The sequence below is a fragment of the Sinohyriopsis cumingii genome, chromosome 6 (assembly GCF_028554795.1).
Source record: "Sinohyriopsis cumingii isolate HCF-2022 chromosome 6, ASM2855479v2, whole genome shotgun sequence".
Lineage (NCBI taxonomy): Eukaryota > Metazoa > Mollusca > Bivalvia > Unionida > Unionidae > Sinohyriopsis > Sinohyriopsis cumingii.
In genome coordinates, this window is record NC_142966.1 from 10366570 (window position 1) to 10427517 (window position 60948).

The 60948-nt window shown below is 35.8% G+C and overlaps 2 protein-coding genes across 2 annotated transcripts; both read right to left on the bottom strand.

The window, feature by feature from the left end:
* Positions 1-8457: 8457 nt before the first annotated feature.
* On the bottom strand, positions 8458-21518 carry LOC149796358 (uncharacterized). The gene is made up of 4 exons (XM_089961028.1): positions 20146-21518; positions 19711-19819; positions 18290-18340; positions 8458-12658 (listed from the first exon to the last, which is right to left on the bottom strand). Exons 1-4 carry the CDS (start codon positions 21241-21243, stop codon positions 12246-12248), a joined length of 1671 nt encoding a protein of 556 aa, XP_089817154.1. The 5' UTR covers positions 21244-21518; the 3' UTR covers positions 8458-12245.
* A 5044-nt stretch (positions 21519-26562) lies between these two features.
* LOC149796359 (uncharacterized) lies at positions 26563-58305 on the bottom strand. Its single transcript, XM_089960214.1, has 6 exons — positions 58218-58305; positions 52216-52261; positions 50009-51246; positions 48423-48513; positions 36110-36541; positions 26563-26615 (listed from the first exon to the last, which is right to left on the bottom strand). The coding sequence occupies exons 1-6, from the start codon at positions 58233-58235 to the stop codon at positions 26563-26565; spliced, it is 1878 nt and encodes a 625-aa protein (XP_089816340.1). The 5' UTR covers positions 58236-58305.
* Positions 58306-60948: the final 2643 nt, after the last annotated feature.

A 60948-nucleotide genomic window follows, 5' to 3' on the forward strand; every position in this document is an offset into this window, starting at 1 on the left:
ATATAACAATGAGTGGTCTTATCTAACTCATAAACCCAGATATAACAATGAGTGGTCTTATTTAACCCATAAACCCAGATATAACAATGAGTGGTCTTATCTAACTCATAAACCCAGATATAACAATGAGTGGTCTTATCTAACCCATAACTCCAGATATAACAATGAGTGGTCTTATCTAACTCATAAACCCAGATATAACAATGAGTGGTTTTATCTAACTCATAAACCCAGATATAACAATGAGTGGTCTTATCTAACTCATAAACCCAGATATAACAATGAGTGGTCTTATTTAACCCATAAACCCAGATATAACAATGAGTGGTCTTATCTAACTCATAAACCCAGATATAACAATGAGTGGTCTTATCTAACTCATAAACCCAGATATAACAATGAGTGGTCTTATCTAACCCATAAACCCAGATATAACAATGAGTGGTCTTATCTAACTCATAAACCCAGATATAACAATGAGTGGTCTTATCTAACTCATAAATGCATCATAACGCATCTACAGATCCAGATGTTTGAACAGCTTAAACAGACATAAATTTCATGGACAATGTTACAGAACTAGATTTCTATTATTATAATAAATAGATAAATCATAAAAAATGCAGTAGCAGACTTGGTCAAGTTCCTTTTATAATTTTAAGTTTGAATCCTTGACTCCAAATATTAAGCGAGCAAAAATATATTTTTAATATTAATGAAGTTTATGTTTTCAAAATATTTTGGTTCTGCTTTCTGGTTGTAAATCCAAATGATGCTGAAAGTGAATCTTTTTCACCATCATCAAAATCAGCACCATCTTCAACGTCGTTACAGCGTTTTCATCATCACGTTTTCATCATCACGTTTTCATCATCACGTTTTCATCATCACGTTTTCTTCTACTGCTTCTTATTCTTCACCATCTCCTTCCTTCCTCTCGAAAGGACAAAGATTAAGTGCAATTCGGAGAAACAGGTACTAAGCCATGTGCATATTTCTAAATAAACCATTTATTTTGCTGTCGAGTTTTTCCGAGGAGAATTAAGATGTAGGCCTTGTTCATTAGTTAAATCAAAATTCCTTATTGTCATGATAGTGTGGAATATCCCCGTCATCAGAAGAACGCATTCGGAATAATTCAATAAGTGTCCCTTCTAATACATTAATACGTTTCCCCGCATATGACCTGTGACGTCATGTTGCTTTTTTAAAATTCCTAATACCACCTACCAGCCATGCATTATCTTGAAACTGCGTTATATTTATTAGAGAATAAATAGAAAGACAGGCGATTACATAAAGAAAACTTTCTAATACGTTTTTTTAATTTCCTTCCAGCACGTCAAGACTACAGTTTGGTATAAGGAAGAACTTTTTTTCATAATTTCCTTTCGCAAAGTTTCCAATAATTTTCCGGCAAGTCAAGATAAGCGTTTGGTATAAGGAAGTTTTAGAGCAAGAGGTTCGTGTTGAACAATCATTGTTACTTCTCTTTTGACATGCATTTTTAAATATATTTTAACTCAATAACGCATGGCTGCTACTTCTACCTACTTATTAAATAATGTAAGAAAGAAACGTTCGAAGACTGTTTACACATGTAAATGGCTCAGTTTGGTTTACCATCTGTAAATGGTTACAAAATCATTGAATTATCATGTTCTAATTATTTCCTTGTCTCTGTTTAAGAGGAATTATTAGTAGGATTGTTTTATTTTTGACATACGGCCCATTTTCACGCTGAATATGATTTTATTGGGAAAGGCTGGAGTCGACAAGAACTGGATGAACCACACAACTGGTAAATTTGCTGATAATGGTGACAAAAATTCTTAAAGGTATATATTTATCTTTCGTAAAACTTGGTGAATATTCATCGCAGAAAAGCAAACATAAAACTTAACAACCACATCTATAGACTGGTTCGATTTCTCTTTTAACCATCACGATAGCAGAAATCAAAACTTGTATGAAAGTTATCACTCATCAGAATTACAAAAGCGGTGTTATCTGGCGAAAAACACTCTGCAAAGAAGCACATGTTTACATCAGCTAATCACTTTCGGAATGCGTCATGTTAAAAAAAAATTATATATATATATATATATATATATATATATATATATATATATATATATATATATATATATATATATATATATATATATATATATATTATGTAACTGTTGCAACACGATTTTGTCTTCTTTGTAACTTTTATATATGGCTGTAAATTTTAGTGATTATCTCCAGCTGGAATTGGTGGATGTGCATAGAGTCTATTTTAAGATACTAAACAATGTAAAATTGCATAGGATATATAAAAGACTCTTACGTACATATTGACAGTTACTATTAATAGAATTATCGGTAAATATGTTTACGAGTTTCGGTTTTTCCAATGGATAGGTAGGTCAGGTGGTGTCTTATAAAAATTAAGTTAACTCCCAATATACAGCTAATATTAGTTCCTGTATTTTAAATTAAGTTAACTCCTTCAGGATTGGTTAAATCAAGTATACTCGAAATCTGAGATTTGTCGTTAGGTAGTAGTAGTCTGCTAGCATATAAATACGTGTACCTGGACAATTTTAGTCATTCTTATTTCTTGTGCTCTTGTGTTCTTGTTGTAACACCAAGTCTGCACACGTATTTTATGTTGCATTTAGATTTTATTTGGGACTACTGTGAATTATTCAGAGGCGTTCTGGACAACGTAATGTATTTTGTAATTGACCCTAGTCCAAAGTCAAGTTAATGGTCTACCTGACAAGTGACAATTATTTTGTAATTATATAATAAATATACAGATATTGTTAATGGAGGTAAACATAAAAATTACTCATTGTTGTCTTAACATCAAAAGCTGTATGTGTGTGTGTATATGTATGTCTGTCTCTCTGTCTGTCTGTCTGTCTGTCTGTCTGTATGTATGTATGTATGTATGTATGTATGTATGTATGTATGTATGTATGTATGTATATATGTATGTATGTATGTATGTATGTATGTATGTATGTAATTCTATTATCTACCCGTTTGGTAATTTCTAGAAGCGAATTATTTTACAAATTTGATGGAGAATGGCTCACATCATGGTTGTTGTATTTTTTGTTCCTTTTTCGTTACTATGTTAAAGTGCCTCCTTTACAGCAATAGGAAGTTGATAGATAATTTCTTCACTTTGCGAAAATTCCAGAAAACCTCAAAATGTCCAAGAGAGCGTTCGATTTTGGTATTACGAAATGTACTTGCTGGTAGAGATCATGACAACTACGTTTGACTGTCAGTACAATAGTGTTGATTATGATCTAGTTAAGGGATATATCATGAAGAGTTATGAGGTAGTACCTGAGGCATATCGACAAAGGTTTAGGATTATGACAAAAAAATGAACACAACTAGTTCGAATTCCATGGGACAAAGAATAGCAATGGTACAGGTGGTTCTTAACCAAAACGAGGGTTGATAAAGATTACAATCACCTAAGACAAGTTCATATTTATTGCATAGTTCAAGAATTCTGTCGCAGAATGGACGAATGGATGGTTGGAATGCCACATGTGGAGAATATAGAGACAACACACACCAAAAAATAAAAGCTTTAACTATATGACGAATAGAAGCAAATATTGCACAATAGTTATCAAATAACTGGTGTTAAACCATACTTAAGTATTTTCTGTTCTAAAAGCTATTAAGAGCTATTTACGTTCACTAGTATTTCCGCACTGAATTATTTTCACTGATTATATACGCCCTCGAATGCCTTCTTCACTGCTTAAGTACGCCCTCCAATTGCTTCTTCACTGTGTAGGTGCGCCTCTCTATGGCTTCTCCAAAGTGTAGTAAACTATAGGAGATTCTTGAGACTGGGGCTCCCGTGTCCAGACGTACTTAGGACGTCCCGGGTTTGTCCGACCTTGTGGCGGGATTCCCTGGCTAGCACAATATTTTGTTAGCAGTCTCGGAGCCCCGAGTAGCCGAATGGTCTAAAGCGCTCACCGTTACGGATCATTGCCATCTCACCTCTGCCTGCGTGGGTTAGAGTCTCAGGTTTGTCCCGTGTGTATATGTGAGAAAGCTTGCCAGTAGCTTCTAGTGGGTCGGTGGATCTTTCCGGTGTTTTACTGGGTTCTTCCTCCACCATTTATTCTGGCCGCCACCTATAACATATCGTATGCTGAAAATTGGCGTTAAACCCTACAACATCAGTTAGCAGTCTCAACCTGGCCTTATCTCCTCAGGTTGGAAGCGGCGACAAAACGGAAGTCGTTTTGAGTCGTATATTATAGGATCAATGTTTACATTACAAAGAGTGACTTGTATGCCGTGCCTTCGTACTATGTTTTATTCCAGTGCTCTTATTATGTCACGTATACAGTTACTTTTATCTCTCTACACCAAATGAAAACAAACCCAATATTGTATTAATGACAATGAAAATATGAAATATTTACGTTGCAGCTGACCTATACAAGTAATTACAACATAAAAGTATAGTACAGTCCACGTACTAGCGTAGTATAATTGAATATGAATTACAATCAATATATTTGATAAACATAATAGAATGTAGGTTACAAACAATGACTTATAAAAATACATATGCAAGTAATGAAAACAATCAATGTAATGAATAAAACAGAATCCTCAAAACACTACTCCTATTCTATATAAGCAAAACAAAAATACCTCTCAATAGTATAATTCTCAGCTGCAACACTTTTCCCGATATTATTTTTAAAAAAATATAACTTTCATATTTTAATCTGGCACCTCTAAATGTCCAGGTTTTAGATCCTGTCCATAAAATGTTTACGCGTGACTGTCAGAGTCTTACATTGCATATGGTCGCTTGCGTGTATCATGAAATGCACGAACGCCTCGCCTAGTGAGTGCTATTACGCCACTATCGCAATCATATTACTGACATGAGTCTGTGTTCTACCGTAAACTTCGGATAATACGTTTAGCACAGTTGACTTCAGATAATATATTTTCATGTCTTTATTATACTGAGAATCTAAACTTATGTAATGCATAAATAAAAGAAAGGAATACTTTTAAGTCATTTTGTGACAAATTCCATCCATAGAAATGTCAAGAGCCATCGTAATGATAAAAACTTGGAAACTTTGGAAGATGCTGCTCGTACAGCCGACGATTATTCCTTCACTCATATGCTTTTATTTGTCAATGTCTGACTCGCAGCGCTTCTTTTGTGAAAAACAAAACTCATCTCAGTCTCATATGACTTCCTCGAAATCTCAAACTGGCACAGCTTTTAGAAATCAAACTTCAGATAAGACTGATCATAAATTCTTATTTCTTTCCACGTACATGTATTTTCAGAAGAAAGGGCACTTCATTTCAGATTGCAATAGATTAAAAAGAATAAGCAACAGAATAAAGAGAAAGCTATTCCAAGCGCTTTCTTATTTCAAGGATGTCAGGTCGGGGTTTTGTGTTGAATGCAAATAATTGGTTGAGTAAAATAAACGCCAGTCTGGTTTTATGATGTAGAATTAAGAACCGCTTATTGGTGATTATGCCAAGCCTATCACACTTAAAATGATAACGGAAACACAAGATTTTTAGGGTCTTTTTTATCAGGGACTTTGCTTTATCTGCGAAGTATTGTCCTAGCTAAAGTGTTATCATTCAAGGGGTAAAGTGCAGCTTTGTTAATGTCATCACCATTGTTTCAATTTAGCATCAAACTTAGTTTCAGGGCCTGTGACTACTGGAATAGTGAATTCTTTACTATCGAAGGCATTCATGTAGCACTAGCTAGTTACCTAGATGGAGTAAATTTTGGTTAATTCACAAGAAATGGACAAGCTTTCTTTAGATCAAAGAGTTGATCCTTTTGAGATTGAAATCCCTGATTTATACCCTGATTGCGCAGTTATCAGGGTTATGGAAGAAAGCGCTCTTGAGTATGATGTTGATCAGCAAATTATTCATATGGCTAACACATTTACTGATGCGTCTTTCGATGAGGTAACTGCTATTAATCAATCAAGAGGTATTGATGATAGTGATCTTCATTTTACTACTCAGTATAGATATTCTAGTCAAGATAACTAAGGAAAATCACTCATTGTCAAGCAATAACATGCTTCTGAGATAGTCTGTGTATTTCAGAGGCCTATTAGAAAAACTGAAACCATACAAGTCCCAGTCTGTCATTTTAAGGAAAATGGCGTCCTTATGAGAAAATAGATACGTTCTGGGGAAACCGCAAGTCATGACTGGTCAGCGAGATATCCAATTGTTATTCCTATGTCATTTCGACAAGAAGTGCTTAGTCTAGCCCATAAAACTCCATTTGTTTTGGAGTCAGTAAGACTTATCATAAGATTGTACATTATTTGTATTGATCCAGAAACTAAAGGTGATGCTTCTAAATACTTTAGATATTGTCACACTTGGTAAAGAGTTGAAAATCCCAGTCTGAAGATAGCTAAGCTCATCTGCAACCTATTCCTGCATATGACGAACCATTTAGCAGAATAATGGTAGACTGTATTAATCACTTACCTAAGACCTAATCAGGAAACCAATATCTGCTGACCATGGTGAGTGCGTACACATGATTGTCATGGTACTTCCACTGAAAAATATTCAAAACAAAACCATGGGAAAAGTTTCGATAATTTTTTTTTTTTTTACACCTGCTGACCTTGCTAAATCTGAAGGCTGTGATTAAGGGTCAAATTTATGTCTGGATTTTTCATCCAACAATTTAAATATCCTGCCTTTCGTCCTGAAAGTCAAGGGGCTTTAACCAAACGATGAAGAATAAGATTCGGTCATATTGCTTTGACCCATCAAAAGATTGTGATTAAGCGTGTTCGTTTGCTGTTGTTTCGCTGTTAGGGAATCAGTCCAAGAATCATTATGTTTTGGATTTTATTAGCTAGCTGTTGGACTTACTGTCCTTAAACCATTGCTGTTAATAAAAGAGAAACTTCTTCCAACCGAAAATGCATAAGTTAATCTTCTCGACTCTGTTTCTAATTTCAAATATAATTGTCATAGGCTTGTGAAGAAGCAAGAACGTAAGCCTCTGCTACGTCAAAAATGAAATTAAGGTATGATAGAACTACAAAGGAAAGAAGTTCTCAGTCTGGAGATAGAGTTTTGGATCTCATCTCCATACCTCAGAATCCACTTTAGGCTAAGTTTTATGGTCCTAACAATTGCAAAGAAAGTAACTAGATTATATCATTAATTGGAAGCAAAAACAGAAACTGCTTTGTCATATAAATACGTTCAAGGAGTGTGTTTGTAGATATAGCCCTGTCAGCTATTCAATAAATTTAGTTGTACATGTCCTGTAAACGACGGAATACAATCGGACTGTAGTGAATCCATTCTTCAGAAATCAGAAATATTAAGCAATCTAGACCACAGCCATTCACAACTACAAGAAAAGAGTGAACTAAGAAAGCTATTGTATGAATATGATCATTTGTTTCCAGATGTTCCAACACGAACAAATAACATGACGTTGAAATTGTAGATTCCACACATGTGTAATAGCGCCCGTACAGAATGACTCCTCTCAAGCCGGAATTATAAAAGATAAACTAAATATTTGCTGGAGAACATTGTATAGAACCAAGAAATTTTAACTAGAGTTCACTGTGTTTCCCAATACTAAACTAGATAATACTGTCTTCATGTGGATCGTATCAGCAAAACAGATATATTTCCAATGCCAGGAATCGATGACTGGATTGGCAAAATTGGAAATGCAAAATATGTCATCAAGTTTGACGTTTTCTAAGGAATCTGGCAAATTCCATCGCTGACAGAGCAAAATAAACCTCGGCATTTGTAACTCCATATGGACCATTACTTTAAACGATGTGGCATGAAATGTTCCTTTTCAACATTAATGATCATGATACCATCCGGTCATATTAACTGAGATTCTGACATCGATGACGTTATCGCTTGCAACGATACCAGGAAATGGCAATTGGAAAGCAGTCGGAAATTATTGTATCGACTCGGTGATGCAAACTAGACAATTAATTAGGCAAATGTGGTTTCTGCAGGCTTGTGTTACTTTTTAAGACATATTATTTGCCATGATCTAATATATTAAAGGCCATACTGAAGAGTGCACACGTTTTTTCAGCTCCAAATATCAGTCAATTATTGAATATATCTATTAACATAAAAGATGTAAAAGTTGGTAAAGTATAGATTCCAGAGGACAAACGTGATGTAGATCATCTACTGTGCAATTTTTCTATAAAAAAAAACTAAGCAAGCCGCAAAGAAGTTGTCCTACTATTGAGAAGGAATGTTTGGCTTTCATATTGGCTTTGTAACGCGCTGAAGCACTTATTAGTTCAGCTCCTTCTGCGAGTACTGTATTCAGTGATAAGGCCCCTTACTGTCATTAACAAAATGAGAAACAAAATTCAGATTGTTGAGGCGAAGTTTAATGTTACAGGAATACAACATTGAAATTAGGCACATTAAGGTAAAATATAATTTGATTGCAAATGCACTTTCACTTGTATAGAAGTATTATATTGTTTTATACGTATTTGGTTTCCTTCACAGAAATCTTCGCAGGTAATTTTAATTAGTATAATAACATATGTATATTTGATTAATATATAAAAGAAAGCTTTATTGTACAAATTTTTATTTTCCTCTATCAGGGTATGTATGTATGTAACGTATGTATGTATGCATGTATGTGTGTATGTATGTATGTATGTATGTATGTATGTATGTATGTATGCATGTATGTAGGTAGGTAGGTAGGTAGGTAGGTAGGTAAGCAGGTAGGTAGGTGGTTTAACCCACTTCAGTTGAAAGTAACAGTTTTGCCCAAGACACTTGCAAACTTCCGTTAACGGAACGTCGAGATTACACGTGATTTTCTGGTTGTCAACTCAGTACAGTACAATAGAATACCAAGCAATGAAATACAGTATGCTTTAATAAAACGCAAAGCTGTATCCAAAATAAAAGTAGTACCCATAGAAGTATATACAAAACGTAGCATGAATATATCAAATTGAAGACTTAAAATGTTGTACCATAAGCAGGTATATGAAAACTTTATGGCATAAAATTTTTCACTGAAGGACTCACGGTACTAATTCAGTTCCCATAGTAAACCTATGCAAACACCATGATATTAAATATTCAATAACTTAAAACGTTTGAGTGCTCATGATCAAACCTATATTTATCAGTAAAGATGAAACCTGGATGTCAGCTTCTGTGTAGAGGAAAGGATATGAGCCGCGGCATTTTCTGGACCTGCATGTGTTTGAAACGTGCTTTCAATTCCGCGCCAAAGAGTCAGGTGCTAATTTTAGTAATGAGTGTTCCAAACTCAAGACTGTTAAAGGACTGAAATTCCATCAATAAAACAATGTCTCTATTATTTTTCACAACTGTGATAAGCTCACAAAAGATTCACTTTCCTACACCATAACTTACATTATTATCCAATCCTGGTCAGCCTAACCCATATATACTCAATTTTATGTTCACCCATTTCCAGGCTGGTTCCCATTTTTCCATACCATTAGTACCGTGTGTCCTGAAAGCCACTACAGTGCATACAAAAACCTAACGCAATAAACTATTTAAAGCACTAACCACTACAAGTATATGAAAACATCAAAACCTAAAACGCGTCTTAGAATTGCAAACGAGACAAAAGAACTCTTGCACAAGACCATTCATTGTGTGAAATCTTACAACATAGAAATATAAAGACCCTTGCACCATAGCAGATTCATAATTAGAGTTGAGTGACCTTGCCCCATCCCGACCAATTGTCAAACTATGCTTGAAATAAATAAATAAATAAATAAATAAATAAATAAATAAATAAATAGAAATATCAGGTAACCGACCTCGATAATTACAGAAGCAAATTCAAGAGTGACAGCATACAAGCGCCATGTTAAATTCAATTACTTTTGGAGAACACAACTTTTCGGACCACTTAAACAAAAAACCTTTCCCTACATGACATATTTTTTTCTTCTCAAGATATATAGATAGATCACACAATCAAAATTGAATTGTTTTATCTAAAAACAACTCCGACTACACGACATCTCAGCTTCTTTGAATATCTTCTTGTACAACATTTGCAGAATACTTGTTCAGTACTATTTGGTACAAAATGAAAAAACAATGTGTCATTAGACAAAACAAATGGTCAAACTAGAGGAATGGGTCACGAGACAAACATGGGTCAAACCAGAGAACTGTCATGAGAAAACCCATGATCAAACCAGAGAACTGTCTTACGAGACAAATCATGGTCAAACGAGAGAGCGAGCTATCTGCGTGGGAATAAGTTTGTTCGGTCTATTGAAATCACTCGTAACTAGTAGATTAAGTTTGTTATGTCTATTGAAATTACTTGTAACTAGTAGATTACGTTTGTTCGGTCTATTGAAATCACTTGTAACTAGTAGATTAAGTTCGGTCTATTGAAATCACTCGTAACTAGTAGATTAAGTTTGGTCTGTCTATTGAAATCACTCGTAACTAGTAGATTAAGTTTGTTCTGTCTATTGAAATCACTTGTAACAAGTAGGTTAAATTGTTCGGTCTACTGAAATCATTTGTAACTAGTAGATTAAATGTGTTCGGTCTATTCAAATCACTTGTAACTAGTAGGTTATAATTGTTCAGTTGACTCAAATAAGTTATTACTAGTAGATTAACATTTTCCGGCCTTTTATAATCATTTATAACTAGTAGATTCCAATTTTTCAGTCTATGAAATCACATATAATTAGTAGATTAAAATTGTTGGGTCTATTGAAATCAATTGTAACTAGTAGGTTAAATTTGTTCCGTCAATTCAAATGACTTGTAACTAGTAGGTCAAATTCGTTCCGTCAATTCAAATGACTTGTAACTAGTAGGTCAAATTCGTTCCGTCAATTCAAATGACTTGTAACTAGTAGGTTAAATTTGTTCCGTCAATTCAAATGACTTGTAACTAGTAGGTTAGAATTATTCATTATATTCAAATGACTTGTAACTAGTAGGCTAAATTTGTTCCGTCAATTCAAATGACTTGTAACTAGTAGGTTAAAATTATTCATTATATTTAAATGACTTGTAACTAGTAGGTTAAAATTATTCATTATATTTAAATGACTTGTAACTAGTAGGTTAAAATTATTCATTATATTTAAATGACTTGTAACTAGTAGGTCAAAATTATTCATTATATTTAAATGACTTGTAACTAGTAGGTCAAAATTATTCATTATATTTAAATGACTTGTAACTAGTAGGTTAAATTCGTTCCGTCAATTCAAATGACTTGTAACTAGTAGGTTAAAATTATTCATTATATTCAAATGACTTGTAACTAGTAGGTTAAATTTGCTCCGTCAATTCAAATGACTTGTAACTAGTAGGTTAAAATTATTCATTATATTTAAATGACTTGTAACTAGTAGGTTAAAACTATTCATTATATTTAAATGACTTGTAACTAGTAGGTCAAAATTATTCATTATATTTAAATGACTTGTAACTAGTAGGTCAAAATTATTCATTATATTTAAATGACTTACAACTGGTAGGTTAATATTGTTCAATCTATTCAAATCACGTAGAACAAGTGGATTAAAATAGTGCGGTCTATTGAAATCATTTATAACTAGTAGATTATCATTGTTCGATCGATTGAAATCATTTATAACTAGTGGATTATCATTGTTCGGTCTGTTGAAATCATGTATAACTAGTGGATTATCATTGTTCGGTCTGTTGAAATCATTTATAACTAGTGGATTATCATTGTTCGGTCTATTGAAATCATTTATAACTAGTGGATTATCATTGTTCGGTCTATTGAAATCATTTATAACTAGTGGATTATCATTGTTCGGTCTATTGAAATCATTTATAACTAGTGGATTATCATTGTTCGGTCTATTGAAATCATTTATAACTAGTGGATTATCATTGTTCGGTCTATTGAAATCAATTATAAATGATACATAACCGGCAATTGTCTTAAGTCAGTTCTAAGATGCAAAAGAATATAACAGTGTAATAAATTCTAATAGCAGAAACATTCAATCAATTGCAAAATATTTCCATTAGCAATTATTCTAAGATGTTTACAAGGCAGCAATATAAACAAACAAACAGACATTACAATAAAACTTGCGCTAAAAGTGCATAATATAACAGAAAATAAATGGACAATATATGTATTACTCTCTGACAAATAAATTTCTGATACTGGCCCCGAAGATTCTGAGATCCCGGATGACGGCCTGAATGTCCAAGGCTATGATGGAACCAAACACCACCACAAGGAAGGCGATGCCAATAGTCCCAACAGCTGCAACTGAAGGACGACTGTCTTTGGCGGAAACCAGCTTTCTAGTCGAAGCCGAAAGATCTTTTGTGGTCACCGACATCTCCTCGCCCAATTCCTTAATCCGTTTCTCGTTCAAATTTTTTTTCTCCGTTTCTGTAAAATTAAGTTGGGCGACCCACGAACACGGACACTCGGACTCTGTCCAACATTCTGCTATGTTGCTGTAGGAGGGGGTCGGAATTGGAGTACAAGCTGGGGTATACATGTCCAGTGGGACACTGGGAGTCGGTGATAAGTCGGGAGCTGTGAGGAAAAACTGGAAAATTTAGTTTTATACCTATTTTCCACAAGCTGTTTTATATCAACGGAAATGCAATGGTTTATTATGCGACTTAAAATTATTAATATCCTTTTCGCAGTGATTATTGTAAAAGATAAGATTATATACGTTTAAACGAACCACACTAGTAAAATCTAGTTATACTCCTTCAATAAAGATGTTATAGTCCTTCAATAAAAACAGGTATGAATCAAATTAAATGAAAGATGTTATAGTCCTTCAGTAAAACTGGTATGAATCAAATTAAATGAAAGTTGTTATAGTCCTTCAGTAAAAACTGGCATGAATCAAATTAAATGAAAGTTGTTATAGTCCTTCAATAAAAACTGGTATGAATCAAATTAAATGAAAGATGTTATAGTCCTTCAATAAAAACTGGCATGAATCAAATTAAATGAAAGATGTTATAGTCCTTCAATAAAAACTGGTATGAATCAAATTAAATGAAAGATGTTATAGTCCTTCAATAAAAACTGGCATGAATCAAATTAAATGAAAGTTGTTATAGTCCTTCAGTAAAAACTGGCATGAATCAAATTAAATGAAAGTTGTTATAGAATCCAATAAAAACTGGTATGAATCAAATTAAATGAAAGATGTTATAGTCCTTCAGTAAAAACTGGCATGAATCAAATTAAATGAAAGATGTTATAGTCCTTCAGTAAAAACTGGTATGAATCAAATTAAATGAAAGATGTTATAGTCCTTCAATAAAAACTGGTATGAATCAAATTAAATGAAAGATGTTATAGTCCTTCAATAAAAACTGGTATGAATCAAATTAAATGAAAGATGTTATAGTCCTTCAATAAAAACTGGCATGAATCAAATTAAATGAAAGTTGTTATAGTCCTTCAATAAAAACTGGTATGAATCAAATTAAATGAAAGATGTTATAGTCCTTCAATAAAAACTGGCATGAATCAAATTAAATGAAAGTTGTTATAGTCCTTCAGTAAAAACTGGCATGAATCAAATTAAATGAAAGATGTTATAGTCCTTCAGTAAAAACTGGCATGAATCAAATTAAATGAAAGATGTTATAGTCCTTCAATAAAAACTGGTATGAATCAAATTAAATGAAAGATGTTATAGTCCTTCAATAAAAACTGGTATGAATCAAATTAAATGAAAGATGTTATAGTCCTTCAGTAAAAACTGGTATGAATCAAATTAAACGAAAGATGTTATAGTCCTTCAGTAAAAACTGGTATGAATCAAATTAAATGAAAGATGTTATAGTCCTTCAATAAAAACTGGCATGAATCAAATTAAATGAAAGATGTTATAGTCCTTCAGTAAAAACTGGTATGAATCAAATTAAATGAAAGATGTTATAGTCCTTCAATAAAAACTGGCATGAATCAAATTAAATGAAAGATGTTATAGTCCTTCAATAAAAACTGGTATGAATCAAATTAAATGAAAGATGTTATAGTCCTTCAATAAAAACTGGCATGAATCAAATTAAATGAAAGATGTTATAGTCCTTCAATAAAAACTGGTATGAATCAAATTAAATGAAAGATGTTATAGTCCTTCAGTAAAAACTGGTATGAATCAAATTAAATGAAAGATGTTATAGTCCTTCAATAAAAACTGGCATGAATCAAATTAAATGAAAGATGTTATAGTCCTTCAATAAAAACTGGCATGAATCAAATTAAATGAAAGATGTTATAGTCCTTCAATAAAAACTGGTATGAATCAAATTAAATGAAAGATGTTATAGTCCTTCAATAAAAACTGGCATGAATCAAATTAAATGAAAGTTGTTATAGTCCTTCAGTAAAAACTGGCATGAATCAAATTAAATGAAAGTTGTTATAGAATCCAATAAAAACTGGTATGAATCAAATTAAATGAAAGATGTTATAGTCCTTCAGTAAAAACTGGCATGAATCAAATTAAATGAAAGATGTTATAGTCCTTCAGTAAAAACTGGTATGAATCAAATTAAATGAAAGATGTTATAGTCCTTCAATAAAAACAGGTATGAATCAAATTAAATGAAAGATGTTATAGTCCTTCAATAAAAACTGGTATGAATCAAATTAAATGAAAGATGTTATAGTCCTTCAATAAAAACTGGCATGAATCAAATTAAATGAAAGTTGTTATAGTCCTTCAATAAAAACTGGTATGAATCAAATTAAATGAAAGATGTTATAGTCCTTCAATAAAAACTGGCATGAATCAAATTAAATGAAAGTTGTTATAGTCCTTCAGTAAAAACTGGCATGAATCAAATTAAATGAAAGATGTTATAGTCCTTCAGTAAAAACTGGCATGAATCAAATTAAATGAAAGATGTTATAGTCCTTCAATAAAAACTGGTATGAATCAAATTAAATGAAAGATGTTATAGTCCTTCAATAAAAACTGGTATGAATCAAATTAAATGAAAGATGTTATAGTCCTTCAGTAAAAACTGGTATGAATCAAATTAAACGAAAGATGTTATAGTCCTTCAGTAAAAACTGGTATGAATCAAATTAAATGAAAGATGTTATAGTCCTTCAATAAAAACTGGCATGAATCAAATTAAATGAAAGATGTTATAGTCCTTCAAAAAAAACTGGTATGAATCAAATTAAATGAAAGATGTTATAGTCCTTCAGTAAAAACTGGTATGAATCAAATTAAATGAAAGATGTTATAGTCCTTCAATAAAAACTGGCATGAATCAAATTAAATGAAAGATGTTATAGTCCTTCAATAAAAACTGGTATGAATCAAATTAAATGAAAGATGTTATAGTCCTTCAATAAAAACTGGCATGAATCAAATTAAATGAAAGATGTTATAGTCCTTCAATAAAAACTGGTATGAATCAAATTAAATGAAAGATGTTATAGTCCTTCAATAAAAACTAGCATGAATCAAATTAAATGAAAGATGTTATAGTCCTTCAATAAAAACTGGTATGAATCAAATTAAATGAAAGATGTTATAGTCCTTCAATAAAAACTGGCATGAATCAAATTAAATGAAAGATGTTATAGTCCTTCAGTAAAAACTGGCATGAATCAAATTAAATGAAAGATGTTATAGTCCTTCAATAAAAACTGGTATGAATCAAATTAAATGAAAGTTGTTATAGTCCTTCAGTAAAAACTGGCATGAATCAAATTAAATGAAAGATGTTATAGTCCTTCAGTAAAAACTGGCATGAATCAAATTAAATGAAAGATGTTATAGTCCTTCAATAAAAACTGGCATGAATCAAATTAAATGAAAGATGTTATAGTCCTTCAATAAAAACTGGCATGAATCAAATTAAATGAAAGTTGTTATAGTCCTTCAGTAAAAACTGGTATGAATCAAATTAAATGAAAGATGTTATAGTCCTTCAGTAAAAACTGGCATGAATCAAATTAAATGAAAGATGTTATAGTCCTTCAGTAAAAACTGGCATGAATCAAATTAAATGAAAGTTGTTATAGTCCTTCAATAAAAACTGGCATGAATCAAATTAAATGAAAGTTGTTATAGTCCTTCAATAAAAACTGGCATGAATCAAATTAAATGAAAGATGTTATAGTCCTTCAATAAAAACTGGCATGAATCAAATTAAATGAAAGATGTTATAGTCCTTCAGTAAAAACTGGCATGAATCAAATTAAATGAAAGATGTTATAGTCCTTCAATAAAAACTGGCATGAATCAAATTAAATGAAAGATGTTATAGTCCTTCAGTAAAAACTGGCATGAATCAAATTAAATGAAAGTTGTTATAGTCCTTCAATAAAAACTGGTATGAATCAAATTAAATGAAAGATGTTATAGTCCTTCAATAAAAACTGGCATGAATCAAATTAAATGAAAGATGTTATAGTCCTTCAATAAAAACTGGTATGAATCAAATTAAATGAAAGATGTTATAGTCCTTCAATAAAAACTGGCATGAATCAAATTAAATGAAAGTTGTTATAGTCCTTCAGTAAAAACTGGCATGAATCAAATTAAATGAAAGTTGTTATAGAATCCAATAAAAACTGGTATGAATCAAATTAAATGAAAGTTGTTATAGTCCTTCAGTAAAAACTGGCATGAATCAAATTAAATGAAAGATGTTATAGTCCTTCAATAAAAACTGGTATGAATCAAATTAAATGAAAGATGTTATAGTCCTTCAATAAAAACTGGCATGAATCAAATTAAATGAAAGATGTTATAGTCCTTCAATAAAAACTGGTATGAATCAAATTAAATGAAAGTTGTTATAGTCCTTCAATAAAAACTGGTATGAATCAAATTAAATGAAAGATGTTATAGTCCTTCAATAAAAACTGGTATGAATCAAATTAAATGAAAGTTGTTATAGTCCTTCAATAAAAACTGGCATGAATCAAATTAAATGAAAGATGTTATAGTCCTTCAATAAAAACTGGTATGAATCAAATTAAATGAAAGATGTTATAGTCCTTCAGTAAAAACTGGTATGAATCAAATTAAATGAAAGATGTTATAGTCCTTCAGTAAAAACTGGTATGAATCAAATTAAATGAAAGATGTTATAGTCCTTCAGTAAAAACTGGCATGAATCAAATTAAATGAAAGATGTTATAGTCCTTCAATAAAAACTGGTATGAATCAAATTAAATGAAAGATGTTATAGTCCTTCAATAAAAACTGGTATGAATCAAATTAAATGAAAGTTGTTATAGTCCTTCAATAAAAACTGGCATGAATCAAATTAAATGAAAGTTGTTATAGAATCCAATAAAAACTAGTATGAATCAAATTGAATGAAAATTGTTATAGTCCTCCGATAAAAACGTGCGTGTGTGTGTGTGAAAGTTGTTATAGCCCTCCAATAAAAACGTGTGTGTGTGTGTGTGAAAGTTGTTATAGCCCTCCAATAAAAACGTGTGTGTGTGTGTGTGTGTGTGTGTGTGTGTGTGTGTGAAAGTTGTTATAGTCCTCCAATAAAATCTAGTATGAATCAAATTAAATAAAGAAAACAAACATCATATGCTACTAATAATCATTGTTTTATTTGGATAATAACTTTCAGCGACAATACTCTTGCGATGCAGACGACAATACTCTTGCGATACAGACGACATGCACCAAATACGGCGCCGAGATAAATTAGCCACTAGATATAAAATTAATCTCGTTTGCCTTTTATGTTATGAATAACGTCACGTAAACATTACTAAAAACCTGGCCTGAAGATCAAAAACTTTGAGACTGAGTTAAAACTTGAAATCTTGTGTAGATAAATTTAAATGACTTTACTTTTTGAAAGCATTTCTTTTCTATTAGGCCGAACGTGGAAACTCAGTTTCATACATAACCTCAAAGTGATACGATTTCCAGGCCTGGTTTCAGTTCAGACCTGACCTAGTATGTGTCATCTATAGGCTTGGTTTCAGTTCAGACCTATCCTAGTCTGTGTCATCTGTTAGTATTAATTTGGGGTAAAATCAAGTTCTGAGAGTGCAAAAAGTTGGAGTATCTTGATAATAAATAAAAATTAAAATATAATTACAACCATTCTGGCTTAAATTAGTCCTTCATTGTTTCTACAAATTAAACAATTTAATATATCCGGGATTTGTTATATGTAGGTTATAATGTATTACCTGGCAAGGTGCATCCACAATCCTCTTCAAAGTTTCCGTCAACGTCATAATCTGTAATCAGAATTATTTTTTTTTACAAAGCCTCTAAAAACACACACAGAAGTTGCGAGACCACTTTAAATGGTGTAGTGAAACGGCTAACGTTTGGAAATGGATTGACTGTAATGGTGAGTGGAAGAACATTTACATATTTTGTGCAACCAACTGTCCAGACCATTGTAGCTATATACTGACTCTACCTATTACTTACTTATTCATGCAATACATTATTATTTTATAGTGTAAGCACGTAGACGGATGCTCAAAAGGATGAATATAGTCAAAGGCCTCTTTTTCTACCTCTGCTTCTTCTGCAATCTAGTATCACGATTGTTACAACTTTGGACATGTTAAAGGAACTTTTGAATACCTGATCAATCTCAAAAAACAGCATGAAAATAAAAGCGAATTAATATTTTAGTGCAATTATCTTTTGTCTTTATTCCAACGCTTGACCCAAATTATCTTTCTACAGCCAGTGGCTTGTGGTATTCAATAATGCCAAGCCAATGCATGGATTTAAATAATACAAAGCAAACATAATTTTCATTTGGCGACGTAACTAACGTGACCTACGCACAAATTACGCCTTCATTCAACGTTTTCCATAGTCATGCACAATTACAAAAAGAAGAAACAATTTGAATCGTGGTTTAAGCTCTGTTGATCTACGTGGGCAGAATCTGCATGACAGCCCAAACTACAAAGAGAATCAATTGCTGTACTAACTTTGAGTATCCACACCTGAAGAAACGTATAAGAGGATTATACAAAAACTAGTTTACATCAGTAACTTATTCCTTTCGATTTAAGTGGCATTTTCTCTTGCAAATACGTAAATGAGATATTATGAAATATGCTTAAGGTTCTTAAAGTTTGCAGATAACTAAATCTACGACATACTATTTATTTGGATCGTTCGTAGCGTTTGTATACTCAATGCTGACGTTAACTTCTTACAGCAGGGAAAGTGTATTCATGAACTACCGTCTGTTTACGAAACTGGCTTAATTAAATAAACAGTATTCGGGCTGGTCTCCTATAATATAAATAGAGTGTAGAGGTTTTTTGTGTACTTTTACTGCTCATTCTAATCAAAATGAGACCATGAATCACAGAGTATTGTACCAATATAGTCGCTGATCAACAACAAACCAATGCACTTATCACTTGCTGGTGATGGATGGTGTGATTAGTTGTGGACTTTGAGAATCTCTCTCTCTCTCTCTCTCTCTCAGACGTTATATATGCACAGCAGATCCGTGGCAAGCGTCACCTAGATTGTGGATTTCATGTCTGACCAAGGTGTCTGATGCTACGCTCAGTCCGAATCGTTAGTAGTATGACCTATGACCTCCACAACCTTCTTTTTATCGACGTACCTTCGGTGTATCCGGCCAGACCCACAGCACAAATCTCCTCGTCCTGTAGACCGTCACAGTCGTTGTCCAACCCATCCGTAAATGTCACCTGCTCGATCACTGTACATGTCTGGAAAGGGAGAACATATATTAAAATTTTGTTAAGTTTTATATCATCTTATATGAACGTATGCATGTTGGTAGGCATGTACATTAATGACCATATAGATTATGACGTGGAAGCACAATTAAGGATGAAATGATTTAAAATCATATTCAAATCGGGCAGCTGAACATTATAGTAAATTAGAAGCTAGTGGATCGACTGCAGTATGCTGAAGAATTGTCTGAATGATAGGCAAATGGTTTGTAAGGACAACAATATAAACAACGAAGAGTTTGTGCTTCCTAAGACATTGTATAGATAAGTGTTAGAGAGACTTTAATTTTGCTTACCTGATCATTTGCAAGGTCATTAAAAGCCGTCCCTGTGCCGACGACCAAGACTGAGGCATTGTTTTGAAGAATGGCGAAATGAAGACCAAATACTTTCTCACCATCATATAATCTTGTATTTAAGGAAACGTTAGTTGACACTGGGAAACCAACATTTGTCATCATTTCCAAACTCTCAGACAAATCAGTATCAAATAAAGGTCTAATACTATCAAATGAGAAGAATGCGTTCTTTGTCAAGTATTGCTTAGCCGGTGTTATTAGAGTGAAGCTTAAAATTCCCTGCTGGAAGACTGGTTGCAGGATAAATGCTACACTTATTGAGTAATTAGACCGAATTCTGTATACCTTGTCAGGAACAATGGTTACATTATCATACGAGCCGACATATGGCAGAGTCACGTGTGAAGAATAGTTATCGGCCTTGATATTCACGACGTTCCCGCCAGTACTGGTCACGAAGCCAAGTTTCATTTGATATCTGCCCCCTAACTGCAGGGGAATGGAAGGAATGTAAACTTCTTTCCCCCAAGTATAAACTGGAGCCATTTGTTGATACTGTCCACAAAACACAGCTATATTACACGTAGCAAAAAACCTAACCCCTGCAATGTTTCTCCCAGGGCCGCAGCTGAAATCATAACGTTTGTATGGCTCAATATGAAATCTACTCAACCTTTCTTCAAACTTCGTATTATTGAGATTACAAATTCCTGGCGACAACTCATTAGTTAGAGCGATTTGTAACGTTGCTGGGCTTTTGGTTGCAATCTGGCACGAACATGTGTTTACATGACCATCACAGTAAGCTACGGCAATGTAGCTGTTCCCCAGGATATCTACTGGATAAATAGTGTAGGTTGTGTAACTCATATCTGATACGGTCGCACGGCTCGCAACAGTCACGAATACGTCTTTGGTAGCGAAAATTTGATATAAACCACTCCCTGGTCGAAAGATGATGCTTTTAACACTTTTCTTTTCAACGTCATACCAGTCCGCATATAGTTGAGGACATGTAGATCTTTCATCACAGGTTACAATACTGTTGTGTTCTACATCTAGCGCAAAGATATCCGTGCCATCCTCCAGCGCCATGACGTACAGCAACGCTTGCTCTCCAGTGGCGAAGAAGAGAAATTCAGTTCCAAATACGTCCGGCAGATCTTTAAAAAAAAACAAAAAAACAAAAAAAAAACATATCTCAAATTCTCAAATTTTGAAACTTTGATTGGACTACGACGGTTGAAAATTGGCAGAAGTGGCCTCGCTTAGCAGAATTGGTGTTGTGTGTTTGAGAGGACAGGCACAATGATTGTTAATAAATAAGACCTATGATGGCTAAAGCAAATGAGATCAGAAACCAACATTGGATCAATTATATATGCTCTAATCCGAACTCAGACACAAACCATGTGCATGCGTACTCTCACGAGTAGATTTAAATCAGGACAATATGTACAATAGGACTAGTATTTGATTAGGATATTAAACAGTGAAGTCTTTGTTTTATTTTCAATGGCGGAGGAGATTAATTTTAATGATGTAATATTTACCTTTTTATTGTTGCGTTACCTATCATGGACGGACATTAGCCTCGTCCTCTTTTGAACATAATATCTTCCGATTATATGGACAGTTCCAGAACGTCTAGAACTAAAAAGAACAAAGACCCAATATGTTTCTCGTGACATAGGCTCACGCGCAATCGCTGTTGCCTTTTAAGGGACCCAGACTATTTCTGTGACATCACAGCGGGTTGGGAGAAGGGATTATCAATAGCAAAAGGGTAAGTATTGCATCATTAACATTCATTTTACCCAATCCCCATCAGGCAAAACCATGAATTTATGATCAGTAAAACAATAAGATTTATGCTGAGTTGCTGAGTTTGCCTGTACGGTGGGAGGCTGATGGCAAATGGCTGATTCCGAGATGTTGTGAAGACAATTCACTTGCAAATGATAGATGCCGATATATCGTGAGGACAATTCACTTGCAAATGATGGATGCCGATATATCGTGAGAAACATCCACTTGCAAATGGTTGATGCCGATATATCGTGAGGACAATCCACTTGCAAATGGTTGATACCGAGATATCGTGAGAAAAATCCACTTGCAAATGGTTGATGCCGCGATATTGTGAGGTCAGTCCACTTGCAAATGTTGGATGCTGATATATCGTGAGGACAATGCTCTTGCAAATGGTGGATGCCGATATATCGTGAAGACAATGCTCTTGCAAATGGTGGATGCCGATACATCGTGAGGTCAATCCACTTGCAAATGGTGAACGCCGATATATCGTGAGGACAATCCACTTGCAAATGGTGGATGCCGATATATCGTGAGGACAATCCACTTGCAAATGGTCAATGGTGATATATCAACAGATCCGTAAAGATATTGTGTGCCTCTGACAGTGTGACAGGTATAAGATAAAGTTGTCTGCGTTTGCAACAAGAACGATGTAGAGAATGTTGGCACAACTCTATATATTACTTTTCTGTAATGTGGCTGAAATTTCTTTACGTGTTGTAGTTGTGGACATTATGCATAAAATAAGCACAGATCTAATCAAAATTGCTGCCCACGTGTCCTCGAAAATCAGTCTGAACCATTACAAATACTACTACGGTATGTTTAGCGTATATTAACATAGGAAAACCAATTTACCCCTACCAGCTTCTGAAAGTGCAACGAATTAATTACAAAATATATAAAATGTATAAGAAAGTTATCGGAACATTTCTTTGACGTATTACCTTTTATGTTCAGGAAGTGTAAATGACCAAGCGGAGCTAGCAGGTTTTATTTGGGCAGGTGCACATCTGAAGCAAGTATAACTCAAACTTCACCCGTTAATCATATGCCAAAATAAAGGGATTTGAATGTTTTTTAAACAATACCTAAGATATGCAAGGTCTTTTTTAAACGGACATGATAATTAGAAACGAAAACCTGGAAAAAGTAATTGCCTTTAAATATTAAACCGTATGCACAGTAAGAAACTCTAGATATCCACATTTAGAAACGGCCAGTTAGAACCATAAGGCCTTAACTAGGCATGAGAGTCTATCTTAATCATCCCTCATGCAGCAATGACTAAGACTGGGGATCTCTATAGTGAGTGTAGCTACCGACGGAAACTGACTTTTGCTAAACATTACAGATTGCTAAAGGAGAGAAACAGACTCATGTTTGCCGTTCAACCGTTTACAGAAAGGCATTCATCAAGCTCCTTCGTTCCACAGACGTTACGGAGAGCAACAAAACAGTTTGAAGGGTCGGGTTCTCGAAAGTTGCTACACCAGTCAGTTCATATGGTTTTCTTGTGACACTGGCAATAACACGCACGAGAGATTCCATCAAGGCATTAGGGATTGGAAAACCAGTCTTTGTAGCTCAAAAACCTCATAAGATCGAAAATATGAGGATTCGACGGGCCTATTGTGAACGTTTTGGCTAGGGCTGTCCTGTAGCCCTAATAGTATAAACTGAGCAGTATCTCTCTTCAACCGGAAAGATAAGAAAGTCTGCCAATAAGCCCATAGAGAATTTAACGGTGCAAAATTTTGGAGACAAATTCGCAGTACATTATGTCGTGGTCAACGTATCATGAAATGATATTTTCCAGATTAGTTATTAATAAAGGCGGATTAGAGAGAACTTTTCTGACTTCGATGGGAGAATTAAAAAAATTTGGTTAGAGAATGTAATCCTGATTATCGAAGCTAAACGAGTGGGTTAGTTTCCAAGACAAAATTTAAGGTTTAAGTAATCTCATTGATGTAAGTTTGTAATTATTTATTGAATTTATTCGTTTAAAATCCATGCTTCAATTTTCCTTTCCTTCAGAATTTAATTATTCGCCTTCATTTCTCTTGAATGTTATATGAATCAGGTATTCTAGAATGCCATGCAGTACTTGATTGATATGAATATGTTCGGATTTAGTGGTTTGTACGTAAAATAAATCATGTATTGTATGAATTTAAAGCATTACTCTGGTGCGAAATGTGAGGAGTAAATTATTTGTCGTAAATGATTTGTACCCTTATTGATTTTCTATGTCTGGAAATGTATGTCAGTGAATCGCTAATTAGCACACAAAAACCAACATAGTTAGGACAGGGAGTGAAGTCCATTAATTCGTTTCTGTAATTAAGTTGTTAAATATTTTCGACCTAGAATCGATGATGTTAGTATAAGGAACGTGAGTCGACTGATATAGCTAGCGGGATATAATGGTTTATCTAAGATGATTCGTTATGCCATGGATCTTAGAAAAGCGAGAAACCGCTAAAAAGACATTCACTTATTAATCTGTGATGGTAGGTTGTTCGAGTATCTGTATCTTGTTGCGAACTGGCCATATCTTAGTTCTGTTGAACTGTAATACAACAATATCTAACGTAAAAGGAGTGGGAATAGTGTGTGTGTGTGTGTGTGTGTGTGTGATTTGGATTTTAACGTAGCTTTAACAATTTTTCAGTCATATCGCTTCCATGGCTGCAGTGTGGCAGTTTATAGTGAGGTCTAGCACTGGGAAATCACGCTGCAGACATGTAGCATGATGTCCTACCCAGTCACATTATCCTGACAACAGGCCGACCAGTCCTAACACTAACCTCTTAATGCTGAGCGCCTAGCGAGGCAGCTGTTTGTAGCATTTTTGTAAGTCTTTATTATGACTCGTCCGGGGATCGAACCCACGACCTCCCGCATACGAGGCAGACGCTCTAACCACTAGGCAACGATCCCAGGAGAAGAAAAATCCTGATAAATATTTAAGTTGGGCATTATTTTTATTTGATGGAAAATAGCCCCGTACCCGTACTCACAGTAGTAAAGAGTGCAGCCTATTACCAAGATGACTGAGAGGCGAGAGAGAGAGAGAGAGAGAGAGAGAGAGAGAGAGAGAGAGAGAGAGAAGGAAAAGAAATACAGAAAGCTGACTTATTATCGACATTCATTTGGAAAATACCGGAAGCAACCGGATGATGCTGACCTACTAGAAATTTGAGTTTGATCAGTCACATGATTCTGTGATGAAATTTGTTTTACCGGCTAACTGAATATGTATAAATTTTTAACTCGGTTTCTAAGAGAAAGTCAAACATTCAAATGCTGGGTTCAGTTTCATGTTTTGTTTTATATAATTGAATAAATTGTTATCTTGTATATACGGAGCTAGTGTTGTTCCTATTCTACATCTCCGTTCATGTCTCTGCTAATCTATCCATTAATTTCGTATTTTTTATTGTGTACTCGATCGGGGCAATAACACCGTCGTCGATCATCTCCTAGATAACGATAACCAAAGTACCTTAAGGCGTGGGGATCATACACTTCATCACCACCTCTAACATATTCCCCACTTTGCATCATGCACCCTGTACGTGGATTGTCTCCTGATCTGAACGATCGTCCGTCAGGACCTCAGAGAAGGATCCCATAGCCTCCTAGAATGGAGGAGACGAGGAATAGGATGGGTCATTCTTCCTCCTCCCTTGCGAGCGCCAATGTTTTGGCAAGGTTTCAGACCACACTTGACCATAAATAGAAAAAATGGGAAAAAGTACCTACGTTCAGAAGTGTTGAGGAAAATGCAATGGAAGTGCATGCCCCATGAAGCGTTCTAACTTTCACTGTTGCCCACACTCCTCGGGGATTATATTCCTCAAAAAGAACAATTTATAAAACAGGGAGCAGTAAGCTTATAATATATTGATAACAGTGTGAGACCACCGCTAGTATAACTTAATACTAGCAATACAGTATCTCACACTATTGTACAGTACTAACGAGGGATGTGATACCAAAATAAATATATTATTGATAATGATAGATAATAAAGAGTGTCGTGAGACCGCCTAGAATCAGTGTTGATGACGAGGATGGAAGGCGACCCTTACGGGTGATTAATATTCACCATGTAATATTAGCAAATGTACGATCAATGAATAAATAATTGCAGGTTACACTTTTCTAATATGGACGAGGGTAGTTACCGTCCCAAAAAGGTACCGTAATAGTGTCAGGTTTTATATTTATGTTATTAAACTGTTCGGTTTTTTCTTTCTTCAAAAAGTGGAAGCCAAACGTTGCAAAAACAAAAGAAATTCCGTCTTATTTAAACCACATAATACGCAAACCGTGTGGCAGAAATATGCCCCCCACCCCCACCACCACCACCACCAATGATATGAAGCTTAAAAACTCTGGAAATGTATCGCCATTTAGTTATTTGTCTCGGTGTTCCGAGAAAAAAATTAATTCATAAGACCCAAATTAAATATATAATTTAACATATATAGATAGAGATAGAGATAAATAGATCGACAGTTCACTCCTGATTCTAAAGTTTGGGTGAATAACTGTGGCATTAATGGCTTGAATGTTATGTTTGACTCATTTACTCGTAGATCCTGATTGCATGCGGTTGCAGTCGTTCCTCGGAAAAACTGAAAAAGATCAAAATGATCACAATAAGAATCTATATCATGTTTAATCTATCTGGTCATAAAGTCAATCATACAACATGCCATATATTTGGTCATAAGGTCAATCATACAACTTGACATATCTTTGGTCATAAAGTCAATCATACAACTTGACATATCTTTGGTCATAAGGTCAATTATACAACATGACATATATTTGGTCATAAGGTCAATCATACAACTTGACATATTTGGTCATAAAGTCAATCATACAACTTGACATATCTTTGGTCATAAGGTCAATTATACAACATCACATATATTTGGTCATAAGGTCAATTATACAACTTGACATATCTCTGGTCATAAGGTCAATTATACAATTTGACATATCTTTGGTCATAAGGTCAATCATACAACTTGACATATCTTTGGTCATAAGGTCAATTATACAACTTGATATATATTTGGTCATAAGGTCAATCATACAACATGACATATCTTTGGTCATAAGGTCAATTATACAACTTGACATATCTTTGGTCATAAGGTCAATTATACAACATGACATATATTTGGTCATAAGGTCAATTATACAACATGATATATATTTGGTCATAAGGTCAATTATACAACTTGACATATCTTTGGTTATAAGGCCAATTATGCAACTTGATATATATTTGGTCATAAGGTCAATTATATAACTTGACATATCTTTGGTCATAAGGTCAATTATACAACTTGACATATCTTTGGTCATAAAGTCAATTATACAACTTGATATATATTTGGTCATAACGTCAATTATGCAACTTGATATATATTTGGTCATAACGTAAATTATACAACTTGACATATCTTTGGTCATAACGTCAATTATACAACTTGACATATCTTTGGTCATAAGGTCAATTATACAACTTGACATATCTTTGGTCATAAGGTCAATTATACAACTTGACATATCTTTGGTCATAAGGTCAATTATGCAACTTGATATATATTTGGTCATAACGTCAATTATGCAACTTGATATATATTTGGTCTAAACTTAGTCATACAACATAACATATATTTGGTCATAAGGTCAATCATTCATCCGTTTTGTTTATTTCTGTCTAACCACACCAGATATACAATGTATCATCCTTTTTGTGTATTGCTGTCTAAGCATACCAAATATACAATTTGTCATAACTTTTATTTGATAGAGACAGACAACACATAGACATACGCAAAACACACCAACACACACACTCACACACACACCCGAACCACACACACACACATACACATACACACACACGCTCCAAAATGTTATGTGTTTGCTTAGAGTCTAAAAATCTTAGAGCAGATGAAATTCCACAAACATACTATCACATACCAATCATACTATCCATCATCCAATTATATACTCTAACCAAAACGACTTGTGTTAGCTTAGAATGTACAAGAAGGAGAAGATATTTCCCAAACTAAATTATCCTTTGCACCACAAGAAAAATATATTATCTATTACACCATTATACCATAAAAAAAATAGCAAAACCATTCAACACCCCTTATACGCATTATCGCAAAACGCCCCGTGTTAGGTTATAGTGTAAGAGGAGATGAAATCTCACAAACTTACACACTTTATATACCATCCAACACCTCATATCCATCACACCACTATACCATCCAACACCTCATATCCATCACACCACTATACCATCCAACACCTCATATCCATCACACAACTATACCATCCATCGTCCCAATACCACTCTACACTCTATGTAAATATTATCCCAAAACGCCATGTGTTAGGTTCGAGCAGAAGAGGATGAGATGAAATCTCACAAACATAATCTTACACACCCTATATGTCATCCTACACTTCATACAAATACTGTATATTACACCATTTATACCATCCATCACCGCCACACAGTATTCCAAAGCGCCCTGTGTTACCTTAGAATGTAAGAGGAGGAGATAAAATCTCACAAACAATCACGCACAACTACACCATCCAATACCTCATACATGCACCATCAATAATTCATGGGCTAGCTTAAGAAAACGGAGATGAAATTTCACGAATCTACAATCCCTTACACCATAAAAAGAATATCCATTACAACACCTATACCATCCAACATCTCAATACCATCCAACACCCATTACACACACACTATCCCAAAACATCCTGTGTTAGATTAGAGTATAAGAGAAGATAAATCGAGTCGTCTTGGCATATCTGCTCATAAAGTCGATTATGTCATTTTCCGAAGTCGGTTATTCAAAAAGAATAGAAATATTTCAGTCAGTGAATGTTGACGTCTACTTTCCCCTCGATGCTTTAAATATCAGAAGAAGTCAACAGAGGGAAAAAATACACTAGCTTTTATTTAATTTAGTCCCAGTTAGTATAACATGTACTTTCAAAACGTCTATCAAGAACTTCACTCAGGTAATACTTAGCCAACAATTCACATCTGATTTTTTCCTTGAAAATGTCTAAAAAATCTTCACCATGCAAACATACACCTTACTCCTTCCTAAGAGAGCTTTGATGCATTGAATCTCCAACGAAGTCAAAGAAGGGAAGGAATGGCCACTGGTTCAACACGATCTCTTCTCTTAGAAGATATTTAATCGAGCTCCTGATACTTTTCAAAACCTTTTTTCTTGGCTCATATTCCACTCTTTCAAATATTCATTTGTTAAAATATCCTACAGATGAATATTCTTCACTCATGAGATCCATAATTGTTTATGCCAGGTGCTTAGCATTACGCCTGATTAAGCGTTCTTCTTGTTTTGGCCCTCTCAGCAACATGCACATCACTTTATATTTTTCGTTTACTTTTGTTCTGGTTCAACGACTTCCTCTTCTCCCATTTCCAAAGCGGCTATACAGTCCAATGGGGGATAAGATTGTTCCATAGATTCTAACAGTCCACAATCACTTCTCTAAAACTGTTGACTTCTAGAGTATTGTCGAATTCTCCATACAAGATGGTGTTCACCTTGATGGGTATGGCTTCTGCAAACTGAAGGTCCACACTTAGTTGGCCGGATTTTATAGCGTGGAAATGTTCCTCGTCGCTGCCTTGGTCTGTAGTAAAATCAAAGCCCATAAAGCGTAACCTGCTGACTAATCGTCGTACGATTACAGTGGTTGGTGTTGGTACCTAACTATCCGGTAGCTGCGTAGAAGGATAGGTGCGATCTCAAGTAATTATTGTGCTCAAAGTTAGGTTCGAAAGGTCTGGTAAACAAGGTCTGGCCATCTCGAGTGCCTTCGACCTTGGACACTTTGTGCTGCTTAGACTCGAAAGGACTGGCTGTGATGGCTCCGTTGATGGTTTCATTGCTGGCGATGCCGATGGTTAACCGTTTGGGTAACTGTCCTTGGAAAAGAATTCAGCGACAATGGTGAAGGTTTTCACTTCCATTCATCGTATCGGATACGCGGCTGTCGTTCGGCTCAAAGTGTGACTAATGTCGTTTCCCACTTTGAGTAAGGCTTACACATAATGTACATAAAGTCTGGCTTCTTGAATGATGGTTTTGTACTCGTTTGCATGAGCCATCAAGTGGAACTGCTTCGATTCAGTCCCAGGCGCACATTCACTCCGTTCAGTAAATGTTTTCCTGCAACCACATGTCCAAATACAAACGATCCATCAGTTCTAAACTTCACCCTTGTAAACTTTTCTTCTAGGGGTCGTTAAATCCCACATTGTGAAGATTGTCAACTTCTGTCAAGCCTGGTCGTTGAACTTCTCTGACGTGTCAGGCTTCCATCCCGCACAAGCATCAAGATGAGTGTTCTTAGCGTCTTTTGCGTCAGTCAAGAGGTTTTCTAGATACGCTTGGTAAGGTATCCAAGCTTCTGCTGACCAGTTTGTTATTCAAGTACAAATCCACTTCATTGAACAAGGAAAACATGAAATTGTTAACGGGAGCTGCTCTGGCATCGGCTCCGGGAGCAGTGTCGTCCGTGTTGAGAACTTTGACTTTCGGATCAAAGTAAGCTCTATTCAGATCGATGTAATATTCTGTATGCCCTTTGATTTCAAATTTGATGGAGGCTGAAGTCGTCAAAGAGGAGACAGGATTCTTGCATCGTCATCCTGTTGTGATTTGGAACAAAGCTCTCGATGCATCATATTGCTCTCATAAATGATCAAAAACGTCTGATTCTCTGGTTGTTCTTCTTTTCTTAGTCTTTCAAGCAACATGTTTATGGACTCTTCTGGGGAGTATAGTCGTCTCTTTCTTCCTTGTCCTTGAAGGAAGAAGGTTATGATTTGCTCAGGAGTTTCTCGGCGACCCAAATTATAATTTCCAGTTTGAAGCTACATAATTTTGCATACTTTCAGGAAGGCTTCTTTGGGATTTTCTTTGCCGATGATGACATTTTGGCGAAATTCGTGTCCTTGCGTCAAAGCGACAACTTTCAACGGGTGCAATCCTAGTGCCACCATTGGTTTCAAGACTAAGGCCACCGAACAGAATGCAAATTTCAGCATATTTCCTAAACCATTTCCTCGCTGTCGAGCGACTCCTCGGTACGCAAGTTACATGACTTTCAAGTCGCAAGGGAATCTTTTTTGGAAATGTGGTTTCACCGTGACTTTTAATTTTGAGAACGGAATATTTTGGCCCAGATCTCCTTTTTTTACCAATGCTGACATTGTCGAAATACAACTTGCTTGCAGGAAAATAGTGAGGATGTACAAATTCGCGGTGAACGTTATAGGTGTTTCAACCTTCCTCGTAATTAGCCACAGCACAATCAACTTTGAAAGGAAAGACTCTCAGTAATTGTGCGGCTTTGTTACCCAGCACGTTGTACTCCACCACACTGGAGTACACAAAGATCAATTCAATCCTTCTTTCAGGTCTACACGGTGACGAAAATGCTTGTGATGTCGGTGATTGCTGTTGATGTTTCTGGAATATGAGAACATTTTGAGGTCTCCATCCATATGTCAAACAAACTGAGGACAAAGTGATGAACAACATTTTGGCATCCGGAAATGTAGTGATCTAGCGACAAGCTATTTTATGGTATTCGTTTCGTTTTACCAAATTGAGCGTCGAAAATACTGGCAGTCGTTTCTTCCAGATGTTGAGCGCTAAAACGATAGTTTGCAGGAATTTGCATGCAATAGATGCTTAATGCTTGATTGGCTGGTGATGTCTTTTTGGATTCGTAAAAACCAGAATCTTTGGCATCCAAGTGTTGCTACTCTTGCTTGCTCAGGATTTCGACGAGAAACTTTGTTTGATTCCACTGGTATTTTGGACTTTGTGGACTTGTGTGGGATGAATGATTTCTACCAAAGCCACTTTCAAAAGCGCGTCGTGATCCAAATGAATGACCTGAGGTAATCTGGCCGTGAAATTGCACATGATTTTGTGAGAAAACACGTCCATGTCACTGGGTAAAGTTAAGTAAAAGTGTTTATTCATAATTGAAGGGTTCTGCTTTCCGAGGAGTCTCTCGAGGTTAAAGGCTGTTCCGAAAGAGGGTTGTTACTGTTTTTGGGGTGACTGGCGTTGGCCGCAATGCTGCCATTGTTACTGTTGGTATAATTTTTCAGGGAAAGAAACCGATGGAACTGCTGAGTAAATGGGTCCACAAGGAATCTGCTCTGATATCACTAACACGCACACCACATGACGTCACAAATTCAATGGAAACAGTTTGTGTAAAAGGTTTTGGCAATCCTCTAAATCCTGAATAGTGTCATTGATTTCCTTCCATGGAATCTGTTGTATCACTACTGATAAATGTCGTGGCATGGTGGTAAACTTGTATACCCCCGTCAGGCAACCGATGAATGTCCTTAGTCATTCAAGTTTCCTTTTATTTACTAAATGGAGTTGTGAATCAAAAGGTTATAATTTATTCCGAGGCACTTTCAGGTGATAATGTATCCATACACAAACAGAATTTTCTGTTACATCTAACATACGATCACAAATCACTTCTCGTAAAGGTGTGACGTACTTTGTTTGTTCTCACCACCACCATGGTGACATTAAACAATCTCTGTAATTCTGTTCTAACTCTTTGCTGTCTGGAATTTCACAATTTATTTGAATTGTTTGCACGGAGTAATATAGTCAAACTCTTTCTGTCCATTGGGAAGTTATAGGATGTCCGCGAATTTGAACACTTTCAAAATGAATCAAGTCTCTTATGGCATCCATATACCATGAGTAACTTAAAAATTTGTTTTTCGCATGCAGTTGTTTCCTGCTTTTCACTTGTATTTGAACGAACTCTTTGTAAATGCGTTCTCTCAAATCCAGAGGCAATCTACGAAAGTTCTCTTAAAAAGTATTCATAAAAATATTAATGAGGTCCCACTAAAGGAAGGCAGTGTCAATGCGGAGACCATCGAACATGTTCCAGGTAAGCCGAGTCTTTCTGTTCCCACACACTGCTACTGAAGCACTTGATTTTATCTCCTTCTTCCAAGCAGATAAATCTAGCTCTGGCTAGTTCTTCGTCCTGTCAGATATTTATGCCAATTTCCTTCGAACGTTTAGTATCGACTTTCAAAGTTTCAGTATTCAAGCAAATGCGATCTTTCTTTGGTGGTCGTAGTAGTAGAAAAGTTTCCATATGGTGCTGATTCGCTGGAGTATCAGCGTACGGTATCGCTGTAGTCGCAAGGTACAGCATCGCACTCAAGTTGATCATCACCGAACTTGAATCTCTCATTGGTTTGTGACTGTATGAAAGGATCCGTCTTTCTAGCTTGGCGTTTTGTAATCATAATGAAGTGTCGGACTTGGAAGTTTCCCCTTTTATATACTTGCCAATTCCGGCGTGTCCGTACGGTAAAGTGAAATGTCGGGAAGCGACACTCGCTTCTGGTGCACGACTTGATACAGATTCTCCAAGGGTCGGCTGACGATTTGGTGCGTGGGTAAACGTACAATTTTATGAGGTTCGTAGGTGGTCACTCTAAAGGCTCAATCCTTTCAAGATTGCAAAGCTTCTTTCAGTACGCCATAAATTCACCACTTGACTAGTTCGATGATTCCTTTCACTTTGCACTCTGTGTAAATTCTCCTCGTTTGTCTCGTTGCATGGTGTAGTTGTAGAGTATTTGATAGAAGAAATCGTGTGATGGATGGTATATTTTGTGGTGAAAGGGATAATAGGTTTGTGAGATTAAATGTAGTTTTTTATATATAAAAAACTTCCCCGATTGGTATGATAGTTGGTGCGTGCAGACAATACCATCTGTTTTGTTTTTCTTTGGCACGTGAGTAAATGTGTTGGTCTATGTTTGTTTGTTTGTGTCCATAAACACTTTTGCCCCATACACCTATTCAATCCCATAAACCTTTCTACCCAGGATATGCAGTGGTATAGACGATGTGACGGATAGCATTTTTGTATTGTAATGGACAATAGGTTTGTGAAATTTCATCTCCTTTTCTTAAGTTAACCCATGGCATTATTGATAGTGAGTGTATAAGGAAATGGATGGTATATTTGTGTGTGATTGTGAGATTTTGTCTCCTCCTCTTACATTCTAAACTAACACATTGCGTTTTGGGATAAAGTGTGCAAGGGGTGTTGAATGATATTGCGATGTTGGATACCATAATGGTGTAATGGCTAGTAATTTTTGTGGTGTAAAAGGTAGTATATTTTGTGAGATTTTGTCTCCTTCTCTTACATTCTAATCTCTGATACTAGAATATAGTCATTTTGCAACAGGTACCTAGTACACACGGCATGTATGCAATATGTGGTCAGCCACTTCTAACAAATGTTACTATGTATACCAAACTGAGGTCAGCCACTTGTAACAAATGTTACTATGTATACCAAACTGAGGTCAGCCACTTGTAACACTATTCCCAGTGCCGTGACGTCTTGGGTTTCAATGGTCCCATCCATGCTAAACATATGGTAACATTGAACATAGGATTTCCCATTGTCCCTAACTGCCATTCTCATGTTAAATTCACCTTGTGCCCTTTAGTGCCCCACCAGGTTAAATTTCCCTTGTCCCTTAATGTTCCCACCATGTGCAATTGTCATTATCCCTAGAGAGCCCCACCATGTTCATTTCCACTTGTCCCTAGACAGTCCCACCATGTTAAAGTCCTCTTGTCCCCACACATTCCCACAATGTTAAATTACCATTGTCCCATAATCGTCCACCTATACTACTTGTGCTTCTAGCCATAATGAACTGTGCCACTAGTCATGATGAACTGTGCTACTAGTCACACTAAATTGCTACTAGTCTTAAGGGACTGTTACTAGTCGTACTGAACTGTTACTAATCATATCAAAGTTTGAACCAGTTAAACCAACCTGAAATTGCAATATCAATTCAAATTTAGCAACTATTCAAAGAAAAGCTTGTACTAATCCCACTAATATTTAACGCTTAGTCAATTAAAAGCTTGTGCCAGTCATGTCGAAGCTTGCATCAGACGCATTGAAGTATATGTCTGTCATGTTTAAGGGTGTCACTAGTCATTTCGAAGTTTGAACCAGCCATGACTTGTCAGCTTTCTACAATATTAATAATGGTATGTACCATGCTATTTTTAACAATATTTATAATTTTCTACTGTCTGATTTGTTGAATGGACAAATATTTATCTTATCCCCATGCACGTGTGGTACAATTTAATCAGAACCAGTACAATGACTGATGCGATTATCCAGTATAACCATACGCCTTAAAGACGACAAATACTAAGAAGCATATACCATCCTTTCAAATCTTAAATTACTCGGGTATGGACCGGTTACCTATATTTATTCATTTATCGATTCTATTTAGCAGCAATATGCAAGTATAGAGGTCATGACCATTGATAAAATTGTATGTTGTAGTGTTGCATCTGAGGAATGCCGCCCTGGTCATAATAATCAACATCCTATTAAAGGCAAATTTAAATGTGACATTGGGCAACGCCCAAACTGATTTACCAACAGGAACTTTAAAAGGTAGATCTATTAGATTCAACACGCTTGTTAAATGTTGGAGGTTATTTATTGTATCAAAATACTGTGTAATCAAATTAACAATAATTAAATTTAGGTGTATGTTAAGTTTGGGGATTTCATAAGTATTGAGACATTGTATTTTTTGTTTGCCTCTTAAATCAGGAACAAATATCATTGTTACACTGTTCTTGTCGATGAAATATTTTCAAGTTCAGTGCTAGACAAGAAATAAAAAAAACCTCTGGAAAATTATTGGACATATTATATTATATTATATTATATTATATTATATTATATTATATTATATTATATTATATTATGATACCTTATTGTATTTACGCTTGGGAACATAGCTCGAGAAATTTTCATAATTATAACCCAAATGCAGTCTTTAAATTAAACTATGACACATGTTTGAATTAAAAAATGCTACTGCAAGTTGTAAAGTTTAATCGAGAAGCTAAGCCAGCACATCTCTCTCTCTTTCTCTCTCTCTCTCTCTCTCTGGTATACTCACTCAAAGTAAGCTGACTCTCGTCGAACATTGTTGACAAACTCAACTTTTTGACTTGAACATCAAACTGGATCTTTACTTTACTGTCGACAAATCCGACTGATGATGAGCCATACGTTATATTACCGTCATTCCAAGAAAACCAAAATAACCTTGCGTTTGTTTTGCAATGTGGGCGACTTTCGTTCTGTGGCACGTCATACGTCACTTCTAATTCACAGTTTAACTTGCATTTGGAAAACACCACAGAAGATGTGGAGAGCATGGCGGTGGCGAAAGAATTGGTTCCATTTTCACCGTGGAAGGTCACAACAAAAATACCACATGAAACCAGTCTAAATCCTAAATATTCATAGCCGGCTACGTTAACTTCCGTTAAAGACATGGAAGCATTGACTTTGTTGTCATTGATGGGCACAATGATCATTGGTATCTCTAAAAAGCCAAGAATATAAGACATATAAGAGCCTTTTGATATCTAAATTACATATTATATATACATATCAAGATTTTATGTAATTATAAACATGTTAATAACGGATTTAAGATTAATATGATAACTAAACGTTTTCTAATAGACTGGTTTTAGATTTTTTGTTTTATTGTAAACATTTTATTTGTCATTTTATTAAGCAACATGGGATGGGGTATATCTAAAAAAAGCATGTTCACAAATTTTGTATATTAAAACTTTACTGATGATAACAACATAGTCAGAGTTTCCTCTGACCCTTGTCACCCCATTTTTGATATTTGGATATTTTTGTTGTGGTGTAGGGTCAAAGTCCATTCCCTATCGAAAAGTTGGAATTTGCCGGCACCATTTGTTGTCGGCATGGGGTAGCCGCTTACTAGCCGGCCCAGCAAACTTGAACGACCTTTTATCGAGATATGCCTTCATGAAATCGATAGGAATATGATTTATTTTCTCAAACATTTGAGCATTGCATTCGGCATGTCTTTAATCCGCTGACAGGCGAGACGAAAAAAGTACGTCGTTGCTGAAATTTGCTGAAATTTGCCTGGACCTGGCTGTTTGTATCCCGAGTCATATGACTATACAAATCTCGCTACCAACATGTCAATGATATCAGAGGTCATATAGTCACGTGATATCGAAATTAACAAATTTCCAAATCTATTGTACATGAAATTTGGACATATTATATAGAAGTCACTAAATGTTTGTAAATAAATATAATGCACACTTAATTCTCATCATATTTATTCGGATAACAACGACCAGAAATCTCTCGGTATCGCAGCAGGGTGGAGAAAACCATTTTCAAGAAGTACTGAGCACGTGTCAGCGATGTTTTTGTTGGTGTCACGTGACCACCACTTTGACATGTGCTCTCTGCGTACTGAATCTGGTTTTCTTCAAATTGCTGCAACATTTTCAGATTTTCGGTCGCGGTTTTCACAATAAATATTTTGAGAAGTTTATGTTTTTTCATTTTGCAATATGAATTACATGACTTTCAGTTATATGTTCGATTTGTTTTCCAACAACAACACTAGAAATTGTTTATTGTTTATATCACATTACTGTATGACCTCTGACGTCATTGCCATGTAGGTTACGAGAGTTGTGTAGTCACGTGACTAGGAATGCAAATGGCCAGATCCAGGTCAAATTACAGCAACGATGTACTTTCGTCTCGGCTGTCAGCGGATTACAGACAGAATGAATGCTATGATTGCAATTTCTGAGAAAACAAATCATATTCATATCGATTTCATCCAGGTATATCTCGAGAAAAGGTCTTTCAAGTTTGCTGGGCCGGTTAGTAAGCGGCTACCCCATGCCGACACCAAAAAAGTGTCGGCGAATTCCAGCTTTTCGATAGGGAATGGACTCTGAGCCTACATCACAACATAAATTGTCCAAATATCAAAAATGGGGTGGAGACGGTCAGATGAAACTCGGACTAATAACAAAGAGTAAAATGGCACACTGATCACAAAACGAGCTTCATATGACAGATCGATGACAAAAACAAGTAAACATGAGACACTGGTTACAAAAACAGCTAAATAAGGCACAGTATTGAGAATAACAGCCTAATAAGGCAGAATATTGACAAAATAGCTTAATATGGTAGACTATTGACAAAACAGCTTAATATGGTAGAATATTGACAAAACAGCTTAATATGGTAGACTATTGAGAAAAACAGCTTAATATGGTAGACTATTGATAAACAGCTTCATATTGTAGACTATTGAGAAAAACAGCTCAGTATGGTAAACCGATGCCAAATATAACTTACTATGATAGACAAATGACAACAATAGCTTAATATGGCAAACGAATGATAAACTTAGCTTATAATAATAGACTGATGACGCCGATGCAAGGACAAATAAACCGCAAGATACGTAACGACAGTGAGAAACTCCTTTAATGCTCCTGCATGGTAATCAATTCATCACGGTTATTTCTAAATGTAGTGCGAAAATGAAGGCATATTTTTTATTGTCGGTCGAAAATGCTAAGCCGATTATTCTCCTAGAAATAGCTTTTTATTATTTGGCTATTGTTACGATTCTATGGTCAGGAACTAAGTAACAGAGAAAAGGAAAACCAACAAGTTTTCAAAAACTTAACAAATAATTTAATTATCAAAGTCATAAATGAAAATGTGAGGGGAACTTACAGTATTATGAAGTGAATCTAAAATAATCCTGAAAAGTTCTATGAAGGTCCAAAAGAATGAAAAGTTCCGGATAAATTTCAAAACCTGAAACGTACTAATCCGCCAAGAATTGTAACTTTGTTAAAATTGCGTTGTCCCTAACTCCTTTGGATAATTAACAATAGTTTCAAAATAATATTATAGTCCAATTGAGCAATTTCTATTTCTACTGAACAGACAAAACCAATGTTTTCCCTCTCAAAAAATATTTAAGTACATAAAATACGTCCGCAGACTTGATGTTACAACAAGAACACAATAAATAAGAATGACTCTAAATATAGGAATTAATCTGATTTGCTGATTTCTCACTTTATATGCCCTTCGACTGCAACTATATTTCACGTCACGTGACAGATAAAATTACTCAATAAGTGTTTCGAAACACATATTTATGTGACCTTGTCCATCCAGTGGGAAATTATTTAATTCTTCTAGATCTGTCTAAATAAACCCGAAATCGTCAACAATTATTTTTTTTGTAGTAATTTTCAACAAGTAAAAAGCATCTATTTATGGATCCACTGTAATTTGTACGCACTTAATATTCCTAAAACAGACCCTAGTCACGTAGGTAAAATCTGACTAATATCATCACTACAATTTACAAACATGAATAAAAATTGCACAAATTAGATGAAGTCATGTAATATGAATTACAAAAAAATATAGATATACATAACAGCATAAGAGTATTGATGTTATACATATTAATCATAAATAATAAATGGCGATTTCCAAGATAGAAGAAACTTAATCTTTCTAACTAAGTGTAAGTAAAGTTTTCTGCAAGTTATCATAATCATTCAGGAAACTTAATAATTCAAGAACGAAATATAAGCAATTAATATTCCCTGAAAACACAATAGTTTATGCACATATCGGCCTGTTTATTCTTTCAGATAATGTCGTGGTATCGTTTATGCACATATCGGCTTGTTTATTCTTTCAGATTCTTTCAGATAATGTCGTGGTATCGTTTCAGTAAAATTACTGTATCTTCAACCTTACTGTTAGCATCGAAGTGGACTTGCAATAGATTTACATATAAGAGGTCCTTGGTATTATAAGAGGTCCTTGGTATTATAAGAGGTCCTTGGTATTATAAGAGGTCCTTGGTATTATAAGAGGTCCTTGGTATTATATAAACTATGTACATTGTCGGTCCCAGATCCTTAATGCCCCGAGACCTTATCCACCTTTTATGTCGAAGACATTCTCCGTTAATTTTCGTAACCGTTAATTTATATTGTAACATTTTTATCACATTTACTATTTATGTTGTAACATTTTTATCACATTTACTATTTATGTTGTGACATTTTTATCACATTTACTATTTATGTTGCTGAAATGAGAGAAATATATAAAGGATATTTGCTGGAAACGAGTGAATGACTAAATATCCGGAAACGATTGAATCACGGATATCCGGAAACAAGTGAATAGCGGATATCCTGAAACGAGTGAATAAATGATATCCGGAAACGAGTGAATAACGGATATCTGGAAACAAGTGAATCACGGATATATTTCATCGAGTTAGTGAATAACTCAAATAAATACATGAGTGCCCCCACTCCCCCCCCCCCATGATGAAATATATCCGTTAGTAACTCAAAGAAATAAAGTTTTCTTTTTGTTTAAACTCAAACATATTGGCTAATATATATATATATATATATATATATATATATATATATATATATATATATATATATATATATATATATCAGACTGAAGGAGCAGTTTTCTTCCTGTGTCCGCCATGATAATGGCAGCGGTTTACCGTTTATGTACTGCTGAGTTTTGATTATATTCGCAGTAGCAACATAATTCTAAATCAGCACAGAATAAATGAAGAAAAAAAACATAGACATCGTGGGATTTGAACATGATTCGTTTACATGCGATCCACATTTAGCGTATGCCGATCATTATATTGAACAAGCTTATTACGCTTAAGAATTCGCAGTCAGTTCGTGATTGTAAAAAACATAACTAAAATTTGAGAAACATAATTTCTGATATTTACGTGGGTTAGTTAAATTAGTTGGTTTACATTCAGACCTTGTATGAAATTTATTTTGCAAACTGAAATATCCGTAAAGAAGAATATATATTCGACTGACGAGAATTTGTCACATTTAATGTATGCATTCTATGTGTAAATGTGATACAAACCAGGAAGTGTAATTGTTTGATTAGTATAAAATTGTTAAATTAGTGCAAAAGGAGGGAGGGGGTAGACCGGTTGGTGGTGAGAAGAAGCAATTGCCCCCGAGCGCCAGGAGAAGGATTAGCCGTTGGGGAAATTTGTCTTTTCTTTGCTGTTTAAATGTTCATAGCATTTCAGTTTCGTCATAGTTTAGCGGGTACATTTCTAGACAAACCTTAGCTTCAGAAGGGGGTAAGAACGGCGGATGGCAACTGACATAAAAACTGTTCTCGGCAGATGTTCACAGCTAGTAGAGATCACATCGGTCTGCTGATGAAGTCCTTTACGTAAGGACGAACGCTTCAGTTTAGCTTTCTCTATTTTTTGTGTATGTAGTTGAAACGTTAAATACATTAAAAATATATCACGATCTTGTGTCGAATTTGGACATGGTGGTCTCTGAACACAAAATATGATTCTGCCGATCTGATCTCAGTTGACAATGTGGCACTTTTTCCTGCTTGTGTTCTTGGATATGCATGTATACATATATAATCTATACTGTCGGCGAAGTTCAAGTACGGTACAATATCTGACAAGGAATTTGCTGCGACAAGTCAGATTTATTATCGTTATAACAAGAACGCAACCATACCTTCGCAGGCAACAATGTTTCAAACGCCTCATTAAGAATCAGCCGTATAAATAATAATGACTGCAGAAATAACCACCCGACTGGAACATATTATCGTTAACACAACGCCACCGACTACTACAATGATGTCAGCAACGTCAACACGTTTTCCAACCACGATTACGACGCCTGTTGAACCTGAAGGATCCAGTCGGTCACTTGAAATCGCACTGGCACAATTACGACTTTATTATCGTTGGCCAAATAGTAGAGAAAAACCATTCGGTGGGTTAGACGCTAATAATTTACTGGTATTCTAGCTTAAAGCCAAGATGGACGTTTCCAGCCAGTCCAAGTCTGGGAAGTAATTGGTATTCCAAGAGGAACAAATGAAATCGAAGAAATCATTGATGAACTTCAGCGTAGAATCAAACCAAAAGCAGGAAAATAATCAAAAATAGCTATCAAATTAAAGTGATTTCAGAAATATTGTTGCCCTAGAATTCTTTTTTGATGCCGGTTACTGCTCTTTAATTTGACCGTGTGTCAGAGTAAGAGTGACGTGATGGTATGACATTATAACATGTTTGGAAAATATTTCCATGTTTTCTACTGTCACATCAATGACACTCATTCGCCCAACAACGCCTTCAAGTAACATTGTTTTGTCGGTATATCAGCGATTTCTCTGTAAGAACCAGCTGGAATAGCTCACACGCGTAAGTCAGCGACAGATTGTCTAAAGAAATCCAGATGTTCCTACCAAAAATGATAGATTGGATACGGCGCTGAGAAATCCCGCTGAGATATCTGTAAACCAGAGTCGACATTCTGATCACGCCCATGAATCTCATCAAACTATGATGTGCCAGGGCAACGCTGCTTTGGTACAAATTTAGTATTATGTCTTCAGATAGTTCTTGATGTCCAAATATTCTCAGCTAAAAGTAACACTGCAAATCTAATAAACACCACTGGATTCGCTCTCTGATCGGTATACCTGGTGGCAGGGTGAAATGCCACGAATATATGTCGTGGTGCTGAGATTCCTTGCTGTGATGCGAACTGTCATGAAAATGTTTTTGTTGTGCCACGAGTTGTGTCTGTGATAGTTGTCAGCCACGAAAGCGTTGATTTACCACCCCCATCCATGAACAATAAAAACCGCGTTTCTTCTTTCACTCACGGAGGCATCGTTGGCATCCAAAATGCTAGTTTTGTTAGTGTTACTTTATCAGCACCCCCAGAACCCCTAACGGGGCGCCAGATTGCATCGTTGTCGGTGGTCTTTCATACCAGTGTTATTGAGTGTTTGGTCCAGAATCCGAAGATATGTGACAGATGTATCACACATGAAAATCCACCATCGGTGTTAGCCTGAGATCGTCGTGCTGCTGCGAATCACATGTTGAATTCAGGATTGGTATTCTGCAGTGTCGCAAAATCATTTCAGCTGGTTGTGGATTAACAGAGCTGGCCTGTGTTAATTGTACCATGAGATACAGCCTGTGTTAATTGTACTATGAGATATAGCCTGTGTTAATTATACCATGATATACAGCCTGTGTTAATTGTACCATGAGATACTTCCTGTGTTAATTGTACTATGAGATACAGCCTGTGTTAATCGTACCATTAGATACAGCCTGTGTTAATGGTACTATGAGATACAGCCTGTGTTAATTGTACCATGAGATACAGCCTGTGTTAATTTTGTAACGTCTGTAAATTCGTCGGGATTGTCAGTAATGTCCTTCTAGAATATGATGGACGGACCGGCGACCGTGTATAGCCATCGCTGTGTCGAGTCACTCTGATAATTGTCACAGCAACATCAACGTTTTTTCTACCATCAATGTTATATATGGCACCGTTAAACAATGCCATGACATTATTGTTAACGAATCCACATGGTTCATTTTCAGCTTATGAGGAATCATCATTTTTCAAAAGTTTACCATGAACTTCAAAAAGTGTCTCGGCGTTTAGAGAATACCTTGATGTATCTTGGACTTGTAGTTCGATTCGTCCACTTTGGTTTTGTTCTCGTGCGTCATAAGAATAATACTGATAATCACGCACAGACTCATCTTTGAGTATTGACGGATCCATGTCAAATGCGGGATCAGATACACGCTTGAACATTTTATTATATCCATTGCTGTCAGCAACAATGTTCTAACACTAATCAATATCACCGACTAGGACGGGCCAGACCACTACCAGCTATTAGGTCCGCGGTTATTTTTTTTTTCTGTCTCGGCTGCGGACTGTTTTGTCAGAGATGTTCCTTCCAGCTATTTCTTTCAACCGCACACTGGCAGCTTGATCATTATTTTACTGACACTTGCTGACATCACTTCGGTGCTAGGCAGTTTTACCGGCTGTGGATTTCGTCATACTAATCGTGCGAATCTGTCTTTGATCGCTGAAAATGCTTTACCAGCAACATCACTAACGGTTCCAATACCCTTATCGCGAACAACTTCGATGTCTTTCATAACTAATTGTTTTGTAATAGGGAAATATTTTAGGGCTAACATTCTGAATAAACCTTCTTTAGCATCGCAGAGTCCATCGCTGTAGATCATTTTATAAACCGGTCCACGTTGGGTATCGTGTATAATCATATTATTTACTTATAGCCGATCTAATTAATCAATCACTGTAGTGATCATCGGTCATTTCATCGTCTAGTGCCAGATAGACGCTGCTGTCCATGACGATACCGATAAATAAACGCTAACTAATGCTTCATTGATGATTTCATGGGAATTTTGCCCGGTTTGTCTTCCACCAATCAAAATATCTAGTCGATCAACATCAACGAGGATGTTATTTGGACAAAGTTTATCTTGAATCACCGGCAAGATTTTACGACGTCGATCGCCATTGGCAATGCCACTTACAGTCACTTCTTCACGTGATTTGTGGTTCTGATCTGGTTGTGGTTCCAGCACGCTGCTAGGGCTCATTTGACGACGTAACCCCTTCTTTTTTCGGATCTAGTTTGTACACTTGATTTCCTTCCTTCTTCTCTCACTTTCTCAAGATGACCCTCCATTTCTTCTTGTCTTTGAATCCTTTTTTTAATTATCTTTCTCAGTATTATACACATCTAAAGTTTAAAATCTTTGTCATTAACTCTGAGCACCTGAGCACCGGAAGCAACGCGATATATATATTTACGCAAGTTAGCACAACTTACATTTTTAACATGTTCAGGCTTTATACATTTTACATTTATTTTTTACCGCTCCGCTGGCCTAGTGGTTAGAGCGTCCACCTCCGATGCGGGAGGTCGTGGGTTCTATTCGTGGCCGAGTTATAACAAAGACTTACAAAAATGGTACTAACAGCTTCCTCGCTTGGCGCTCAGCTTTAAGAGGTTAGTGTTAGGATTGGTCGGCCTAGTGTCAGGATAATGTGACTGGGTGAGAGATCATGTTATATGTCTGCGACATTATGCCCCAGTGCTACACATCACTATAAACTGCCACACTGCAGACATCTTAGCGATATGAGAGAAAATTTGTTAAAGCTACGTCAAAAATCCAAATCACACACACACACACACACACATATTATATATTTTACATGTTCATCCCACCCAAACGCGGAAATTTCAAGTATTTGTTTGGGTTTTTGATAGCGGAAATACCTTCCTCAGTAAAAAAAATTTATATTATGTCGGTTTTAGCTCTTGGTGGTGGGAGTTGAAGACGGTCATCAATATAATAATAATACTAATACTATTACTGATAATAATAATAATAATGAGGACTTCGTATACGCCTAATCTTTAGAAGCTCTAAGCGCTTTACAACATTAGACAACACCTATAACATAAAAAACATATATAATGATATGATTAAAAAAATAAACACCATGAAATTAGAAAACATAAAAAAGCATACTGAAAATATTGAAGGTCGAAAACATTATTAGGTCGTTAAGTTTGTTCTTGCAGTCTAAATAAGTGAGTTTTAAGAGCACTCTTGAATTGGATGTCTTTGTGTCTAAGTTCAGTGGGCAATTTATTCCACGTTGCTGGGCCCTGATATGCAAAAGAACGTTGTCCATATGGCTTCGTTTTCAGAGTGGTAATAATGAGTATACGATTGTCAGAAGAGGAGAGTAAGTATCTTGCTGGTGTATACACATGGGTGAGGTCGGATAGGTATGTTGGACTGGAGTCCGTCAGTGAAACGTAGTACAGAGAACAAATTTTGTGTTTGATACTGGATTGAATGGATAGCCAGTATATGGTACAGAGCAGCTGGGATGTGTGCTCTGATCGTGGTACTCTAAGTATGATCCGAGCAGCTGTTTGGAACGTTTTGAAGTTTTGGAGTAGATATTGAGATGAACCAGACAGAACTGAGTTACAATAGTCCAGTCTTGAAAGTACTAATGAACATTCAAGTGTTTTAGTGGCATCAACTGAAAGATATTTGCGAATGGAGCTGATGCGTCTCAGCTCAAGACATGCAGCCTTGCATATGTTCATGACATGTTGGTGCAATGTGAGAGTACTGTCTAGAGTAACACCTAGGTTTCGTACTGACTGTGAATTTAATGTTGGTGTTACTGATATTTATTGTTTGAGGTAAAGGACGTGAATGAGAAAGTCTACACCTTGGATTGTAGCATCAACTTGAGTTGGGTGGGGCTAGATTTGTATCTTTGGGTGTCATCAGCGTACAATTGGTGAGACACTGGATGATGATCTATGACACTTGAGATCGGCTGAGTGCATAGAATGAAGAGAACAGCAGGTAATGTCTCAAGAATTTTCTGTGTTTCAGTTTCTTAAAAATTGTTTGGTTGGTTCGACAATTGTCTTAAATAAATGTTTTGTAACGTCTGTAAATTCAATTTGAGCTTTCTGGCGTTGTTGTAGCAGCTGTTCGACAGAATCACGCATTGGAATATAGTTTTAATTGCATCTAGTCACTGTCGAGCTAATTTAGCAGTATGAGATGCATAGTTTGAGCAGAATCACTCATTATTATCATAATTAAAACAACAACTTAACTACAGATCACTAGTCAGTTGACATAATTGATATCAGTATGCGCAGTAAAGTATTTTTTCAGCTACAGTGAAATGTCGGAATTCCAATTCGACTCACAATTTAAACATCCACAGGTCACGTGTCAAGCCCAGCTAAATATAAACATTGTGACAAGAATTGACCTGCTAATAATAACACGCGGGTTTCCACGCTCAAGCAAACACCGATACCTGTAACAATATACATAACAGAACAAGAATGATACTTAATAAATTCGCTGTCTGTTTATGCTGATAAAATTATTTGTCTCTCTAAGCTGATAAAATTATCTGTGATCACCTCTGGTATCGTTGTTGTAATTTATTTCAGCTATGAATTCGCCACCGTAAGACATTCAACACACGACTTGTATAGCAAGTATTGTTATTCGGATGACATGTACACAATTTCAAGTGGGCGTATACTGATAGACTGCTTGCTTGAAAATCGCACAAGGTACTGCCCAGTAATTTTACATTGAGGTCAGAATGGACCAGAGTGGTGGAAAATCACACTGTATACACGTGATAGTAATTCTCCGTTGTGGTCAGCATGATAGTGGCTATTGCCAGTAATTTTCCATTGAGGTCGGCATGTATAGAAACCTGTTCCAGCAATGTTCCATTGAGGTAAGAATAGACCAGAGTGTGACAAAATCAAGCTGTAAACAGATGACAGTAATTTTCCATCAAGGTCAACATGGAGGGTTACAGCGCCAGTAATTTTCCACTGAGGTCAGTATGGATAGTAACTAGTACTCCACCCAGGCTTACAAAACAATGTATTACTACGCTAAAATGTACCTAAATTCTCCAGACGCACGTAGAGACAGACAGCTTGAATACATGCAAAAACAATGTATTCATACGCTAACATGTACCTAGAGACTGCAGAGTCACGAAGAAACAGCGTGAATACATGAAAAAACAATGTATTACTACGCTAAATGTAGATAAAGTCTCCAAACGCAAGTAGAGACAGCATGAATACATGCAAAAGCAATGTATTACAACTCTAAAATGTACCTAAAGTCTCCAGACGCACGTAGAGACAGCATGAATACATGCAAAAACAATGTATTACTACGCTAAAATGTACCTAAAGTCTCCAGACGTACGTAGAGACGGCATGAATACATGCAAAACAATGCATTACTACGCTAAAATGTACCTAAAGACTCCAGAGTCACGTAGAGACAGCATGAATACATGCAAAAACAGTGTATTACTACGCTAAAATGTACCTAAAGCCTCCAGACGCACGTAGAGACAGCATGAATGCATGCAAACACAATGTATTACTACGCTAAAATGTACCTAAAGACTCCAGAGTCAAGTAGAGCCAACATGAATACATGAAAAAACAATGTATTACTACGCTAAAATGTACATAAAGACTCCAGAGTCAAGTAGAGACAACATGAATACATGCAAAAACAATCTATTACTACGCTAAAATAAGCAATCGGTCTTCATATTATTACATTTTACGGCTGACATTTATATCATTTAGGGGTGCCGTTTATTACATTTCCTCGTGATGTTGTTTATTACATATACTGTATTTTCCTACAGTTATGGTTGAAAATTGTATGTATTTATAGATTTTTTTTTACATTTATGGGTTTAACGCGTGTCCATGGAGCAGACGTTACCCACTCGTGTTCTGTGGCCGATAGCCTTCATAAAACTACGCACATTTAAAAAAGCTATTAAAACATGCAAAGTAAGAAAAATAACTGAGCAACATCTTAAATAAAAAATGCAAACCGTTTTTTATTGTGCAGTCTTCCTCGTCGATTTTTCCATCACAGTCATTGTCAATCCCATCTCCAGGAGACATTCGTGATCTACTGCAGGGCTGAAAATGGAAAATTCACGTCTTATAGAAGATGGCGATAATCACCTTAAAAAATTTTAGAATTAGTAAATGATTGAAGTAATGTCAGAACATATTTCCCTGATCATGTTCCTTCGTTTTATATCTGTCCATATGAAGGTTTTCTTCTTTAAACTTTTATTTAACATTTGAACCAAGCAGCAAATGAACAACTTGCATCTTCCATTTCTAAATGAAACCCTCCTGTTGCAAATACTCAGTATATGAAAATCTGAGAGTGTGTGTGTGTGAGAGAGAGAGAGAGAGAGGTAATAGTTATACAAACACAAGTGTACACTAAACATACATACATACATACATACATACATCGCTTTCTATTGTTGAATCACAACTTAAATAGATCTACCTGTCTCTTTGACAAAATTTGTAAATATATACATTTATTAATATACATATATTAGGAATATATTACAAATGTTTGCATATAATTAAAGAAGCAAGTGTGTGTGTGTGTGTGTGTGGTTTGAGTTTTTAACGTAGCTTTAACACTTTTTCAGTTATATCGCTACGATGTCTGCGGTGTGGCAGTTTTATAGTGATGTCTAGCACTGAGTCCTCATGTAGCATGATGTCCCACCCAGTCACATTATCTTAACACCTGGCCGACCAGCTATAATACTAAACTCTTAATGCTGCGCGCCTTGCGAGGCAGCTGCTAGTACCATTTCATATGACTTTTGTATGGCTCGGCCGGGATTCGAACGCGTGACCTCCCGCATCTGAGGTGGACGCTCTAACCATTAGGCCACCGGAGCGGTCGAAGAAGCAATTAGGATTCAGATCAAATGTTACTGGTAACATAAACTTATTCAAAGTTTGTTATCAACGTTATTGGATGTATACATTAACGTTAACATTAAAAGAAAAAGTTTAAAGTACTTCCACGCTCTTCCTTGCAAAATACAAGTTCCCTTCACTGCAAATACAAGTGTAAAGTAGTTCTGTCCCCTTCATTGCAAATACAAGTGTAAAATAGTTCCACGCCTTTCACTGCCAATACAAGTGTAAAGTAGTTCGCAGCCTTTATTACATATACAAGTGTAAAGTAGTTCCGCGGCCTTCATCGCAAATATAAGTGTAAAGTAGTACCACTCTTTCATGGCGAATACAAGCGTAAAATAATTAAAATGGTTTGTTATTACATTCACTGCAGTTATTTCTGTATCTTGCATTAAAAGGGAAATGTTTGATTGTATATGTAATCTAAGCTTATATGTATATACTTGCAACTCTTTATAAACTTAATCACACCGTGTGAAGTCAGATAGGTTGGTAGGTAGTTGTGATGGTAGTTGGGTTCATGTGCGTGGATGCTTGTATGCTCTTGGGTGGATAAGTAGACATGTGTGTGTGTGTGTCTATATATATATATATATATATATATATATATATATATATATATATATATATATATATATATATTGTTCTTGACTTATAGATAAGTATTTCAGCTTACCAGAACTGTGTTTGGACTTTTAGGACTGGTCCCAGATGAATTCAAGTCTAATCCCACCAACATGGACGCGCCTTTCTTACCATAGGACTCTAACATTGCGCCAAACTTTTCATAATGGGTAAGATATAATGTATTTTCCTTTTCTGATACACTAAAAGCGTTCAGCGATGTCTTCCAGATGACCCGTCTCTTGACGCTTGTTGTATTTACGAGGGATTCGTTGCTATTAGTTATTAGAGTGTAGTTTGCGCCACCTATACAGTTAAACAAATAACTAGTCGACCAGTGCTGGAATGCCTGAACTAAAGTCATAGATGGATTGGCCGCAGCTGCATCGTCCGAGCGCAAGACCATAGCGTAATGCATAACCTGAACAGGCTTGCTGGCTTTTATGTGGAAAACGCTATCCGTCAATCGCTGGACAACTATTTCGTTTCCCTTCTGAATGGTCCGAGTTGGAAGATCCGTCATCTCGAGTTTTGTGTCATCTTCCCGTGTCTGAATATGGACCACATCCGAGTACACTTGGGAAGCCTTAGACATCACAATGAATTCTGTGCCCCAGTTGTTCTTTGGAAGTAATTGCTCAACAATGTTCGAATCGGGCTGCGTCCTCGAAATGTTTCGCCCGCCAACAAATACGGAGACAGTTGATGAACTTTCTATAACGGTCCCTGTAAGATCTTCCTTGCTTTCAATTTGAAAGACTTCGAGAGCATCCAGTGTCGTTCTTATTTCTTTATTTACAGGTGTTTTGATGACCCCTTTCTCGCAGTAGATAATATCCCGTGGATCACTCAAAGAGGGCAGTATAATTTTGACCTTAGTTTTCTTACTCCTGGCCGCCACGACAACCTGGCAATAGCCAGCGTAGGCACAAAATGACGTCACTAAGTAGCTGGTGCCCAGATAGTCAATTGGTAAAGCTAGATAACCATCGGTTGGGGATGTATCGGAGTTAAGGACTTGCGCTTTGAATTGCTTTGCTCCGGATAGCAGGAGAGCCTTTGGACTCAGTTCTGACCCAGACATGGTGTATTCGCTAGGTACCACGAATTTACTGAAAGTATTTGACTTGTCCAGGAATACCGACCAAATTACAGTATCAGAGGAATTTGAAAAATTGACAGTCAGATTCCCAGCTTCAGATGCCACGTAAATCGTCATATGGGAAACTGTTGTGACGTTTGGATCTGATGTGCCCGGAAATGCTAGAAGATATTCCGTCATTTCAGTCTCTGTGAATAATATAAGACGGTGTCATAAAGGGAGAACACACTGCAATCTCGATGATCAGTTTCGCGAACTCGTCAGTCAATCATAAGATAGTTGCAACGAGAAGACTTATGGAATGCACGAAATCGACTTGTCCATTACGGATAAATCGAATTGTCCATTACTCGAAATCGACTTCTTCATTAAGCAAAATCGACTTCTCTGTTTCGCAAAACTGATTTTTCGGTTAATCAAAAATCTAAACTGTCACTTCGTTAATCGAGCTATCTGGCAAATCAAAAGGTCATAGCGTGTCATTTCGCGCTGATGTAGGCATTAGTGCATAGCAGACACGCTCGCATATCGATACAATAATTAATTCTCGTCCAAGTACACCATCACACGGATGCCTATATTAGTGACTTTATTCCAAGCTTTTATGAGGATGTATGCTTACTCGAAGGAATATAAAAGTTGGAGGTAGAAACAATGTGATGGGTGTCGCAACCAGCAGACCAGTCTTCGCATAAAAGTAGAATATTAATCAAAATTGCCTAACCAGTATGATTATTTTTCTTCATATTTAAAAACACGCATTCTCCTGTATAGACAACAGATTCCTCTCTGTTTGGTGTATATTAGTAAATTTCTATGTTACATATATATTACTGTTTGTCTTAAGTAGTAATCCGTTGCTACTATACACTAAGGAAAGAGATGATTTACTGGGTCTATATGCGAGTGTGCCTGCTATCTACGAATCACACACACACACACACACACACACACACACACTTGACATGCTGTAAACAAATTTAGTAAATTGTTTAGTAAATTGTTTATATCTTGATATCTTCGTTATCTTTCAATTACTTGATGTATGTCTTGTACATTATTGCGTGTATTTTTCCTCCAATATGCAAGAAACTATTCTTAAAAAATATATTCGTTTGGCTAAAAACGGTTAGGGATTTTCTTGACAAAATACTCACCTGTATAATTCATTACGCAAATCAACGCTACAAAGAAGACTCTGACCTGAAAGTAAATTAAAATCGTCTATCAACGTAGTGGAAAAATGCAACAAAATATATTTGAGCTGCTGCTCTTAAACTAAAGCCGTAGTTTACGGGGAGATTAGTTTTCAGCCAAGGAAACACCCATCTTTGACGGAAGATATTTCACCAGCTGGCGAAGCCGTCAACTTTTAGTTGAATCTGAAACCTTCTGCAAAGAACGAAGCCAAGTATTAGTAACGGCTCATTTGTTATACATATTTACTTCTAAAATCAGGACAGTTCTTACAGACACAAAGAAGATCTATATCACTTGCATTTCAAAGCAATACTGGATACGTCATTATACTGTTCGGGAAAGTAGGGATGCACCCTTTATAATGCGTTGCGTAGCCAGTTAACATAGAAACAGGTAAGATTTGATTTTATTGAAGTAAAAAATTATACCGAGACAAAGCTAGATAGATTGATCGATAAATGGGTAGGTGAATCATCCAATTTGTAATTACTCTCTCCCCCACCCCCAATGCCTATTTCGCTATCTCCTCACAACCTTCTAAATCGCAAGGCTTGATCGATCAGCCAAACTATTCCCCGTCCATTGTGTACTTGTCTCCCAGCGACACTGGTAAAACTGATAATATATTAGTTACATTCACTGAATTATTTATCACTCGAATAAAGGTCTTTCTAGTTTCCAGTTACGTATTCCTTCTCTTGATATTCCGTTTTTATAACAGGGCCATGTGTTTATTCAGTGACGTGCTTGTACATGATGCAAAACTACGATAGATAATGCAAACGTTTAAAGAATAATGTTGATAATGTATCATTACAGCGGGCTTCCTAACTGAAATAAAGTCCTCTATATCTTCACAACGGTAATAGCGATACAGCAAAACTTTTGCAGAAGGTTTGAAGGAAAGAAGTATTTTGGTTCCTATTTGGAGATGTATACTCTAAGTGATTACCTTTTTTGAGGAGCCCCGAGTGGCCGAGTAGTCTAAAGCGCTCTCCGTCACGGATCACTGCCATCTCACCTGTCTGCGTGAGTTCGAGTCTCTGATTCGGCCAATGTGGGTGTGTGAGAAAGCATGCCAGTAGCTTCTCGTGGGTCGATGGTTCTTTCTGGGATTTTCCCGGGTTCTTCCTCCACCATTAATACTGGTCGCCATATATAGCCTACCGTGTGCTGAAAAATAGCGTTAAACCCTACAACAACAACAACAAATTGCCTTTTTTGACGCACATTGCAACACGACTATGACAAAGACTAGATAGTCAGGGATATTTTTTATAGAATCCAAGTTGATAGAAAATGTTCACAATTCTGGCGATGCTCTCAACAAAAACCAAGGTGACTGAATATACTAACATAACATCTGTATCATTTTTCTTTATTCCAGTTATGTCTATCGAATGTTCATGTAAATGGTGTGCGTGAACAGGTGACTGCCATTGAAATAAGAAAAAAATCTTAGAACCCGTTTCTCAATTTTCACCATGTTTAAGGACCCAAGCATCTTTTTTTGTGTTAATGAAATCCCAAGTGAAATATTTTATCGATTATCAAAGTAAAATGTTCTTTAGACTATTTGCGTCATTATAGCTGAGGACGACTGAGAGCCACCAGTAATAAAATGAGTCAGACATTCGCGAAAATAGATGAAAATTATGGATAATTATAGAAAAATCGAACCAACTTTATTCAACAAAATAAAACTGCTAAGTTAGCGACTCTACATAGGACACATAACAGCGGTCTGGTTTTGTCCGGGTAGATGGGAGTAGTTTGGTTTTGTCCGGTTTATGGCACCGGTCTAATTTTGTCCGGGTAGATAGCAACAGTCTGGTTTTCTCTGGGTAGATGGCAGCAGTCTGGTTTTGTCCGGTATATGGCACCGGTCTGATTTTGTCCGGGTAGATAGCGACAGTCTGGTTTTCTCTGGGTAGATGGCAGCGGTCTGACTTTGTCCAGATATATGGCAGCGGTCTGGTTGTGTAAGGGTAGATGGCAGCGGTCTGGTTTTTCCGGGTAGATCCACCCGGTTTGACAGTATAAATTTAATGCTTAAGCTTATGGTCTGCAATCAACTGCTACCTTTTTAGAAAGTGGAGATTGTTAGCTGTACAGTTATGTGCACGAATTGACAACAGACGTATTTTGGATGCAGATGGTATTAATAGAGCTGCTGACAAAAAAAATGCAGCCATTACAAGATTCCTGCTTGTAGGATCCATAGTGACTAAATATGAGTGCTGTAAGTAGAAACATCCGAAACTTACAAAAGAGAAAACCTATTCCAAATATACAAATTCATCCAAACTAGCCTATTACAAAGATGAAAATGAGGTTGGACATATTTTATCAAGGTTTATTTTACTGGGCCTATTTGTTGCTTTCATCAAATGTTAATTTCATTAAAATTATTAACTCTTTTGCTTGAAACCTCCTGCAAAACCATAATTTTCTCGTAAATAACGTTAGGAATATATCAAAGAATTTGATTAAATGTGCCAGCCTATTTTAATGTTCAACAGACAACATATTTCACTAAAGGATATAAGTTTTAATCGTTATATCCTAAAATAATTATTTTGGTTTCTCGATGAATGTGCAAGTTAAACGAATTTCGAGGCACATGGCAACGCAGTTCTGAAAACGAGATTATTAAGGATTGCTACATAGCCCGAAGTCGATAAAAAAATCTAAATTGTTGCATTTCTCAAAATATCACTCAGCGTCGTTGAATATGCTTACATAAAAGCGGTACAATTTAAGATTCTTCCTTCAGAGGGCCATGTATGGCAAATGTTTATATGAAATGTATGCGTGTAAAGTAATTACAATAGAAACGAGAATAAAGTTTTGGAACCCGCCTTCCTTTTTTACATGTCAATTTTCATCATTCTTTGATGAACCAAGCGGTCACTTTCGGTGTTAATGAAATCCCTAGCTAAATATTGTATTGATGATTAAAGACATGTTTTCTGGACCATTTCCTTCATTATATCTGAGGTAGATATACACCATCCAGAAATAAAGTCAATCGACCATTTGAGAAAATGGATGACGATTATTGACCATTCAGACCATTCAGTTTCGAAGTGGTAGAACCAAAACACGATTCCCCACAGATAAAGTTTGTGAGAAAAACCAGTTTCGAAGTGGCAGAAGCAAAACACGATTCCCCACAGATAAAGTTTGTGAGAAAAACCAGTTTCGAAGTGGTAGAACCAAAACACGATTCCCCACAGATAAAGTTTGTGAGAAAAACCAGTTTCGAAGTGGTAGAACCAAAACACGATTCCCCACAGATAAAGTTTGTGAGAAAAACCAGTTTCGAAGTGGCAGAACCAAAACACGATTCCCCACAGATAAAGTTTGTGAGATAAACCAGTTTCGAAGTGGCAGAACCAAAACACGATTCCCCACAGATAAAGTTTGTGAGAAAAACCAGTTTCGAAGTGGCAGAACCAAAACACGATTCCCCACAGATAAAGTTTGTGAGAAAAACCAGTTTCGAAGTGGTAGAACCAAAACACGATTCCCCACAGATAAAGTTTGTGAGAAAAACCAGTTTCGAAGTGGCAGAACCAAAACACGATTCCCCACAGATAAAGTTTGTGAGAAAAACCAGTTTCGAAGTGGCAGAACCAAAACACGATTCCCCACAGATAAAGTTTGTAAGAAAAACCAGTTTCGAAGTGGCAGAACCAAAACACGATTCCCCACAGATAAAGTTTGTGAGAAAAACCAGTTTCGAAGTGGCAGAACCAAAACACGATTCCCCACAGATAAAGTTTGTGAGAAAAACCAGTTTCGAAGTGGCAGAACCAAAACACGATTCCCCACAGATAAAGTTTGTGAGAAAAACCAGTTTCGAAGTGGCAGAACCAAGACACGATACTCAACATTTAATATTCATTAAAAGCCCGTTTAGAAGTGACAGAAGCAAGACACGATACTCAACAGATAATATTCATGAAAAGCCAGTTTCAAAGCGGCAGAACCAAAAACACGATACTCAACATATAATATTAATGAAAAGCCAGTTTCAAAGCGGCAGAACCAAAAACACGATACTCAACATATAATATTAACGAAAAGCCAGTTTCGAAGTGGCAGAACCAAACCACGACACGTAACAGATAGAAATGATGCAACTTTGTTTAGTGTTTAGTACCTATAGTTAGAGGTACCCAGTTTGACAAGATACACAAAATGCAATATATATATATATATATATATATATATATATATATATATATATATATATATATATATATATATTCTAGTACATAAACTGTAAAAGATTTATTCCGGACCTCTATAATTGCAGCTGTTTAGTTTCACTAATTAAAGCTGAGAACTGTTATTTAAACATACATTTATGTGCTCGAATTCATACATTTATATTTCATATATTTAAGTCGCAGACAAGGGAAGCTTTCTCGCTGAAATTTAGTGAGACATTCGAGTTGAGTCGTACATTACAATGATTGACATTCGAATTGTGTCGCGTATTACAATGATCGAGATTAGATTTGTCAATGTTGAACCGCAATGTTACACGCTGTACAAAAAGTAATGATTCCAACAACAAACTTTCTAGGATGGGTGCCCCGTGACAGAGACTCCCATATATATATATATATATATATATATATATATATATATATATATATATATATATATATATATATATATATATATATATATATATATATATGTGTGTGTGTGTGTGTGTGTGTGTGTGTATGTGTGTGTGTGTGTGTAAGGTCAGTAATTTTGACTCATTTCCTACGGATTATTTCAAATCAAAACATGTTAATGATGAAAATAATGTTAGCATATTTATACAGAAAATTCTCTCTCTTTCCCTCTCTCTCTCTCTCTCTCTCTCTCTCTCTCTCTCTCTCTCTACCCATACATAAGGAAAAGTACCCTCGTGAAATATTTCCACTTTTTTAAATAATATGAATGTCATCACCTTGCAGTTTAATTGCGCGATCGTTTAGCATTACGAATAAATATATGAACACTTTATTTTATTAAGTTCATGGACACCTATAGATGTGTGGTAATATTAAGTCCACGAACACATATAGATGTGAGGTAATATTAAGTCCATGTACACATATATATGTGAGGCAATATTAAGTTTACGTACACATATAGATGTGTGGTACTATTATGTCTATGCACACATACAGATGTGTGTTAATATTAAGCCTGTGTAAACATACAGATGTGTGGTAATATTAAGTCCATATACACATATAGATGTGAGGTAATATTAAGTCTACGTACACATATAGATGTGAGGTAATATTAAGTCCATATACACATATAGATGTGTGGTAATATTAAGTCCATATACACATATAGATGTGTGGTAATATTAAGTCCATATACACATATAGATGTGTGGTAATATTAAGTCCAGGTACACATACAGATGTGAGGTAATATCTAATTCATACATTCTTTTTTCGTTTAATGAATTTGTGATTTTAATTTACTTTCTGCTTGTACAGGTTAAAAAAGTACTTCACTAACAATAGGAAAAGAAAATAGTCGAATTATAACTTGTACAACATTTAAAAATAATTTCCATGTGAATACTGTACGGACACAACTGTAACGTAATTATAAATTCTATATTTATTTATTTGCATCTTGTGTCTCTTTTTTGTCCAAATAAAGACAAAATAATAGAAAGCATACCTTGAGGAATAAGGACAGAGAGAGAGAGAGAGAGAGAGAGAGAGAGAGAGAGAGAGAAAGAGATTTTATTAAACTTTTGAATCCATAAAGACAAAAAGTAGAAAGCGTACCTCTCGGGAAAAATTAATATGGGAGAAGAATTACTAAGAAACAGACAGACAGAGATTGACAGGGACAGAGACGGAGAAAGAGACGGGGAGGACTGGGTTTAAAATAATGTCATAGCAACGAAGAGTAATTCCCTTACCATATTTATCGAAGTCATTTTTTGTCCAGTTAAACAAGTGAGTATAGTCTAAATCTCCTTCGTAGATTTTCATCACACCTTAAAAGCGTGTTGTCTGCATAGTGCCAGGCTAAGTCTGCATCTATGATGGACTCTTTAGTAGTGCCCTAGCTTCGAGTTACACGGATGACTGAATTCTTCATGCATATTTTAATGTTTTGCTTTATGGATGAAAAGAGATCGATTAAAATTATGCGTATGTGGTTGTTAACAAAGAGAACTATGATATAAGTTGTGAGATGATATCCGAAAAAATCAATCTCGCTGGACATTATATCGGTTCTCTGAGTTATATATATTTATTTTTTTTTTTAATTTTCACAAAGAATTTTAGAAAAGCACGGCCCTTTGCAGCATTCTTAACCACCATAGTTTAATTGATATTTCATGTGTGTCCAACCGATTTAATTACTCATTCTGTACATGAATATTTAATTTTCCCAATACTTTTACTATACACACATATATATCACTTTCCCAATAATTATAATAAACACTCATTTCATTTTGTCAATGATTATACTGTATACACATTTCATTTTCTCAATAATTATGCTACGCGCGCGCGCACACACACACACACACACACACACACACACATGTCACATTATACTTAACTTTCAAAATGAAAGCTCAACATAGCACTGTCGTCATTACTTTGGATTCCTTCAATTGTATGTTCCATTCAGTAATACATTTTGTCTCTGTTTTAAAACATAAATGTCCGCTTGATAATTTGCTAATTTATAAATTAAAGAGGTTAGTTGTCAGAGGTATACACTTTACGGCCACCACCACCACCACGCGACACATTTTGTGTGGTCCGAGGCAAGTGTCGTTATTAAACGTATGTGTATTTGGGCTTTTATTAAAGATGCAATGCGGTCCGCTAATTTCCAGTCAAAGTCGGTTCTGGTCCACGTAAACGTCTGAATTGTAAACCACTGCCTTAACTAATAGTTATACGCCGAGTTGTAGAGGGTGTTTTTCAGCACTGCGAGAGAGAGATCCAGGAGGTGTCTGCTTCCAGACACCGAATGGAACGACGTGTTAACTATCTTTCATCCCCAAGTCATGAATACTAATAATAATAATAATAATAATAACAGCAACAACAATAGTAAGTGCAACAAGAATAAAAATAGCAGCAACAATATCAACAAACAATAGTGTAAAGACGCCCCCACTCTTTGTAAAGGGTGAGGGTTGATTGGCGGATTATACCTTTTTTCAAGGTGTTCGCTTTATTCGGTTCTCGTTATCTAGGAGATGGTCACCCTCAGTGGTATTACCCGGATCGAGTAAACTTATAGGTACAATAAACAGAGATCTAAGCAGATGTATAGAACAGAACAACTATAGGCCCCGTACATAGAAAATCAAACTTTAATCAATTACATAAACAATTTTGATAACACATAACATTAGGAAGATACACTTCTCTTGGAACAAATCTTTCACCGAATTTCAAAACACAAATATATTTATAAAAATATCTGATCTGTTTTTCTGATAGAATTAGGTCGTCATACGATCGAGTGTACAATCGAAGTCGTTGCCTTGTACAATTGCATAATCTGCTTATATCTGGTTCACTCCAGTTGTACTGTAGCTCTTCTCTGTCATTTCGCCTTTCCTTTTCCTTCCTTTTCCTTTTTCTCTCCAACCTTCCTACTGTTTCGCCTCCCTTCGGCCCTCAAACTTTGTGTGGGTAGGTGGATATGTAAGCATGTAGATACAAAGATACTTGGACACGTCAGTGCGTAGGTACATCTGAGGATACTTCTGGAAATACGTCTGAAGAGCTATTTTCCCCTTTTAAAATAAACTGAGAACAACCTAAATTTTCTATCGGTTATTCTACTTTGGATAAATCATTACTCCCCTCTCGTTGTCAGATCTTACTATCGGTATTCAACGGATACCAAAGCTATTAGTCGGCCCAAGCATGGCAGACCGAAACAAACCTAGTTTCATAAGATTGATGTACTTCCTAATGGCTAATTCATCACTTCGCATTAACACACGAGACTTACAAGCTCCGCTCTCGTCTCATTTACACAAATGAATGAATGAAATTCACTACCTGGCTTTCAGCGAATACACACATAGCAGCAGAGAGGGTGAACAGACCTTTGTCTGAAAAGCGTCGAAACGTCGAAAAATAAGCCTTCCTACGAACGATCAAAAAATAAAAAGCGTCGACAGATTTTAAAAAAGTGTCGACACTTTACTGAGAAAATCTCTATGGAATTTCCAATTAATATTACTCCATTGTCGTTGGTGATTTTTTCTAGTTTATTATGCACGCTGTTTACGAAATTACGTCTTCGCGAGGTCCCCCCCCCCCCCCACTCTCTGCTGCTATTAATTTATCCAAATATTTTATCAAGTCCAATACGATATCTTGTTCCAGGATCGTGCAAATTTATTGTTATAAATCCATGGGGAGTAGCTTGCGCTCGTGAAAAGAAGTTTTTAAATTTAATTATATCCATGTCACCGCTGCACCAAGTTTGATGAATATTCTCATCGTGTGTGTATCAACTCCATTAAACACAACTAAAATATTACAGTTATTTCTGGTCACTTTTGGTATTTGTGTGTATCGTTGAGTAACATAAATGACATCAGTGTTTTATGTCTACCTCGAGAAAAAATCCTAGCTGGGTTTGTTTGTTTATCCAGCATC

Excerpts from the sequence above, each read along its gene's own strand:
- LOC149796358 (XM_089961028.1), bottom strand. The coding sequence starts at position 21,243 with ATGGCGCTGGAGGATGGCACGGATATCTTTGCGCTAGATGTAGAACAC. Across the intron at positions 19,820-20,145 it reads ATGACCTTGCAAATGATCAG|ACATGTACAGTGATCGAGCA; the intron begins GTAAGCAAAATT and ends CTCCCTTTCCAG. Across the intron at positions 12,659-18,289 it reads TTGTGGATGCACCTTGCCAG|CTCCCGACTTATCACCGACT; the intron begins GTAATACATTAT and ends TTTTCCTCACAG.
- LOC149796359 (XM_089960214.1), bottom strand. Across the intron at positions 51,247-52,215 it reads TTGCGTAATGAATTATACAG|AGACTGAAATGACGGAATAT; the intron begins GTGAGTATTTTG and ends TATTATTCACAG. Across the intron at positions 26,616-36,109 it reads CGAGAGTCAGCTTACTTTGA|TTTTTCCGAGGAACGACTGC; the intron begins GTGAGTATACCA and ends GATCTTTTTCAG.